We start from the raw sequence: 72,089 nt of genomic DNA, 5'->3' as shown, positions 1-72,089 counted from the left end.
ATATAAGCTATGTTGATAAAGCATAAGATCAAAAGGCTATATTATCATATTTATTGCTAAAGCAAAACATATTCCAGTACAGTAACGTAACTTATCAAAGGAAAAGGCTCTAAATACCAACACAGTCAACATCCAAAAAAAAAAAAAGATAAAAAAGCAAAAAGTTTAAGGAAAAAAAAATCAATTTTAGATTTTACCTGTGATCTTTTAAGTCAAATATAAGTTGGCTTAGGTATATGACTTGGGGCAAAATCCTTGGCAAAAAAATATTAAGCTAGTCTCTTCCTTCAGGTTCCATATTCATCTGCTTTAGGATCCAGATCATTTCCTGAAAACATTATTATATAGTTTATTTGCAGATAAGACTCCATACTGTGTTTGCTTTTATTTACAGAATTCGATTTAAGCTCCCTGAATGTAGGTTGCAATGATGTCTTACTGCCCATTAAGCCCCACACAACATTATTATACATAAGGGCCTGAAAACAAATTAATAAACCCCACATTACATATTGTGGCACACTACGTTTTGGAATCTGCATTGGTCACAGACTGGGGTGGCTGACTGCCTCAAAACACTCCTCTGGTTGCCTGCCTTTCTCTAGTTAAAAACTCCACTCCCCGACCACAGGACTGGGCACACAAACCAAGCTTAGCTAAGCATCCTTCTGAACCTTAGAAACTGATTCAGAGAAAGAGGAGCTCTTTTCCTCTCTGACCGCAGAGCTATTTGGATATGAGCCTTGGTACCATAAGCGGCTGCTTCTCCAGCTTCAAAGACAAGCTGGTTTTTATAGTCCACACACAGAGAAAGTAGAGAGGGGAGACAGGCCAGATGGGCGAGACCCCCCAAAGCCAGCTTCACCCCGATCTTCCACAGTGAGGTTAGGAGAGCCAATAAATTCTACTTACTTAATTTCACAAGGTCATGTAAGGATTCCATCACTAGAAGCCAGAATTCTAACTAGTACAGACCCAGAATTGTATTACTGTAAGAACTCTTGGAAGTCATGGGGTCCAAATCCTCATGTTATGTATTAGGAACATGGATTAGTTAGAGAGGTTAAGTATCTTGCCCCAAGTCCCACAATGAACTGTAAGGAAGCAAGACACTGTGGCAAATTCTGTAGGCTGGCTCACTCTGCACTCATTCTAACTCCTCTGTTGCTTGCCTTACTGTACTCCAGGAGCTGGGAACTGAAAACATTTCCCCATCTTCCTGAAGCTAGAGTGCAGGCATACGGCCGAAGCTTCTGACAAACAGAGGTATCTGCCCAGGACTCGGATGAGAAACAAGCATCGAGACAGAATTTGTGTCTTCTGGAGAGCATGGAGGTGGAGCCACGTGGTTCTTCTGAGAAAACTGAGGTGGACTCTGGCATGCTGTGTCCGACCTGCCGAGGGCAGCAGTAGCTCCCTAGAACCCCTGGTATTTTCAGTTTTTGTTTTGACTGAAGTGTTCAAAACGGTTGATACGGCTCTCCCAAAATTCTGTGAGCCACCTAATAACTTCCAATAAACCCCTTTCAGGTTAAATTAATTAGAATGCTGTTTGAGACCAAGGACTTTGAGAAATGGGGTGCTGCCACCTGAAATGTAGAACTGGATTACTGAAGGAGGTGGGGCTTTGAGCAAAGATACAAATATTGGAAACCAGAAAGCTGTAACTCTTGTGATGCAGTAACATCAAAGTGTGTCAAACTGTCCCACCCTGCCCCCCAGAAAGCAGACCACGTGCTGCAAATGTTCTGTTAGAAGAAAGAGTAAGAAAAATTTGGTCCAGCATGAAAATGTTTAACAGGATTTGGAAAATAATTCTTCGTACGCAGAGTTCCCAAATTCCTTCCCAAATTCAGCATCATTTAGATTATTTTTAACTACGTCAAAAACTGAAAAGCCAACCAACCAACAGCACAAAAACCCACAGTGACTTAAACAAATTGGGGGTTTATTTTTCTCATACTTGTAGAACAATGCACATTAAAGGGAGAATTAGTCTACCCATTTCATGTGCTCAACAGAGCAATCCTAAATCATCAATTAAAAAGTAAAACGATGGGTAATATGCTAAGAAGAGAGGAGTAGGTCACATGCTGCAGAAATATTTCATTAAGATCACTTTGTATTTTGCTCATGTATATTGCTTTGCAGCTCAAAACATACTTTCACATTCTCTCTCCGTCCCTTTCTATCCTTCTTCCTTCCTCTTGTCCCCTTCTCCCTGCTGTCTTTCTTTTACAACCCCACAAACCTACATGCATCTGAGCAAGCATTATTATTATTCTTCTCATTTCAGACACAAAGAAACTGAGACTTTAAAAAGTTTGGTAACTTCCTCAACATTAAAAATTATGTTAACTAAACTCAATATTAACCATAAATAGAATGGATCCAGGGTTTTGTGAGGCCTGAAGCTAATACAAGTTATGGAAGCTTTGTTAAAAACTGCAGATAAAATATCATCCTTAGAAAACTTACAAAAACATCTTGACTGTGTGAGCACAATGGTAAGGACTTGGAAGGGGACTGTACCAATGAGGTGGCTGGAGTTTAAGTTTCACTAGCTTTACAGTGAATATGCCTCTGCTCTTTCTATAATGTGGTTCTTGTTTTAATTTTAAAATGTAATATTATTTTGTATTTTAATTATATTTTAGCCAACATTCTATTTCTCTCTTCATTTTTAATCATTGGGAGAGGAAGAGGGAAGTGGAAACAGAACAGAAAATTTCCCCATGGCACCAGTATTTCTAGGAAATGTTATTTCTCTTCATAGGAGTCAGAGTAGGGTTCCTGCCTTCTCCTATCCCCCACTTCACCTCTCTAAGCCTCAATCTCTCCATACGTAAACATGGAAGCTGGAGGTATATCGAATGTTATGGTGCAGTGAAAAGTTAGTTCATTGCATAAACTGAATTGAAGCCTTGAGAGGCCTGGTCCCTTAATGATCAGATCCAAAGCAAGTCCATTTCAGTTGTAGTGTGGGGAAAGCAAGGGCACTGTGGGAAAGGGCCCAGTGGGCCTAGGGCTGCACAGCCCAGGACACATGAGACCTCGTTAGAAGGCACTAGGACGGAAGAAAGGCTTGCGGAGACATGGGATCCTAATGTAGAGGAGACTGGAACATAGGATGGGGATGGAGGTGGGGCAGAGGAAACTAAAGTGAATTTTACCAAGTTTTTTTTTTTTTTTTTTTTTTTTTTTTTTTTGTCTGGGATCATCATCCTAAATTCAAAATTCAGCTTACACAGAATCTACAAATATATACTGCCATAATTAATGTCAGGACTGTTTTAATGTTGATAAACTTGAAATAAATGTTACAAAAAAGGGTATATTCTTGACAAATGCTTAAAGATATTAACATCACAGGCAGCAGGTTATGAGTACTGCATAACCCATGTAGCTTAGCACACATTGCCAAGCTCAGAAGGGCTAACTAATGAGTATTAGAACTGATGATGGTGAGAAAAAGGAGGGATTCTTAGAGTTGTAACTGTAAAAATATGTGTAGTTACCCATTCCAGTCCCTGCTAGTGCAGTTTCTCTAGAAAAGATTTCCACTGCCATCTTCCTTTTATGATGGACTAAAAGACAAAACACAACTTCTAAAGAACCCTAATAACAAATAATAGAAACTAACAAAAGCATACCTCAAAATAAGGCACAAATTTGTATTTGCATACCATGAAACAGAATTTTTTTCTGGGTCATCTAGTTTGTATGATTACTAAGAGAAGGTTATAAATTTTTGTACTTATGCCACACATGTACACACAAGATAAACAACTTATTAAAAACAGAGAATAACCCTTTTGATCCCCTATAAATTAATAATAATTAATTTTATCTTAGGAATACAACTTGATACATAATAACAAAAGCTTGAAAAAAATCATTTAAATTGTATTTGTAAAATTCCTTTGTTTTTTACTCTTTTATTTAACTGATAGCCATTGCTTTGTTTCATATGACTGCTGATTTTAAATGACATGTATGTAGCTGAGACAGTTCAATTTTCCCTATAGAATATCTGTAACAAAGATAGTCTGTAGTAAATAGATAGCTTATTATAGAATGAATCAATTCTCCTAGTTTGAAACAGACTTATGGTATAAATATGTACATTAAAATATCTAATTTGAACATTTTAAGAACTTGTCAATCACCTTTGAAAGGTACAGTCATTTGGAAAGTCTCTGGAAAGGAGTGGAAGTCTGAGGTCTAGTTCTGCTTCTTATTCCAAATACCTGCCTGTCCTTAATTAAGTCAGTTCATTTCTTCATAACTTCATTTTTCTTTTCAGCAAAACATAGATCATATCGGCTTCCTACGTGCTTCTTAGAGCTATTATGATGAAAAAAAATGTTGCATCAGATGTGAAACACTTCAAGTACAAATATGAGATATAATTATTTTAATCAGACCAATAATTACAGTAAATTTCTACCTTTCCCATCATGTTTATTCTCACTCACTGTCTCTCAAAACCCAACTTAAGGAATTCATTTGACAATTTAATTATGTGACTAAATTGGAGTTTATAGTCAGACCATGAAAAATAGACATAGTTACTGTTTTCAAGCATGTTTAATAAAGAGAAACTTCTAAACAAGATACCATAAGTTGCTTTCACAATAACCTTTCATTTTAAGTTTAATATTTACTAATTTTAATTCAGTGAATTAAAATATGTCAGTTACACTGCCAGGCAATTAACAGAGCACATAGTTCTGTGTATCATGAAATATCTGCACTGTGATACCTACTTTCTATTTCTGGATTTTATCAAGCATCTAAAATTTCCCATATAATTCTAAATAGTCCCTAAGTTTATGTCTTGACCTTACCACACACTGCTCTACAAAATAAAACACAAGAAGTTCTTGTTGTTTTTAGAGCTTGATAAAAGAAAATTAATAACAGGTTGCAAGAATTATGAAAACAAGAAGCCTTTCTCCAAAAAGTGTTTTGAAGTAAAATATTTAGCCAATACTTCATTGAGTTTATTCTTATATAGAAGAGTAAATTTTCTAAATAGAAAAAAAGTCTCAATAAAGATATTTGAGTTATTTTTACTTTAATATATCTAGGACTCTAAAATACATTATTTTAATTTTATTCTCTTCTAAAATTTAATAAGTGACCTTTTCATGTTATTCAAGCTTTAATAATTCAGCTACAACAGTTTTATATATTTTTAATTGATTCTTTACACCAAATGAAACTTGTGATAAATGGAACTAGACTGTAGGGGATTCAATATCTGGCCCTGTCCCTCATTAGCTGTAACATCTTATATATGAATTATAACCTCATGTATATATGTAGGACTCAATCTCTACGCCTGTTTTCTCATCTTTAAAAGGAACTACAAATGGAACCTACCTAAAAGAAAGTTATCAGGAGCACTAAATGACTTAACACAAGTAAAGCACTTAACAACAGTGCCTGCCACATACTAATCCCTCAATTAGTGATAATTTTTTTTAATAATACTATTTGTTGTTATGCTATAAGAGCATAATTATTATTATTTTGTTTTTACAGAAATCACTTCTGGCTTTTGATACTTGAAACTAGTACAAAGTGATCTTCCCCTTTTCTAACCCTTTCCCTTTTGACATTCACCCATTTTTGTCTAGTGTAAATCATATACTAATGTAAACTGCTTCACAAAAGCCACAAAAATTACTTTAGTAAAATGTAACTCAAATTAACTTTGGTATCAATGCATATAATTTAAGTAAATTCTAAACAAAAGAATATAAATGCATATAATTTAAGTAAATTCTAAACAAAAACTGAACTGGTATCAGTGCGTATAATTTACGTAAATTCTAAACAAGTTTAGTTTTGAGAAATAATAGATATTTGCAGAATGTCCCTACCTACATTTTAAAAATATCAACTTCCATAAGATAAACAATAGAAGATCATTTATACAATTGGCAGTTTCTGGTGTTTAATAAACAAGAGTTTATGCTTCAATTCAGTGATTTAGGAGATATGATGTTGAAGCCTCAGAAAAAATGATAAAAATTAATACCATTCTATATCCATCACATCAGGAACAAGAAAGTCTCTTTTCATTCCATTAAAACAGAGAACATAACCAACCAGGTGAAGGGTAGTTACCTCTGCACTGCAAGTGTTCCCATTTATGTAATTTAAGGAGAAGCCATCACATATTGTACCTCAAATCAAGAAAACAATGGTTTTAATTAACACCTGTTTCTAGGAATTGACGTAATGGTTTATTTTAAAAGCAAATTTCTACCTCAATTACTTTCAGCAATTTAAGCTGGTATTCAACACATATATAGTTTAGGTGTTAATTGTTATTGTTACTGTTGTCATTATTATTTACAAACATTTTCCTATCTTTGTTAACACTTACTAAATGAAAATAATCACTATAGACCAAAATGTCTATAAATATAATCCAGAATTAGTAAAATGACCAAACCTTTGTGAATATGATTACTGACATTAAAAGTTCTAAAAAATTATTCAAACAGATAAAAGATGCGAATAGAAAGCTTATAAATAATGCAAGACACATGAGTAATAATGCTGCTAGAAATAAATATATGGATAAAGGAAAGAAACTACCTAGACAAGGTGAAATTTATTATCCATAATGTAATAAGATATAGATTATACTTTATTTAATTCTCTCATTTATATTTTTAAAGTAATCTCAAAATGCCTCAAATTAAAATAGATTAATGAAATTAATTTTTAATGGGTAGTCACAATAGATTAAGACATGCTTTATATGTTAAAATTTTTCAAAGGTAAGCAAAAAAAAATCTAATTCTGAATATTTGATCCCTTTTCTAGTGAAAAGCTAGAAAACTTTCAGCAAAAATAGAAGAAACATTACTTCTGTTTTTATTGATAAAGAACAGCATATGGGGGGCGCAGAGCAAGATGGCCGAATAGGAACAGCTCCAGTCTCCAACTCCCAGCGCAAGCGACACAGAAGACCGGTGATTTCTGCATTTTCAACTGAGGTACTGGGGTCATCACACTGGGGAGTGCCGGACAATCGGTGCTGGTCAGCTGCTGCAGCCTGACCAGCGAGAGCTGAAGCAGGGCGAGGCATCGCCTCACCTGGGAAGTGCAAGGGGGAAGGGAATCCCTTTTCCTAGCCAGGGGAACTGAGACACACAACACCTGGAAAATCGGGTAACTCCCACCCCAATACTGAGCTTTAAGCAAACGGGCACACCAGGAGAATATATCCCACACCTGGCCGGGAGGGTCCCATGCCCACAGAGCCTCCCTCATTGCTAACACAGCAGTCTGCGGCGATCTAACCGCAAGGCAGCAGCGAGGCTGGGGGAGGGGCGCCTGCCATTGCCGAGGCTTAAGTAGGTAAACAAAGCCACTGGGAAGCTCGAACTGGGTGGAGCTCACAGCAGCTCAAGGAAATCTGCCTGTCTCTGTAGACTTCACCTCTGGGGACAGGGCACAGATAAAAAACAACAGCGGAAGCAGCAGAGGCCTGTGCAGACGCGAACAACTCTGTCTGACAGCTTTGAAGAGAGCAGTGGATCTCCCAACACGGAGGTTGAGATCTGAGAACAGACAGACTGCCTGCTCAAGTGGGTCCCTGACCCCTGAGTAGCCTAACTGGGAGACATCCCCCACTAGGGCAGTCTGACACCCCACACCTCACAGGGTGGAGTACACCCCTGAGAGGAAGCTTCCAAAGTAAGAATCAGACAGGTACACTCGCTGTTCAGCAATATTCTATCTTCTGCAACCTCTGCTGCTGATACCCAGGCAAACAGGGTCTGGAGTGGACCTCAAGCAATCTCCAAAAGACCTATAGCTGAGAGTCCTGACTGTCAGAAGGAAAACTATCAAACAGGAAGGACACCTATACCAAAACCCCATCAGTACGTTACCATCATCAAAGACCAGAGACAGATAAAACCACAAAGATGGGGAAAAAGCAGGGCAGAAAAGCTGGAAATTCAAAAAATAAGAGTGCATCTCCCCCTGCAAAGGAGCGCAGCCCATCACCAGCAACGGATCAAAGCTGGTCAGAGAATGACTTTGACGAGATGAGAGAAGAAGGCTTCAGTCCATCAAACTTCTCAGAGCTAAAGGAGGAATTACGTACCCAGCGCAAAGAAACTAAAAATCTTGAAAAAAGAGTGGAAGAATTGACAGCTAGACTAATTAATGCAGAGAAGGTCATAAACGAAATGACAGAGATGAAAACCATGACACGAGAAATACGTGACAAATGCACAAGCTTCAGTAACCGACTCGATCAACTGGAAGAAAGAGTATCAGCGATTGAGGATCAAATGAATGAAATGAAGCGAGAAGAGAAACCAAAAGAAAAAAGAAGAAAAAGAAATGAACAAAGCCTGCAAGAAGTATGGGATTATGTAAAAAGACTAAATCTACGTCTGATTGGGATGCCTAAAAGTGAGGGGGAAAATGGAACCAAGTTGGAAAACACTCTTCAGGATATCATCCAGGAGAACTTCCCCAACCTAGTAGGGCAGGCCAACATTCAAATTCAGGAAATACAGAGAACACCACAAAGATACTCCTCGAGAAGAGCAACTCCAAGACACATAATTGCCAGATTCACCAAAGTTGAAATGAAGGAAAAAATCTTAAGGGCAGCCAGAGAGAAAGGTCGGGTGACCCACAAAGGGAAGCCCATCAGACTAACAGCAGATCTCTCGGCAGAAACTCTACAAGCCAGAAGAGAGTGGGGCCCAATATTCAACGTTCTTAAAGAAAAGAATTTTCAACCCAGAATTTCATATCCAGCCAAACTAAGTTTCATAAGTGAAGGAGAAATAAAATCCTTTACACTTAAGCAAATGCTTAGAGATTTTGTCACCACCAGGCCTACCTTACAAGAGACCCTGAAGGAAGCCCTAAACATGGAAAGGAACAACCGGTACCAGCCATTGCAAAAACATGCCAAAATGTAAAGACCATCGAGGCTAGGAAGAAACTGCATCAACTAATGAGCAAAATAACCAGTTAATATCATAATGGCAGGATCAAGTTCACACATAACAATATTAACCTTAAATGTAAATGGACTAAATGCTCCAATTAAAAGACACAGACTGGCCAACTGGATAAAGAGTCAAGACCCATCAGTCTGCTGTATTCAGGAGACCCATCTCACAGGCAGAGACATACATAGGCTCAAAATAAAGGGATGGAGGAAGATCTACCAAGCAAATGGAGAACAAAAAAAAGCAGGGGTTGCAATCCTAGTCTCTGATAAAACAGACTTTAAACCATCAAAGATCAAAAGAGACAAAGAAGGCCATTACATAATGGTAAAGGGATCAATTCAACAGGAAGAGCTAACTATCCTAAATATATATGCACCCAATACAGGAGCAATCAGATTCATAAAGCAAGTCCTTAGAGACTTACAAAGAGACTTAGACTCCCATACAATAATAATGGGAGACTTCAACACTCCGCTGTCAACATTAGACAGATCAACGAGACAAAAAGTTAACAAGGATATCCAGGAATTGAACTCATCTCTGCACCAAGCAGACCTAATAGACATCTATAGAACTCTCCACCCCAAATCAATAGAATATACATTCTTCTCAGCACCACATCGCACTTATTCCAAAATTGACCACATAATTGGAAGTAAAGCACTCCTCAGCAAATGTAAAAGAATAGAAATTATAACAAACTGTCTCTCGGACCACAGTGCAATCAAACTAGAACTCAGGACTAAGAAACTCAATCAAAACCGCTCAACTACATGGAAACTGAACAACCTGCTCCTGAATGACTACTTGGTACATAACGAAATGAAAGCAGAAATAAAGATGTTCTTTGAAACCAATGAGAACAAAGATACAACATACCAGAATCTCTGGGACACATTTAAAGCAGTGTGTAGAGGGAAATTTATAGCACTAAATGCCCACAAGAGAAAGCAGGAAAGATCTAAAATTGACACTCTAACATCACAATTAAAAGAACTAGAGAGGCAAGAGCAAACACATTCAAAAGCTAGCAGAAGGCAAGAAATAACTAAGATCAGAGCAGAACTGAAAGAGATAGAGACACAAAAAAACCTCCAAAGAAATCAATGAATCCAGGAGTTGGTTTTTTGAGAAGATCAACAAAATTGACAGACCACTAGCAAGACTAATAAAGAATAAAAGAGAGAGGAATCAAATAGATGCAATAAAAAATGATAAAGGGGATATCACCACCGACCCCACAGAAATACAAACTACCATCAGAGAATACTATAAACACCTCTACACAAATCAACTAGAAAATCTAGAAGAAATGGATAATTTCCTGGACACTTATACTCTCCCAAGACTAAACCAGGAAGAAGGTGAATCCCTGAATAGACCAATAGCAGGCTCTGAAATTGAGGCAACAATTAATAGCCTACCCACCAAAAAAAGTCCAGGACCAGATGGATTCACAGCTGAATTCTACCAGAGGTACAAGGAGGAGCTGGTAATATTCCTTCTGAAACTATTCCAATCAATTAAAAAAGAGGGAATCCTCCCTAACTCATTTTATGAGGCCAATATCATCCTGATACCAAAGCCTGGCAGAGACACAACAAAAAAAGAGAATTTTAGACCAATATCCCTGAGGAACATCGATGCAAAAATCCTCAATAAAATACTGGCAAACCGGATTCAGCAGCACATCAAAAAGCTTATCCACCATGATCAAGTGGGCTTCATCCCTGGGATGCAAGGCTGGTTCAACATTTGCAAATCAATAAACGTAATCCAGCATATAAACAGAACCAAAGACAAGAACCACATGATTATCTCAATAGATGCAGAAAAGGCTTTTGACAAAATTCAACAGCCCTTCATGCTAAAAACGCTCAATAAATTTGGTATTGATGGAACGTACCTCAAAATAATAAGAGCTATTTATGACAAACCCACAGCTAATATCATACTGAATGGGCAAAAACTGGAAAAATTCCCTTTGAAAACTGGCACAAGACAGGGATGCCGTCTCTCACCACTCCTATTCAACATAGTGTTGGAAGTTCTGGCTAGGGCAATCAGGCAAGAGAAAGAAATCAAGGGTATTCAGTTAGGAAAAGAAGAAGTCAAATTGTCCCTGTTTGCAGATGACATGATTGTATATTTAGAAAACCCCATCGTCTCAGCCCAAAATCTCCTTAAGCTGATAAGCAACTTCAGCAGTCTCAGGATACAAAATTAATGTGCAAAAATCACAAGCATTCTTATACACCAGTAACAGACAAGCAGAGAGCCAAATCAGGAATGAACTTCCATTCACAATTGCTTCAAAGAGAATAAAATACCTAGGAATCCAACTTACAAGGGATGTAAAGGACCTCTTCAAGGAGAACTACAAACCACTGCTCAGTGAAATCAAAGAGGACACAAACAAATGGAAGAACATACCATGCTCATGGATAGGAAGAATCAATATCGTGAAAATGGCCATACTGCCCAAGGTTATTTATAGATTCAATGCCATCCCCATCAAGCTACCAATGAGTTTCTTCACAGAATTGGAAAAAACTGCTTTAAAGTTCATATGGAACCAAAAAAGAGCCCGCATTGCCAAGACAATCCTAAGTCAAAAGGACAAAGCTGGAGGCGTCACGCTACCTGACTTCAAACTATACTACAAGGCTACAGTAACCAAAACAGCATGGTACTGGTACCAAAACAGAGATATAGACCAATGGAACAGAACAGAGTCCTCAGAAATCATACCACACATCTACAGCCATCTGATCTTTGACAAACCTGAGAGAAACAAGAAACGGGGAAAGGATTCCCTATTTAATAAATGGTGCTGGGAAGATTGGCTAGCCATAAGTAGAAAGCTGAAACTGGATCCTTTCCTTACTCCTCATACGAAGATTAATTCAAGATGGATTAGAGACTTAAATGTTAGACCTAATACCATAAAAACCCTAGAAGAAAATCTAGGTAGTACCATTCAGGACATAGGCATGGGCAAGGACTTCATGTCTAAAACACCAAAAGCAACGGCAGCAAAAGCCAAAATTGACAAATGGGATCTAATTAAACTAAAGAGCTTCTGCACAGCAAAAGAAACTACCATCAGAGTGAACAGGCAACCTACAGAATGGGAGAAAATTTTTGCAATCTACTCATCTGACAAAGGGCTAATATCCAGAATCTACAAAGAACTCAAACAAATATACAAGAAAAAAACAAACAACCCCATCAAAAAGTGGGCAAAGGATATGAACAGACATTACTCAAAAGAAGACATTCATACAGCCAACAGACACATGAAAAAATGCTCATCATCACTCGCCATCAGAGAAATGCAAATCAAAACCACAATGAGATACCATCTCACACCAGTTAGAATGGCAATCATTAAAAAATCAGGAAACAACAGGTGTTGGAGAGGATGTGGAGAAATAGGAACACTTTTACACTGTTGGTGGGATTGTAAACTAGTTCATCCATTATGGAAAACAGTATGGCAATTCCTCAAGGATCTAGAACTAGATGTACCATATGACCCAGCCATCCCACTACTGGATATATACCCAAAGGATTATAAATTATTCTACTACAAAGACACATGCACACGTATGTTTATTGCAGCACTATTCACAATAGCAAAGACTTGGAATCATCCCAAATGGCCATCTGTGACAGACTGGATTAAGAAAATGTGGCACATATACACCATGGAATACTATGCAGCCATAAAAAAGGATGAGTTTGCGTCCTTTGTAGGGACATGGATGCAGCTGGAAACCACCATTCTTAGTAAACTATCACAAGAAGAGAAAACCAAACACCGCATGTTCTCACTCATAGGTGGGAACTGAACAATGAGATCACTTGGACTCAGGAAGGGGAACATCACACACTGGGGCCTATCATGGCGGGGAGGACGGATTGCATTGGGGAGTTATACATTATATAAATGATGAATTGATGGGTGCTGATGAGTTGATGGGTGCAGCACACCAACATGGCACAAGTATACGTATGTAACAAACCTGCACGTTATGCACATGTACCCTAGAACTTAAAGTATAATATAAATAAATAAATAAATAAAAGAACAGCATATATTAAGAAGTAGAAGTTGAAAATTTAAAGATTCACAACTCCCTAAGAATTTTTTAAGAAAATCACGTGACACCCCAGTGCCTGAACATAGCATAAATATAAAGGTGGAGCAAGAAAGGAAGAGAATAGAATTGGGGTATGCTTTGCCATAGACAAATATAAAATTCAAACTTGTCATAGAAATACAGATCTTTCAAAATATACACAATATGTATATATATATATATATATATATATATATATATATAATAAACTTGTCATAGAAATATAGATCTTTTAAAAAATACACACTATAAAATAGAAGTAGTCCAAAATGTATAACCCATTAAATCTTAACTGGGTTGGCCTGTACAATAAATATTTTTACACATGAGTGATTAACAATATTCCAACCCATTCATTTATACTGGAATAAGAAATCTGTTCTGCTTACTCCATTTAAATTTACTGTAGCTTATGCCACATATGTTTTTTCAGATCCTAAAATTTGAATGTGAACCTCACTATAATCTAAACCAGCTTCTTGAAACATGACACTAGTTCTGCACTAGTATATACATATATATACTACACATATGTATATGCAGAACTAGTGCATATGCATATGGTATATATGTATACCATATATACATATGTGTAGTATATATATACTACACATATATCCATGAATGTGTAGTAGATCAATTCTAACATTCCCTTAGTTTGGGATCCTGACAGAGTTTACCCATTTTGGATCTCAATAACAATTACAGTTAAAGCAACAGGGCAATCTAAATCATTTAAGGTTTATAAGTCATACAGTAGTATAGTCTTAGCTTCAAACCACATTGGATATGTCATAGACTCAATATTCTTATTTTGTCATTAGTCTAAAATTGAACATTTCTTCTTTGATCCAATAGTTACATATGACAGTGCTTTTTATATCTATAACGGGTTAGAATTTTTTATTTTTGTTGTTGCTTAAGGTTTACTTATTTATTTATTGTACTACACATGCCCAAAAAAGTGGTCTGTAAAATACCTACTTTCTGAAAAGGATTAAGGTAGTTTTGAGGATACTTGGAAACAAGGTGTATGCGTGGTTTGATGGGGGAATGTTCTATCTACAGCTATGAATTAAATACTATTATATTATATTATTCTAATATTTTCTGTCCTGTTAAAAAGCAATGGCGACAAAGGCCTAAATAGACAAATGGGATCGGATTAAACTACAGAGCTTCTGCGCAGCAAAAGAAACTACCATCAGAGTGAAAAGGCAACCTACAAAATGGGAGAAAATTTTTACAATCTACCCATCTGACAAAGGGCTAATATCAAGAATCTACAAAGAACTTAAACAAATTTACTAGAAAAAATCAAACAATCCCATCAAAAAGCAGGCAAAGGATATGAACAGACATTTCTCAAAAGAATACATTTATGTAGCCAACAGACACATGAAAAAATGCTCATCATCACTGGCCATCAGAGAAATGCAAATCAAAACCACAATGAGATACCATCTCACACCAGTTAGAATGGCAATCATTACAAAGTCAGGAAACAACAAGTGCGAGAGAGGATGTGGAGACATAGGAACACTTTTACACCATTGGTGGGACTGTAAACTAGTTCAACCATTGTGGAAGACAGTGTGGCAATTCCTCAAGGATCTAGAACCAGAAATACCATTTGACCCAGCCATCCCATTACTGGGTATATACCCAAAGGATTATAAATCATGCTGCTATAAAGACACATGCACACGTATGTTTATTGTGACACTATTCAAAATAGCAAAGACTTGGAACCAACCCAAATGTCCATCAATGATAGACTGGATTAAGAAAATGTGGCACGTATACACCATGGAATACTATGCAGCCATAAAAAAGGATGAGTTCATGTCCTTTGTAGGAACATGGATGAAGCTGGAAACCATCATTCTCAGCAAACCATCACAAGGACAGAAAACCAAATACCGCATGTTCTCACTCATAGGTGGGAATTGAACAATGAGAACACCTGGACACAGGGTGGGGAACATCATACACTGGGGCTTGTCGTGGGGTTGGGGGAGGGGGAAGGGATAGCATTAGGAGATATACCTAATGTAAATGAGAAGTTAACGAGTGCAGCACACCAAAATGGCACATGTATACATATGTAACAAACCTGCATGTTGTGCACATGTACCAGAGAACTTAAAGTATAATAATAAATAAATAAATAAATAAATAAAATTAAATTAAAATAAATCAACTTGATAAAATATTAAGATCTGTTAAAAATCTTTCATAGTAATTGTATTTCTCTTCGTTTCTCTTTTGGTATCTAATAGTTTTAAGTGCCTCTATGCTGTTATTTGGCACATGAAGATGCATGACCACGTTATTTTCATTGGGAATATTTTACGCCACTTGAAGCCAACTTTACTATTGTTAACGCAAAATTTCTGAGACAAATCTCAGCCAATTTAGGAAGTTTATGTTGCCAAAGTTAAGGATGTGCCTGTGACACAGCCCATTTGTCCTAAGCAGTTCCCAGCTTGACTTTTCCCTTTAGCTTAGTGATTTGGGGGTCCCAAAATTTATTTTCCTTTCACACTATTAATACCATCTCCATCTCCCCTACTTTTCCCCCCTCATTCTCCTCCTCCTCCTCTTCTTGCTCCTCTACCTTTTTCTTCTTGTTCCTTGCCCATTCTGGTTTCTTTTTCTACTTTCCTGCATTCTTTGTTCCAGTGTGCTTCTCAGCACTTAGTTGGGTTGTGATTTTAATCAACAGCAAGACATTACCTGTCTTGCAGCATTATAGTATTTGTTTATTTCCACTACTATAATTTTGATTTAACTTGAGAAATCTTGTTTTATGCTTTCTCTTTTAACACATTGTTTTCTCATGTTTTGGAAGAGCCATTTATTGATTCAACAATATTAACTGAAGAATAAATGTCATATATTGTGACATATAACTGTGTTTTCATTGCTTTTATTTTAAGTGCCTAAGAAGGTAACTCATACTCATCTTTCAGGTTTCTCGGGTTTTTTTGTTTTTGTTTTTTTTGAGAAGGAGTCTCGCTCTGTCGCCCAGGCTGGAGTGCAGTGGCGCAACCTCGGCTCACTGCAAGCTCCGCCTCCCAGGTTCAGCCATTCTCCTGCCTCAGCCTCCCGAGTAGCTGGGACCACAGGCACCCGCCACCACGCCCGGCTAATTTTTTTGTATTTTTAGTAGAGACGGGGTTTCACAGTGTTAGCCAGGATGGTCTCAATCTCCTGACCTCGTGATCCGCCCGCCTCGGCCTCCCAAAGTGCTGGAATTACAGGTATAAGCCACCGCGCCCGGCCTGTTTTTTTTTTTTTTTTTTTTAATCATTTAGGTAAAGACTTCCTTAGCTGCTAAATTATGTTCCCCTATTATTGTTTTTCACAGCATCGTTTATTTTTTCCTCAAAGTATTTTGCAATTCTTTGTTTGTGAGGTTATTAGTATAATTTCTATCTACTCACTACATCCCAAGAGGATAGGCACCTTGTGTGTCCTGCTCACAACTATATACCAAGGGCCTAGAAGGGGTTGCCATGTAGCAAGGGACTCAATAAATGTCAGTTAAAATAATAAATGGCTGAATGTATGAATTAACGATATAGATAGTCTTGAAAATTCAACTGTGATTATCTTTGATTTAAAAACACTTTGATTCTCTGTTGAGTGATGAAATCAAAGACTGTTTTCATTTATTTTGCTGTTTACATTTTTTGTATTATTAAATGTTTTATGATGTTTGTTTTTGATAAAGAATGACATGATTTGATATGAGTCTCTTTTCATGTAAAGAAAAAACAGAATTTTTTAAATATCTCTCACCAACACTTATTTTTATTAATAGGGCTTGCATTTTTAAACCTAGGTTTTCTTGATTAACTCCATAACATACTTTAAATACATGATATAATTCAATTTGGTCACAGAAATAATACAAAATTTCTTTATCTGGATATTTTTAAGGAAAAGAGAAGTTTCTGGAACAAATGAAGTGCTCTCCAGACACCAAACAGTGGGATGTACCATATAAGTGGCCAGAAGTTCTGTTACTTCTGATTCTACCACCTGTGTACATTACATTACCTTTCTGAACATAATCTCTAAGTCAAGACAAAAAAATTTACAGGTTTTCTGGTAAAATTTGGCATCTATAAAACTTTCCTAATACTTAACTTTTTTATAGGTCTGTGTGTTACTAAACTGTAAAGTTGTTAGTACAGGGCTGATTTGTATTGCTAATAGTACCTATTGCTTAATATATAATGTGCTGAGTGAATAAGTAAATACTCTAGGAAAAAACATTGAGCGTAATAATGACTTCTGTCAAATAATTTGATCACTATCACACTTTAAATTTAGTTAGTCCCAGCTACTCAGAAGACTTAGATGGGAGGATCATTTGAGCCCAGGAGTTTGAAAGCAGCCTCTGCAACACAGCAAGACCTTGCCCATAAAAAAAGTGTTAGCTACACTGACATTCTGTCTTTTGCTTCACATACAAACCTTTAAAAAATAATTTCAACTGTTCTCATTTCCTTTTTGGTTGCTTTGGGCCCTCCTACCATGCAGACTGCAGTTGCTCTGAAACCATCATGGTAACAAGCATTCACCTGAACCATTTTTGTGTCAAAACTAACTTTGATAAACAATTTAAAATTGTCAAAGATTACAAATATAAACAATGAGATTATATAGGAATAATATGCCCTAGAATGGATCATACTACTGTACGAGAAGCTTTTTTAAATAAACAAAAACTATTCTAAATATATAAATCAGTAATTATGTTATTAATGAAATAATAATAGTATTTATAAAGATAAAATATAGGTTTGAAAAAAATTGTGGGGAGATTATAATAGAAACATAATTTCATTATAGAAAATTAGAAAAACACCAAAAAATAAAAAACCGTTTTAACCCTACAGTGGCTTTATTTTTTGACAAAGGCATATATAGAGAATATGTCTAAAACAAAGTTTCAAGTAACTCATGGCTCTAAAAGTGTAACTGCAAACTGTATCATAAATGTTACAGATACTGGTTAAAATTATAATCCGAAAACTTGAAAGGCTGGCACAGTGCAAACTGACAAAAGCCCAAAACAAAAAAAAAAGACCAAAAGTAAGTTGAGACTTTAAGTTCATTATAAGAAATGTGTTAAAAACTATTTTTGAGTCACACTGAATTTAATAAACAATTAAAAGTATTCACCAGTGGCTGGGCGCAGTGGCTCACGCCTGTAATCCCAGCACTGTACGAGGCCGAGGCAGGTGGATCATGAGCTCAGGAGACTGAAACCATCCTGGCTAACACAGTGAAACCCTGTCTCTACTAAAAACACAAAAAATTAGCTGGACGTGGTTGCTGGCGCCCGTAGTCCCAGTTACTTGGGAGGCTGAGGCAGGAGAATCACTTGAACCAGGGAAGCAGAGGCTGCAGTGAGCCTAGATTGTGCCACTGAACTTAGTCTGACAACAGAGTGAGACTGTCTCAAAAACAAACAAACAAACAAACAAAATCACTAGTTGAATACTAAATAACTAATTACAGCTGACTTTGAGTTTTATTTCTAAATTCAGACAAATATTTTGTGGCTTTAAATTTCACGCTTTTTGTTCTACTTGGGCAGAGAATTTGGAAACTATTGGAAGCAATCTAAATGTCTAACAAGAATAGCATGGTTACATACACTTTGATATATGTGGATAATGAAATGCTATGAAGCACTTTTGAAACAATGTTAAAGAGCATGTAATCTTGAAGAAATACTCCTAATGTTAAAATTTTTTTAAAAGATGCAAAAATGGCATACGTTATGATCCAAATATTATATGTATTTACGTTCACATATGACTACCACTCTTTTTTTGTTTATGCTAGTTTAAACTTGTCACTTGAAATAAAAAAGTCCAAAGTAATATATTTTTAGATTATTAATAGAAAATTTATAAAATTTTATGTTAACTTTCTGTTAACAGTCAGCTTTTTTAGCTGACACTTTACTATTTGAAACAACATTGCTTTGTAGTTTTTAGAAGCCTGTGTTAAAGTAAAAGGACAAAAGAAAAAATTTCATTACAGTGTTAAAAAATGCTTAAATTTGATGTTTTCTGCCATTTCCATATCATGTCTAAAAAATACATCATTTTGAGTATTATGCAGATGTATTCCTGTATTAAAATTTCAAAATCCAAACTAAACTTCCCCTCTATGATGCTTTATAATTGTAGTGCCAAAGTATACACCTGTAGTTCAACATAAACAATGAAAACCTCAAATTTAAGAAATTTGAAAGAGTAAGTAATATTTTAAGAAATCTTGGAAGAGTAACTATAAAATCTGGAGTTTATATATACCAATTAATCTTAATGTCATGAAACCAAAGATAGTCTGTGGACTTATCCCCCAAGTAAGGTTTCTCCCTACTTTCTATGGGAAATTAATATTTAACCCCTAACTAAGTCTCCCTATGTATTGTACATAGGGAAATTAGTGTGCTCCTCTCTCAACTCTTAACAGGATAGAAGATCTTATTAATGAAAGACGGAGCTAGGTACAATGGTGCATGACTGTAGTCCCAGCTATTTGGGCAGCTAAGGCCAGAGCCTAGGAGTTCAAGTCCAACCTGCACAACAAAGAGAGATCACATCTCTAGGATAAATAAATAAATAAAGGAAGGAAGAAGGAGTAGACCTCTTTGCTCTTTCAGCCTACACTGCTCTACCTTCAAAAGCTAAACATCGGAGAGAAAAACAGCATCACTTATTTTAACATAAAATCTGTTTCTACTTTTAATGAAAAAAAAATTGTTTTTAAAAATAAATGAATAAATGCAAAAATTAAAGAATGAAGAATACTAGAAAGTCCCTTAAAATGAATAATAACTTATTTTAACTTGTTATACATTTAAATTCATCACTGACAAGATCACAACAGGTCTTTTAAGCTTGTGAGCACATCCTTGTACAATGGAAAGATATTTATCTGCCTGACCAATGATAATGTCATTACTAAGTCAAACGTCAAAAAAGCTAGACTAATGATAGCTTAACACAGTTCACATTCTGATCTTATAAATGCAGTTATGTGCCATTTCACACATCTATGTCCATTAAATATAATCTCTGTCAACTAAATAACATCTAAAACACTACTTAGAATGAATAAATTATGGTCTGAGAATAAAGTGGGTGTTAAAAAGAATTGATTCTAAGGAAAGAGATGCATATCAGAAGATAAATAGTATATACGACTGCATTATTTGGTAAATGTAACAGATGTATAGTTTTTTTGTCAAGAGAAGCAGAAATCTTAGCTACTATCTTTAAACCACTGAGAGTTTTCTGAAATAATTTATTCAATCTAAGTTATTTAAAGATATTATAAAGAAACTCTTTATATTCTCAAAACGAAGATTATAAAAATATTACAGTTTTATCACACTTGGATCTTTAGCAGTTATTTGATCAAACAAAATATTTTGTTTCTGGGAGCATGAAATTGTTCAAGGAGCAAGGGTTTGAGTGTCTGAGAGAACTGAAGTTGAATACTAGTTAGCTGTGTTTTCTCGGGCAAGTTACTCAATCTTTGTCTCCCTTCTCTGTAAAATGAGCATGATTTTGTCTTCTGTAAAATGAACTACACTGGAAGAAAGTTGTCAGGACTAAGTAACTCTAAGAAGCCTATCTCACACCATAGCAGTAATAGTAGCATAGTTAGTTAATTCTCCTCTTCTTTTCCCAAGTGACCTTTCAGAAACCACATACATTTTGACATGAATTTCTAGCTGAAAACTATTCAAATAAAAGACATTATAGCTGATTCATATTCTAAAATCTGAAATGAACCTTTAAAACCCCCTAATATCTAAATGATTTGAAACAATATTATTTCAATTGATTCAATAAAGTTCTCTTAGAATTTATGTTTTATGACCCAATTAGTTTTGTCCTTTTTTTTTTTTTTTTTTTTTGAGATAGAGTCTCACTCTCACCCAGGCTGGAGTGCAGTGGCACGATGTTGGCTCGCTGCAACCTCTGCCCCCTGGGTTCAAGCAATTCTCCTGCCTCAGCCTCCCCAGTAGCTATGAATACAGGCGCCTGTCACTGCGCCCAGTTAATTTTTGTATTTTTAGTAGAGATGGGATTTCACCATCTTGGCCAGGCTGTTCTTGACCTCCTCACCTCGTGATCCACCCACCTCGGCCTACCAAAGTTAATTTTGTCTTTAAATATATACGCAAGAACTGGTTTAAAATTAAGGTGTCAGTCAAACACAAATATAACTGAACCTCTCTGTTCAGGCCTATAATGTAACTAAACAGCCTGCAGTACAACAAAGCCAGCAAAGTAAACACTGCCAAGAGATAACCAGCCTTGTTGCCTCTGTTGAGCATGTCAAAGTCCTGCATCTGAAAATATTTGAAAAATCTGCCTATTTTCCATCTGCTATATTTCTCAGAGGATAACTGAAAGTTCATGTGTAAGTTCACTGCAAGTTCAAATGTGTCATATCAGGTCATTCACAGGGTAAAAGTTCACTGGGAGTTTATTATTCGTTTTTAAAGACTGCAGTGGAAAAAGAATAAATATACTAATTGAAGCTATTTTATATTATGACCACCGCATTTTTAAGCATCATAAAAATTACAAATTTTAAAAGGCCACATGCTATGCATAATTACAATTAAAATGACCCTACAGAAGATGATAAAGATACTATTCCTTGGGACTATCCTTAGAGAAGAAATTATAGATAAATCTTGGTTGTTCCAGATATTATTTAAAATAAAATAGCTGTCATATTTTACATTTTGTATTGAATGTTTTGTTTAAACCACACATTTAAATGCAGAAATATAGAGACATAGAAAAAAGAGGAAACATCAGAAATAATAAGTGGATATCATCTTACTATTTAGCTGAATAGAGATGATTTTTAAATCGCAGTTGCTAAGAATGCTACTTAAGGTACAATATTTGTGAGATATTTATAGTAAAAGTAGGCAGCCAGGAGAAATATGTCTCATTTGGAATAAATCACTGAATCATTAAGAGAAAACCTAAACCACACAGCATTCGTCAATATGATTTGAATCACTGAGGCAAAAATTAAAATGTTTCTTTTGGATAAAACCATAATATTTTTTAAGATTTAGAAGAATGCTTTTCAAGGAAAATAACAGTGAACACACATATACATTTAAGGGATAATTTATGGCTTCAACAATTAAAAATAGTTTCTTTCTATAAAGTACTGGTACATCACAAGGGGTATTTGAAAACTGAGGCTAAGTCCTGCCAGCTTGAGTTCGTAACCATCTTCCTTTTACTGCAAGGAGTAAGAGGAGAGTGGGAAATCAATCTGACCACCAACACAGTAAGCCCTGGAATCAGTCTGAAGTCACCAGGGACCACAGGAATTCTGTCACTGATAGAGGGTCGTGACTGCAAGTTGTCCAGGTTCTTGGCGTTTTGAATAAAGAACTGAACAAAACTCCCAGCAAAGCAAACAAAGAATGAAGCAACAAAAGAAGGAACACAGGGATTTACTGAAAACGAAAGTACACTCCACAGTGTGTGAGCCAACCTGAACAACAGCTCAAGGGCCCAGATACAGAATCGTCTTGGGTTCAAATACCCCCTAGAAATTTCCCATTGGCCACTTCATGCTCACCTCATGTAAATGAAGTGGTAGCCGGCAGTCAGCCTGATTGGTTGCAGAAAACAGCCAACCACAGGCCGAAGTGAAGTTGCACAAAGCAACCAATCAGACGCTAGGGTGAAGTTACAAAGTTATACTTCTATGCAAATGAAGACTCAGCTGGCAATCAGTCTGATTGGTTGTGGACAGCAACCATTCAGAGGCTGGAGTGAAGTTACAAAGTTGCAAACAAAGACTCCACCAGCAATCAGTCTGATTTGCTGTGGACAGCCAATTTCCCATCTGCCAGTGCAGAAAAGGTGGGGAGTTTACAAAGGGAGTAGCCTCTGGTCCTTTTGTTACTTAGGCTTGGAAAGTTAGGATTTTCCTTTCAATTAGTTATAGGCAGTCGGCGTGAAACAGCCTTAGGTTCCCAGCCTCCAGACTCTTCTCCTGCCTCAATTTGGGCAGGAAACAATCATGCATAGCCCTTGTCAGGCCTCACAGCTCATGCAGTCCTATTCCTCTGACTTCTTTCCCTCGAATCCCTGCTCTATCCAGCTAGGATTCTCATTACAAGGAGTCAGACGCCGTTTCCGCGTTTAGAAAAACATTATCTGAATTTCTATACTAAATACATCCATTCCTCTCAGTATGATTTCTTTCTCTTTGGCTCCCAGGCATCATCTGAATTTAGTCCTTATCACACACCGATAAGTCATCATGTGATTTTAAGAGGTGTAATATTAAATATAGAAATTGAATATGTAAAATACAGCGTTTTGGATAATTGTTATTCATCAAATGTATCATTTGGTATAATGTAGTCACTTTTCCTCTGGTTTTCCTCCTGGCTACTCTGAACCATAGTTTTCCCTGTTTTTCACCTATACACAATATATTATTTCTCATACTGGAATGCTTTCTGATGGACAGTTCCTCATACCCAAGCCCCCTACTTTCAGGGGATTGTCTCCTTTGGTACAGTGGCTGAACAGCTATCGTATGAGGTTGGTGATCCTCAGCAGATGTAATTTGTGACTCTTCCCAAGTGTCTCCTACTGAAATTCCAGGTCAATGAATAATATGGTTTTGTTCTTAAATGCTGCATCTACACACACACACACAAACACACACACGCACACACACTCCAGTCTTTATCATAAAAAACTGCAATTGTTTCCAACTTCATACCATCCTTTCTAAGCAAAGTGTGGAAGTTGACAATTCTGTGATATGATCCACGGCACATATTTTAAAAATGTATTGAAGAACAATAAAACAAGATATATAAAAATGGAAAACCAAACCATTTTCTTAGATGGAAAGACATTATAATAAAAATGTCAATTCTACCAAGTTAATTATATACTCAAAACAAATCCAATTAGAACTTCCTCCTTTGGATAAGATAATCTTAAGGCTCATGTGAAAGAACAAATGCCAAACAATAGCAAAATATATATATATATATATATATATAATATAATAAATATAATATAATATAATAAATATAATATATATATATATATAAAAAAGACAGAGTTTTGCTTTTGTTGCCCAGGCTGAAGTGCAATGGCGCGATCTCAGCTCACCACAACCTCTGTCTCGCAGGTTCAAGTGATTCTCCTACCTCAGCCTCCCAAGTAGGTGGGATTACAGGCATGAGCCACTACGCCCGGCTAATTTTTTTGTATTTTTAGTAGAGATGGGGTTTCTCCATGTTGGTCAGGCTGGTCTCGAACTCCCAATGTCAGGTGATCCACCCGCCTCGGCTTCCCAAAGTGCTGGGATTACAGGCATGAGCCACCGTGCCCGGTCACAAAAATATTTTTTAAGAAAAGGGGATGAGGAAGGACTTGGCTTATCAGATATGAGAACATTTTATTATACCCCAGTATGTTAATATGTGTATATGCATTCACATCCATATATGATTATCTGAGGGTTAACACAAAGTACAAAAGAATACGTGTTTGGTCTATAGCATGATTACATAGGCAGAAGCAGTGCCAATAAGCAGGAGAGAGGAACAGTGGGAAAAGAGGAGGCAAACAAAAAATAATAAGAGAACCACATTAAAGAAAGCAGATGGAATATGACCAGATTTATTCATTTATGATAAATCTTTTATATGGGTATATGGATAAAGAAATTAATTCTTTAAATGTTAAGAAGGAAAGGAGACAAAGTCAGAGAAGGGTGGAAAGATGAGAACATGGTTGAGAAATGACTGGAGATGCAGGCTGGGCAGGCACTACAGCACAGCCTACTAGGTATCTTCCTTAACTTTCTTATCATAGCTGCCCCTCTTAGAACTCATGTGCTTCCTCCCACTACCTCTGAATCAGATGGACAAGAACTTACTGAAACCCAGCCCGCAACCTCCCAAAACACTCAACTTTCCCCTTGTCCTTCCCTTCCCTTGATTCCTTGATTCTCCCCTTGTGGTCCTCTACATCCCCAAACCACCTCATCCACTTCCATGGCTTCAACTATCAATGCTCACCCAATCTCAAGTAAATCTTGATGTCTTTTCCTCACATTTCCCCAAGCTGCTCTCAATTTCTTATATGTCCCACAGTTACAAGAAACTAAATGAAATACTGCTGCCCACTCCATTACTACTATTATTGCTACTAATATATTGCTACTACTATTATTGCCACTGCTTTACTACTAATAGTACTGCCATTATTTCTATTTCTACTGGGTGCCATTTATTTAGTGTTTACTATATGTCAGGCACTAGACTCAGCCCTTACCAATGGCAGCTTATTTATTTTCATCTTTAAACAACCCTGTGAGTAGGTGTTATCCTAATTTTATGCTTGAGGATCTCAAAAAGCTCAGAACTACATCACCATAATTAAGATAGGCAACATATGTTCAGATGCAGTAAAAGCACATGTCTGTTCTTGTGTTAATATAGTATCAGTTGGATTCATTTACAAATATTTGATGAACGTCTAAGTGCAAAACAGTAAAATAGAGGTGAACATTTTACTGAAAACTTACTACATATCTTTGGCACTGTCCTAAGTGCTTTACATTTATTATTTGATTCACACCAACTTCCCACTCTACAACCTGACGAGCATAGATTATCCTTATTCTACAGATAGGTGAATTGAGGCAAATAGAAGTTAAGTAGCTTGACTCATCTCACAGAGCTAATAAGTGGTAGAACTAGGATTCCAGGTAATGTCTGTAAAATTTATGGTTTTTAATTGCTATTTTGAGTGAGACAATGCTATTATGATAAATTCCTAGATATGCAAAGATCCATCTCTTCACAGAATTTACAATATGGTTGAATAGATAAGACTATCAACTACTTCAGAGTTGGAAAGCCCTTGCACTAGAAACAAGAGATAGGGAAACAAATTAAGAGACTATTATAGTAGCCTGCAGAATCTAGATGAGGAAACTGGCAAGTGTGAGTGAATATGAAAGGAACAAAATGAGAAATATTACGGGATTGAAACACTTCTCTCATCTGGTGATTGATGGGACAAAGAAGACCATGGAAGAGAACAAAGATTGCCTGAGTCTGGATTAGTGGAAGACTGACCATGTCACTGTCAGAAATTGACATGTCTTCAACAGGGGTGGATGATTTTGAGGTAAGAATAAAATTATAAATAAAGTCAAATCTATTCAGATCTTTCCAGTGGAGTTGTGACACAGAACCTCCAGTGAGAGGCCAGGACACTGGATGTGAAGTGTGGGATCCACCTGCTCTCCACACTGAGACCGCAAATGCTCCCCCTGAGGGAGACAATGCAGAGCCGTAACAGCAGAGGGCCCCAGCCACACTTCCCATCAGTGCCATGACACTCGTGTTTTCATTGCTTCTTGCCAGTCTGGCGCCACATGACAGCCAAGGAGGAGGAAGAAGAAACGATAGAGAGAAGAGTCAGCAGTGCCTGTTTGGCTATAGACAAGGCTCATGGAGTAAAAGTGGAGGCAACTACTGTCTAGACTGACAGCGGTTTGGAATGTCATCTAAAGGCTCCTGTTTTACACTAAAGCAGAGGCCTGTGTATTGTAAGCTTCATATCGGTAAGTGAAGCCAGACTTTGCTGGTGCATATTGCAGGAGTTTTTGAGAGCAAGGAGCTTCTAGGATCAAGGGCCTTCTGCTACTTCTAACAATGAAGACTTGGATGGAATAGGGTGAGAGAAAAAGTAAATCATGAGCATGTCCTGGTATTTAAGGTCTCAGTATATTCAGTGTATTCAGTCCTTAAAGCAAGAGGTTCTATTTCTAATTCAGGTACTACATTACTTTCCTAGGGCAGCCATAACAAAGTACCAAAAACTGGGTGACTTAAAACAACATGAATTTACAGGCTCACAGTTCTGGAGGCTAGAAATTCAAAATCAAGAGAGGCAGGGTCATGCTCTCTCTGACAGTTTTAGGGGAGAATCCTTCCTTGTCCCTTCCCAGCTTCTGGTGTTTGCCACCTATCTCTGGTGTTCCTTGGTTTGTAAATGCATCACTCCCATCTTCTGTCTGTCCAAATATCCCCTTCTAATAAGGACACCGTTCATATTGGATGACAGCTCTCTCTAATGACCTCATTTTAACTTGATTACCTCTTTAAAGACCCTATCTCCAAATAAGGTCATATTCTTAGGCACTGAGGGGTTAGGACTTCAACATACTGTATTCTTTTGGGGGGACACAATTCAACCCATAACAGATATAATAATGGTCTAATAACAACAAACACTGATAATAAGTTAGACATTATAACATTATAATAGGCATACAAAAACATTGCATATTATTTTGAGGAAGTATGATCTTTAAGACACCTTAAAGGATTCTCCTATGGCCAGGGGCAGTGGCTCATGCCTGTAATCCCAGCACTTTGAGAGACCAAGGCGGGCAGATTACGAGATCAGAAGATCAAGATCATCCCGGCCAACATGGCAAAACCCCATCTCTACTAAAAATACAAACATTAGCTGGGCGTGGTGGCACGTGCCTGTAATCCCAGCTACTCGGGAGGCTGAGGCAGGAGAATCGCTTGAACCAGAGAGTCGGAGGTTGCAGTGAGCCAAGATCATGCCACTGCACTCCAGCCTGGGCAGCAGAGTGAGACTCCATCTCAAAGAAAAAAAAAAAAATTCTCCTACAACTTAGTTCTGGATTCTAATTAGATAATAATGACTAGGATATAAAATTTGCTTGTGTTTCACAATACAAAGATATTTTTAAATGGGCACTACTTAAATACAGCTTAATAAATGAACAATAAAATTTATAAAATGTAGATATTAAATATATGTGTGTATATACATATATATTATATATATTCATTGCTTCCTATCAGTCTAGCACCAAATGATAATTGGTGACTATTCCACCAGTACTCTGAGTACCACATTCAGTGAGATTGTCTGCAAGACTGCAAAGCAAATCAAAACCTGGCATAACTATAGTAAGAAAAAATGTTTTAATATTTGCTCAAATATAAAAAGAATATATTACAAATAAAAGTTTATTTTTAAAGGTATTATGATAAAAGCAGGGAAAATGATTTGGTTTTATATCAGTGTCATTTTGGTTTTGCTTGTTTGTTTTAATAAAATAAGTTAATGACACAAAAAGGCTAGCTTGGAATCATAGAAAAAACACTCGTCTAAGAATCATGGAAACCTAGACCAGATGGTAAAGTTTGAGCAAAATGAGGTTAATGACATACCCATGTGGCTATGAGAATTAATACATAAAACTATGCGAAAGCACTATGAAAACTGCAGAGTGTTTCAAAATGTGACTTATAATCAGACTTGAAGTGTGACATTAAATGATCATTACATTCCAGGAGATAAAATTTATAAAATATTACTCTCCTGCTTGGTATGTTAATAAGCTAAAACTAACCAACAAATTCATTATTAAAACACATTTTTAAAAATCTTAATAATTGGAAGTTCTTTATAGAGTTGAGAATTTTGACCAGTATGGCATAATAAAATACTTTGGGTTTTAGTTATCTGACCTGTTTAAATCCAGGCTCTATCATTTAACTTACTCTGTAACTTTGGTAAATTATATAACCCTATTAGATATTAGTTTCCTCATCTCCAAAATAAGGATAATGATATCTATTTAATAAATACATTATGAGAATAAAAAATAATTTTATGAAGTACCTGTCACAAAGTACACACTCAGTGATAGTTACTTTGTTTCAGAAAATTTCTTAAGTCTTTGCATAAGGCTTATTTAGCTTTAATAATCTGCAGTATTTAAAAACTATAATTATATTCAGTTTAAAATGTATTTAGCATGACCTCCAGACATATATATTTTAATCTCAAAAAATAACTTTTACTGTAATATAGTTAAAAGTGCAAAATTACTGCTACTAGTATTATTAGACTTACAGCTGCTAATAAATCAAAATAATTACTTTTCTAACCAAACTATGAAAACACACAAAAGTTAATTATTTTATTTACAATACACCTTTTGTATGTAAAATATTTCTTTATATAAATATGTATTTGACATAAAGTAATTCATTCCCTTCTTAATCTAAAGTACAATTTAGATTACTGCCTAAATTCAAATAGAAAATCATATGGCAAAACTAACAAAAACCTTTTCATAAACACTTGAAGTAGAAATTTCACTCTGGAAAAGATGGAGTCACATGGACCAAATTTATATTCCTGGTTGAAATAACCAAGCAAACAGACAAAGAATATACAACAACAGTTTTCAAGATACTGCACATCAAGAAACCAAGAACAGTGATCCCTAAGAGATATAAAACAAATGAAGTGTGTATATGATTGAGTTTCCAGGTCATGCACCAGGAGGAGGAACTCAGGTGGGGACTGGCAGATTCCCCGAGTTGAGGAACTGAGAGTCCAAAAAGAACACAAACAGATTACCAGAAAGTGCAGGGAATTCACAGGACAGATTACAGGAGAGAGACAGACATCTGCTATACAGATAGGTAATTCTGGATATCTACAGAGGGTTCCTCGGAAGTATTCTGCAGAGAACTAACAGTGCATGGGTCTAAAGAAGCTACCTAAGTCTGACAGTAGTGCCTATTCTCACTAGCTAGGCAGGGAAACCTCACATTCACAGGAAAATAGGCAGAATGCTCAGAAGGCTTTGCCTCAAAAGTGGGGAATTTAGTCCTAGACTAAATGCTGCTCTGGTCCTACCTAACATATCTTAAAAGCACGACCAAAATGGACCAGTTTCAAAGTAATTTAATCACAATCCAGAACAAAGCTCAAGATATGAACATAACTAGCAACTAACAAGGTAAAATTCACAATGTCTGTCTTCCTAACCAAAATTAGCAGGTATGCAAAAAAGCAGGAAAAGAGGCTCACATTGAGGGAAAAGAAATCCATCAATTACAATACACTCATATCTGACACAGATGTTAGAATTAGTAGAGAAGGTCATTAAAACCATTACTATAACTGTATTCCATAAGTTGAAAACATACCCATAAAACAGATCCAAAACCAAAATCTCATTTCACAAATCCAAATGTGAACTGCCAAAGATGAAATCTACAGTTCTGAGAAGAAAAAAACATGGAATGTGATAATAGCAGATTAGACATACATAATAGCAGAAGAAAAGATCAGTTAACTTGAACACATAGCAAGAGAGACTACTCAAAAGGAAACATTGGGAGAAAAACGTATTTTTAAAATGAAAAGAGAATCAGTGAGCTGTCAAACAACTTTAGGTGACATAAAAATGTGTAATTAGAGTCCCAGGAAAGGACAAGGAAAAGAAAACATATTTGAAGGAATAAAAGCTAATTTTTTTTCAAATTTGATGAAAACCATAAATTCAGATTCAAAGAGATTCACAAACACCAACAAGAATAAACATGAAGAAAAGGCACATATAATAAAATGTTCAATACCAGTGATAAAGACAAAATCTCAAAAGCAGCCCAAACAAAAGAAGATATGTACAAAGATAAGGATGACAGTAGATTTATCATCAGAAACAGTGCAAGTGAAAAGGCACCAGAGCAAAAATTTTAAAGTACCGAAAGAAAAAAAAAAACCTATCAACCTAGAATTCTATACCCAGTGAAAGTATCTTTCAGAAACAATGATGGAATAAAAACTTTTCCAGGGATACAAAGCTGAAAGAATTAAAACCAGCAGAAATATATTATGTAAATTCTATGTACAATACTTCCTTTATGTTATATGTTAAAGGAAGCTCTTTGGGCAGAAGGAAAATGATAGCAAATGGAAATATTCATCCACAGGTTTCTGAAGAACACTATAAATGTTCATCACAAGGGTAAATATACAAGATTTTTTCTTAGCATTTAAGTCATTTTAAAAGATAATTTATTATAATAATACCAATAAACTATAAATAGCAATACTAAATACAAACAACATATTGTTGGATTTATAACCTATGTAGAGGCAGAATATATGAAAACAAAGGCACAAAAGATGAGAAGGGAGAAAGAGAAGTATACAATTTTAAAGTTCTTATACTCTATGTGAAGTATTGCAGTATCACTTGAAAAGTAGACTATTACATTGAATGAAGATATAGACAACAAATGCTAAAGCCACAACTAAAATTTTGAACATAAAGAGTTACAGTTAATAAGCCAACAATTGAGATAAAATGGAATCATTTTTTAAAAAACCAAACAAGGCAGAAAAAGGGGAACAAAGAATAAATAGGGTAAATAGAAAACAAACAGCAAGATGACATTTTTTTTTTTTTTTTTTTTTTTTTTTTTTTTGAATTACAAAGCTACTTTTAATACTTTGGGGTGAGCCCCACAGGAATAAAAAACACTGGGAAGGGGTAACCCCCTCACCCCCGGGAGTGGCCCAGGGGGAGAGAGGCTACCTGAGGGGAAGGAAGCACAAAAGGGACCCACTGCAGACTCAGGGCAAAGGGAATGCCATCGGTGCTGGGACCTGTGAGCACTACAGGAGGAAACGCGAGCGTGGTGGGACTGGCTCCAGGCACACAGGCGAAGGGCAAGAGGGTTGGACACGAAGCCACAAAGCTACTTGGGTTCCTCCTTCTTCTCGTTTGCCTTTTTCTGCTTCTGCTGCATGATCTCCGAGTCCCTCTGCTTGCGGGCGGCAGCAGAAAGCCCGTCATCTCGGCGCTTTCCCTTAACCGAGTCGCTCTGCTTTTTCATATTCTTCTGGCGGGCGAGCTCACGCTGGTTACCGCCGAAGGTCAAAGCAGGCGACTCGGCGGTGGTGTTTAGGGTGAACGGAAAGAAAAGGGCAAGGAGAAGAGGGCTCGGTGCTCACGGGTCATGGAGACGGCAGCGGCTCCCAAGATGACATTTAAACCTAACAATATCAACAGTCACATTAAAGCAAATGGTCTAAATATCCCAATTGAGAGGTTATCTGATTAGATAAAAAAGTAAGCTCAGAAGAAAGTTAACATTGCTACATTAGTATCAAACAGGGTCGATTTCAGAGAAAAGACAATTACCAGGAATAAAGAAGGTAATTTCATATTGATAAAGAGGTCGTTTAATCAGAAAACACAAAATAGTTGTAAATATAACTGTGCAAATCTAAAACTATAATCAGAGATTTTAACACCCCTCTCTCAATAAATGATACCAGTAGACAGAAAATAAGTAAGAATATAGATTTGAGCAACACAATTCAGCCAACTTGACGTGCATGGAATATTCCACCTAACAACAAAAGAACACACATTCCTTTCAAGTATACTTGATGTTTTACCAAAACAAATTATGTTCTGGGTCATAAAACGAGTCCCAATAAGTTTGAAAGGATTCAAGTCATACAAAATATGTGCTCTGACCACAATGGAATTGGATAAGAAATCAGTAACAGAAAGATATCTGGAAAATCTACAGAATCCCTCTAACTACCCACTACTAAATAATCAATGGGTTCAGATGAAATCAAATGGGAAATTTCAAAGTGTTTTGAACTGACTGAAGATAAACACACAACATACCAAAACTTGGGGGATGCCACATATATGAGTTTCCTATTGCTGCTCTAACAAATTATCACAAATATAGTGGCTTAAAACTACATGAATTTATTGTCATACATTTCTAGAGATTAGAAGTCTCGCTGGGTTAAAATCAAAGTGTCAAGTGGGCTGTGTCCCTTCCAGGGGCACCAGGTGAGAATCATTTCCTTGTCTTTTCCAGCTTATACAGGCTGCCCACATGTCTCATCTTGGGTCTCTCTTCCATCTTGAAAACCAGCAGTTGCACCACTCCAACCTCTGCTTCCTTCATCATGTCTCCTCTTACTCTGACCCTTCTGCCTCCCACTGAGAACTTTTGAGATTAAATTGGCATCACCTAGAGAATCCAGAATACTCTCCTCATTTCAAAATCCTCAACTTAATCATTTCTGCAAAATCCCTTTTGACATGTAAGGTAATATATTCACAGCTTCTGGGAATTATAGTATAGACACCTCTGGGGAGGGGCATTATTCTGCCTCCACACTGCTAATGTAAAATTTAGAGGTAAATAGCATCCAAAGGCCGCTATTATAAAAGAAGGAAAATCTCAAGTCAGTGACCTCCAGTTTTCATTCTAAGACACTAGAAAAAGAAAAGTAAATGAAACCCAAAGTAAGCAGAAAAAAAGGAAATATAAAAATCACAGCAGAAATCAATGAAGTTGAAAAAAAAAATATAAGAGAAAATTAGTGAAACCCAAAGCTGACTTCCTAAGATCAACAAAATTGGTAAACCTCTAGCCAAACTGAGTAGGAAAAAAGAGAGCAAACACAAATTACCAATACTGGGGGTGACAGAGATAATATAACTAAGATTCTACAGATGGTGAAAAATAAGGAAATATATATGATCTCATGCTAATAAATTTGACAACCTAGATGCAATATACACATTTCCTTAAAAGACAGAAGTAACCAAAGTTTACTAAAAAGGAAATAGATAATCTGAATAGCCATGACTTTATTTTAAAAATTAAATTTGTAGCTAGAAACCTTCCCACAAAGAAATCTCCAGGCCAAGGTGTCTTCACTGTAAATTCTACCAAACACTTATGGAAGAAATAATACCAATTCTACAAAACTCTCTCAGAAAATCAAAGAGGAGGGAATACTTCCCAAGTCTCTGATATAAGCATTACCATGATACCAAAATCTTGACAAAGATATTTCAATAAAAATATAGACCAGTATCCCTCATGAACATAGATACAAAAATTATAATACAAATTTTTGACAGGCAAATCAAACAACTATAAAAAGGATATTATACCATGACCAAGTGAGATTTATCCTAGTCATGAAGATTAGTTTAATATTCAAAAATCAATGACAGTCCAGGCATTGTGACTCATGCCTGTAATCCCCAAAATTTGGGTGGCCGAGGTGGGAGGATCTCTTGAGGCCAGCCTGTACAATATAGGGAGCTGCTGTCTCTACAAAAAAGAAAAAAATTCAATGACTACACAAATAAATGGTAAGTATGTGAGTAATGCATATGTTAATTATCTTGATTTATCCATTTCACAATGCATATATATTTTGAAACATCATATTGTATACCATAAATTTACACAATTTTAATTTGTCAATTAAAAATAATTTAAAATTTTAAAAGATGAAAAATCGATTAGTATTAATCGTCATATTAACAGATTGAAAACAAAAAAATACATATTCATCTTAACAGATACTTTAAAAGATTTCACAAAATCCAAACATCCATTCAAGATAAAAATTCTTAGCAAATTAGGAATAGAAAGGAGCTTTCTCGACCTGATAAAAACTTTACAGCTAGCATTATACTTAATAATGAAACATGAGAATGCTTTAGCTTAAGATCAGAAACAAGAAAAGCATATCTGTTGACATAACTGCTTTAACTATTTGTATTAAACATTGTACTGGAGGTTCTAACCAGGTCATAAGTCAAGACAGAAAATAAAAGGCATTCAGATTGGAAAGAAAGAAAGAACACTTTATTCACAGGCAACATGATCATTTATGCAGAAAATTCCACAAAATCTACAAAAATACTGCTAAACTAACCAGTGAGTTTAGCAATGATTCAGGTCTGATACAAGGTCAATATTCAGAAAGCAACTGTATTTCTATATAGTAGTAATAAATAATCAGATACTGAAATCATAAAGCAACATAATTAACAATAACATAAAAATATGAAAAGGTGAAAAATCCATTAAAATATATGCAAGTCTTGTACACTGAAAACTACAAAACATTTCTGAGGGAAATTAAAGATCTAAATAAATGGAGAGGTATACACTGTTCAAGGGCCCAAATAATCAATATTGTTAAGATGTCAATTCTTTAAAAATAGATCTGCAGATTCCAGGCAATCTCAAACAAAATATCAACATTTTTGTAGAAATTAACAATCCAATTCTAAAATTCATATTGAAATGCAAAGACCAAACACAATGTTAAAAAATGACAAAGATGACTTATGTGATTGCAGGACTTAGTATAAAGCTACATTAATCAAGACGTGTAAATATTTGCATTGCAGTGATGAATAAATCAATGGAACACAAAAGAGAATCCATAGTCAACTGATTTTGCCCAAAGATGTAAATGCAATTTAGTGGAGAAAGGATTTTTTTTCTAAAAATACTGCTAGAACAACTGAATATCCACATGAAAAAAAAGAACTTTTATCCATACCTTGCACTTTATGCAAAAATTAATCAAAATGGACCATACACCCAAATGTAAAGCCTAAAACTATTACATTTCCAGAAGAAAACATAGGATAAAGTCTTTGTGATTTTGAGTTAGGCAATGATTTTTTAGATACAACACTAAAAGCATGATCTACGAAAGAAAGAATTAATAAATTGAACCTCTTATCAAAATTTAAAACTTTCTTTTTAAAAGTCACTAGAGGAAATAGTGTATACATCTGTCCAAACTTTTCCAACTGTACACTTTAACTATGTATAGCTTACCGCATGTCAGTTATACCTCAATAATGCTGGGGAGCTCTTTGTTTGTTTGATCTTTGAGACAAGGTCTCTCTCAGTCACTGAGCCTGAAGTGCAGTGCACAATCAGAGCTCACTGCAGCATCGACCTCCCAGGTCCAAGCAGTCCTCCTGACTCAGCCTCCCAAGTAGCTGGGACCAATGATGTGAGCCACCACACTCAGATAATTTTTTTACTTCTAATTTTTGTAGAGACAGTCTCCCTATGTTGTCCTAGCTGGTCTTGAACTTCTGGCCTCAAGAAATCCTCCCACCTCAGCCTCCCAAAGTGTTGGGATTGCAGTTGTAAGCCACCACACCCAGTCAATAACGCTGTTTTTAAAAAAGACAATCAAGAAAAAAATATTATGTGCACTAACCTAAGATCATCTCTCCAATAATATAACCCTTCGGTGCAATTCATTAACTTAAAGCTCAATGAACATTTTCTTGGCATATTTTTTCTTATAATAAAGGAAATGTAAAGTACAGAATAATGAATTAACAAATTTGTTTCTAAAGACATTTAAAATTAATCCTTGACGATGGACTAATAAAACATCTAGGTTAAAACCACTTCAGAAAGATTTATTTCCTTTAAATTAAGCAAAGGAAGAATTTGTAATCCAATTCTATTTAAAGAATTTATGTCTATATATACCATCAATTTTTTTTAAATATTTTTAATTTTTTAACTAGTTTTTTAATATTAGTTTATGAAATATCGTAACTGTTTAGGGTAATCACTTTAAATGATTTTCAAACGATATATCTAAAAGAGATGGCGTTTAGCCTTTTTTTCATTCAGGCACACTGGAGAGGACACTCCCCGTCAACAGGCACTCCCTTAGACCAGTGGTTGCCCAGGAGGTAAGGAAATGCCAACAGGGGCATTACCAGAATGTTTACGGGTGGGAAGAAGCTGGTAGAGTACACTTGCCGAAAGTTCCCTGTCCCTGCGATTTTAATGGGGCATAAGACAGCCAGAATGGACTACTGAGGATCCTTAATTTAAGGAAATAGTAAAGCGGGTGTGGTGGTAAGCACTTGTAGTCCAAGTCGCTCAAGAAGCTAAGGCCAGAGGAGTGCTTTCAGGCCAGCCTGGGCAACATACCCAGACCCCAGTCTCTTTAAAAAAATAATAATAATAACAATTTAATTTTAAGTTCCGAGATACAAGTGCAGGACATGCAGGTTTGGTACACAGGTAAGCATGGGCCATGGTGGTTTGCTACACCTATCAACCCAACGTCTAGGTATTTAAGTCCAGCATGCATTAGCTATTTTTCTGATGCTCTCCCCAACCCCAAAACAGGTCCCGCTGTGTGTTGTTTCCCTCCCTGTGTCCATGTATTCTCACTGTTCAGCTCCCACTTATAAGTGAGAACAGGCGGTGTTTGGTTTTCTGTTTCTGCATTAGTTTGCTGAAGATAATGGCTTCCAGCTCCATCCGTGTCCCTGCAAAGGGCATGATCTCATTCCTTTTTAGGGATGCATAGTATTCCGTGGTGTACATGTACCACATTTTCTTTATCAAGCCTATCATTGATAGGCATTTGTGTTAATTCCATGTCTTTGCTATTGTGAATAATGCTGCAATGAACGTAGGCATGCATGTATCTTTATAATAGAATGATTTATATTTCTTTGGGTATATAACCAGTAACTGGATTCCTGGGTCAAATGGTATTTCTGGTCCTAGGTCTTTGAGGAATCACCACACTGTCTTCCACAATGGTTGAACTAATTTACATTCCCACCAAGAGTGTAAAAGCATTTCTATTTCTCCACAGCCTTGCCAGCATCTATTTCTTGACTTTTTAATAATTGCCACACTGACTGGCATGAGATGGTATCTCATTGCGGTTTTGATTTGCATTTCTCTAATGGTCAGTTATGTTGAGCTTTTTTTCATGTTTGTTGGCCACATAAATGTCTTCTTTTGAGAAGTGTCTGTTCACGTCCTTTGCCCACTTTTTAATGGGTTTTTTTTTTTCTTGTAAATTTGTTTAAGTACTTTGTAGACTCTTAATATTAGACCTTTGTCAGATGGATAGATTGCAAAAAACATTCCCCATTCTATAGGTTGTCTGTTCACTCAGATGACAGTTTCTTTTGCTGTGCAGAAGTTCTTCAGTTTTAATTAGATCTCACTTGTCAATTTTTGCTTTTGTTGCAATTGCTTTTGACATTTTTCTTCATGAAATCTTTGCCTGTGCCTATGTCCTAAATGGTATTACCTAGATTTTCTTCTGGGTTTTTATAGTTTTGGGTTTTACATTTAAGCCATTAATCCATCTGGAGTTAATTTTTGTATAAGGTGTAAGGAAGGGGTCCATTTTCAATTTTCTGTATATGGCCAGCCAGTTCTCCCAGAACCATTTATTACATAGGGAATCCTTTCCCTATTACTTGTTTTCATAAGGTTTGTCAAAGATCAGATGCTCATAGATGTGTGACCTTATTTCTGAGGTCCCTATTCTGTTCCATTGGTCTGTATGTCTTTTCTTGTACCAGTACCATGCTGTTTTGGTTACTGTAGACTTGTCGTATAATTTGAAGTCAAGTACCATGATGCCTCCAGCTTTGTTCTTTTTGTTTAGGACTATCTTGGCTATATGGGCTCTTTTTTGGTTCCATATAAATTTGAAAGTAGATTTTTCTAATTCTGTGAAGAATGTCAATGGTAGTTTAATGGAAATAACACTGAATCCATAAATTACTTTAGGCAGTATGGCCATTTTCATGATATTGATTCTTTCCAACCATGAGCATGGAATGTTTATGTCTTCTCTGATTTCCTCGAGCAGTGGTTTGTAGTTCCCCTTGAGGAGGTCCTTCACGTCCCTTGTTAGCTGTATTCATAGGTATTTTATTCTCATTGTAGCAACTGTGAATGGGAGTTCATTCATTTGGCTCTCTGCTTGTCTATTGTTGGTGTATAGGAATGCTTGTAATTTTTGCAAAATGATTTTGTATCATGAGACTTTGCTGAAGTTGCTTATCAGCTTAAGAAGCTTTTGGGCTAAGATGATGAGATTTTCTAAATATAGGATCATGTCATCTGTGAACACAGACAGTTTAACTTCCCCTCTTCCTATCTGAATATGCTTTATTTCTTTCTCTTGCCTGATTGCCCTGGCCAGAACTTACGCCTATGTTGAATAGAAGTGGCAAGAAAGGGCATCCTTGCCTTGTGCCAGTTTTCAAGGGGAATGCATCCAGCTTTTGTTCATTCAGTACGATATTGGCTGTAGGTTTGTCACAGATGGCTCTTATTATCTTCAGGTATGCTCCATCAATACTTAGTTTATTGAGAGTTTTTAACATGAATGGATGTTGAATTTTTTCAAAGGCCTTTTCTGCATCTATTGAGATAGGGTTTTTGTCTTTAGTTCTGTTTATGTGATGAATCACATTTATTGATTTGCATATGTTGAACCAGCCTTGCATCCCAGGGATGAAACTGACTTGTCATGCTGGATAAGCTTTTTGATATGCTGCTGGATTCAGTTTGCAATTATTTTATTGAGGATTTCTGCATCAATGTTCAGCAGGAATATTGTCCTAAAGTTTTCTTTTTTGGTTGATCTCTGCCAGGTTTTGGTATCAGGATGATGCTGGCCTCATAAAGTGAACTAGGAAGGAGTCCCTCCTTTTCAATTTCTTGGAATAGTTTCAGAAGAAATGGTACCAGCTCCTCTTTGTAACTCTGGTAGAATTCAGCTATAAATCCATCTGGTCCTGGGCTGTTTTATTCTTTTTTTTTTTTTTTTGGTTGGTAGGCTATCTATTACTGCCTCAATTTCAGAACTTGTTATAGGTCTATTAAGGAATTCAACTTCTTCCTGGTTCAATCTTGGGAGAAGGCATGTGTCCAGGAATTTATCCATTTCTTCTGGATTTTCTAGTTTATCTGCATAGAGGTGTTTATAGTATTCTCTGATGGTTGTTTAGTTTTCAGGGGTCAGTGATGACATCCTATTTATCAATTTTTTATTGTGTCTACTTGATTCTTCCCACTTTTCTTCTTTATTAGTCCAGCTAGTGGTTTATTTATTTTATTTTTTTCCAAAAAACAGCTCCTGGATTCATTGATTTTTTGAAGGGTTTTTCATGTCTCTATTTCCTTCAGTTCTGCTCTGATCTTGATTATTTCTTGTCAACTGCTGTCTTTGGGGTTTGTTTGCTCTTGGTTCTCTAGTTCTTTTAGTTATGAGGTTAGAGTATCAATTTAAGATCTTTCTAGTTTTTTGATGTGGACACTTAGTGCTATAAATTTCCCTCTTAACGCTGCATTAGCTGCATCCCAGAGATTCTGATATGTTATCTCTTTGTTCTCATTGGTTTCAAAGAACTTTTGATTCTGCCTTAATTTCATTATTTACCCAGGAGTCATTCAGGAGCAGATTGTTCAATTTCCATGTAGTTCTGTGGTACTGAGTGAGTTTCTTAATCTTGAGTTCTAATTTGTGCCGTGGTCTGAGAGACTGTTATGATTTCATGTCTTTTGCATTTGCTAAGGAGTATTTGACTTCCAATTATGTGATTGATTTTAGGGTGCCATGTGACAATGAAAAGAATGTACATTCTGCTGTTTTGGGGTGGAGAGTTCTGTAGATGTCTATCAGGTCCACTTGATCCAGTTAATTTTCTGTCTCGTTGATCTGTCTAATATTGACAGTGGGTGTTAAAGTCTCCCACTATTATTGTGTGGGAGTCTGAGTTTCTTTGTAGATCTCTAAGAACTTGTTTTATGAATCTGGGTGCTCCTGTATTGGGTGCATATATACTTATAATAGTTAGTGCTTCTTGTTGAATTGAATCCTTTATTATCACATAATGCCCTTGTCTTTTTTATCTTTGTTGGTTTAAAGTCTGTTTTGTCAGAAACTAGGATTGCAATTGCTGCTTTTTAATCTTCTCTGTTTGCTTGGTAAATTTTCCTCCATCCCTTATTTTGAGCCTATGTGTGTCTTTGCACTAAGATGGGTCCCTTGAATACAGCATACCGATGAGTCTTGACTCCTTATCTCGATTGCTATTCTGTGTCTTTTAATTGGGGCATTTAGCCTATTTACATTTAAGGTTAATATTGTTATGTGTGAATTTGATCCTGTCATCATAATGCTAGCTGGTTATTTTGAAGAATTGTTAACGTAGTTGTTTCATAGTGTCAATGGTCTTTGTACTTCAGTGTGTTTTTGTAGTGGCTGGTAATGGTTTTTCCTTTCCAAATTTAGTGCTTCCTTCAGGAGCTCTTGCAAGGCAGGCTTGGTGGTGATAAATTGAAAAGGATTTTATTTCTGCTTTTCTTATAAAGCTTAGTTTGGCCAGATATGAAATTCAGGATTGGAAATTCTTTTCTTTAAGAATGTTGAATATTGGCCCCCAATCTCTTCTGACTTGTAGGGTTTCTGCTGAGAAGTCTGCTGTTAGTCTGATGTGTTTCCCTTTGCAGGTGACCTGGCCTTTCTCTCTGGCTGCCCTTAACATTTTTTCTTCATTTCAACCTTACAGAATCTGATGATTATGTGTCTTGGGGCTAATCTTCTCATGGAGTATTTTACTGGGGTTCTCTGGATTTCCTGAATTTGAATGTTGGCCTGTCTTGTTAGGTTGGGGAAGTTCTCCAAGTATCTCCAAGGAAGATATCCTGAAGTATGTTTTCCAACTTGATTTCATACTCCCTGCCAGCTTGGTTTCATTCTCCCCGTCTCTTTCACATACCCCAATCAGCCATAGTTTGGTCTTTTTACATAATTCCATAGTTCTCAGAGGTTTTGTTTGCTCCTTTTCATTCTTTTTTCTCTAGTCTTGTCTGACTGTCTTGTTTCAGCAAGACAGCCTTCAAGCTTTGAAATTCTTTCCTCTGGCCGGGCGCAGTGGCTCAAGCCTGTAATCCCAGCACTTTGGGAGGCCGAGACGGGGGGATCACGAGGTCAGGAGTTTGAGACCATCCTGGCTAACATGGTGAAACCCCGTCTCTACTGAAAAATACTAAAAGCTAGCCGGGCGAGGTGGCTGGCGCCTGTAGTCCCAGCTACTTGGGAGGCTGAGGCAGGAGAATGGCGTAAACCCGGGAGGCAGAGCTTGCAGTGAGCTGAGATCTGGCCACTGCACTCCAGCCCAGGCGACAGAGCAAGACTCCGTCTCAAAAAAAAAAAAAAAAAAAAAAAAAAAAAAAAAAATTCTTTCCTCTGCTTAGTCTATTCAGCTAGTGATACTTGTGGTTGCATTGTGAAGTCCTTGTGTTGTATTTTTCAGTTCCATCAGGTCATTTATGTTCCTCTACAAACTGATTATTCTGGTTAACAGTTCCTATAATGTTTTATCATCATTCTTAGCTTCTTTGCATTGGGTTAGAACATGCTCCTTCAGCTCAGCAAACTTCGTTCTTACCTACCTCCTGAAGCTTACTTTTGCCAATTCATCCATCTCAGCCTCCTCCCAGTTCTGTGCCCTTGCTGGAGAGGTGTTGTGATCACTCAGATAAGAAGAGGCACTCTGGCTTTTTGAGTTTGCAGAGTCTTTTCACTGATTCTTTCTCATCTTCATGAGTTTATCTAGCTTCGATCTTTGAGGCTGCTGACCTTTGGATGGGGTTTTCGTGGGGACTATTTTTTGACCTGTTGTTTTTGTTGCCTTCTGTTTGTTTTTCTTTTAACAGTCAAGTCCCTCTTCCATAGGGCTACTGCAGTTTGCTGGGGGTCCACTCCAGACCCTATTCACCTGGGTCCTTCCCACACCTGGAGGTGTCACCCAAGGAGGCTGGAGAACAACAAAGATGGGTGCCTGCTCCTTCCTCTAGGAGCTCTGTCCCAGAAGGGCACCAACCTGATGCCAGCAGAAGTGCTACTGTATAAAGTGTCTGGTGACCCTGTTGAGGGGTCTCACCCAGTCAAGAGGCTTGGGATCAGGGACCCACTTAATGAAGCACTCTGGCTGCCCCTTGGCAGAGGGGGTGCACTATACTGGGGGGAATCCCACTTGTCCAGACTGTCTGGATTCCTCAGAGCCAGCAGGAGGAAAGACTAAGTCTGCTGATCTGTAGAGATCACAGCTACCCCTCCCCACAGGTATTCTGTCCCAGAAAGATCAGAGTTTTGTCAGGAAACCCCTGGCTGGAGTTGCTGAAATTCCTGCAGGGAGGCACGACCCGTTGAGCAGGGATGGATCAGGGTCTAGCCTAAAGAGGCAATCTGGCCACAATCTGCCACAACTGCTGTGCTGTATTATGGGGAATTCCTCCTGGGTCCAAACTGCTCAGTCTCCTCAATTTTCTTAGGCTTCAGTGATGATGGTTGCCCCTCCCCCTGAGAACTGGGTAGGCTTAAACAGTCTCAAGCTGAGCAGCCATAGAGAATCTGCACAGTTCTGTGCTTGGGACCCAAGGCTCTGGTGGCATGGGCTCATGAGGGGATCTCCTGACCTGTGGTTTGCACAGATCATTGGAATAAGCATGGTTTCCAAGGTGGGTAGCAGAATCACTAACGGCCTACCTTGGCTGGAGGTGGGAGCTTCCCTTGCCCCATGTGGCTACCAGGTGGACCATTGCTCTGCCCTCCTTTTCCTCGCTCTCTGTGGGTCATACCAACCACCTAGTCAGTCCCAGTGAGAAAACCTAGATACCTCAGTTGCCAGTGCAGGATTCACTTACCTTTTTCTTCTTAGTAGGAGCCTCCAACTGCAGCTGCTTCTGGTCAGCCATCTTGGTCCCTCCCTCTTACCGATCTCTTAAAAAAACAAACATATGAACCGAAATTTCAGTTAGACACTAGGTCAGAAAGTAAACCTAACTCTGTAAATTAGTTATTTCATCCTCATATGTCCATAAATTTGCACACATACATGCACATTATGTTCAGTAATGTGAGTTCAGATTTCAAAAAAGCAAATCACTTGTCAGGATCTGTGGTTATAAAAACATATGTAATACTTGAGTGTTAAATAAAAATCCTGTTTTGTGGTTATATTTTAATGTAATCTAACTTTTTAAAATGTCAAATGAAACCTATTTTTCCAGTTATAACTCACTAAAGATAGACCAGAGAAGAAACTGCTCATTAACATGTCCACAATCAAATAGAAATTTATTAGTGCCACCCTGTAGTAAACTTCACACCTAATAAAATTTTATTCAAATAAAAAAGCTATTGTGATTTTTTTTTTAATGCAGACAGTTGAAATCAATATTGGTTTAATCAAAAATTCAGTTTTCTAACTTGTAAATATTTTTCTGGATCCCTTATTATATTGAGACTTCTCTGCAAGAAAATTTGATGTCTTTTATGTTTAGGATTCCCAAAAATTGTGCATTTCATATGCTCCATAAATGTTTACTTAATGTGCTTATGATGCATTAATACTTAAATGCAAAACTCTCTTACAGAAATCATCAAGAATAGACACAAAAGTATAGCTGGAAGGTTATTCACTGTAGCTTATTTAAAATAGCAAAAAAAAGTTGGAACCAACATATCTATCCAATAATAAGTTGGTTAGATAATTTGTACCATATACTGGTATAATATACTGTTGTTAAATATGGTATGGTGAAAAATATTTAATGATATTGTTGAAAATACATTATTAAATAAAAATCAAATTATTATACAATATGCATAGTATAATCTCATTCTTGTTTGAGTTATATTTGTTAAACTCCATTTTTATAATCCATATTGCTGTGGTCTCCACAAGAAGACGTGATAGACTCCCTTCATGCCTAAACACCTGACTTGGAGTCACATATAGAGACTAATGATAATGTTACATACACACCAAGAGGATACGCAAACATTTGCTACTTGCATAATGAGGCTTTCTGGGGAGAGCAAGAAAGGCTCCCAAGCAGATTCACAAATGATTTGAGAGAGTAGAGAAAGGAGATCAGCTTAGATTTTATTGCAATGAAGGGGTAAGGCTGGGGTGAAGGCTCCCAGATGTCGGCCAAGGTTTGTGTGTTGTGTACCTCTCACTGGAGCCAGAGGAGGAAGCAACAGGTCTTTCTTACTTGCTTTCCCAAATGCAGGGGAGCAGGGGAAGGGGGAGTGGTGGGGCTTGAAAACTGCCAGCAGTCAAACATCAAAAATGGAGTCTGACTTTTTATTATACATATATAATAATGGATTATATATGAAATATATGTATATAAGTCTAAATATAGATGGTTGAAACCATATACACCAAAATGTTGACTGTAGCTATGTGTAGTTGGATCATTAATGCATTTATTTTCTTTTTTATTAACCATATTTTTAAAATGAACTTCCATTACTTTTACAAATAAAAATTCAAAATGTATTTTTTGTTTTATAAAATAAAATAAACCATGAAAATTAGATTAAAACTCAGAAACTGAGAAAACAGGCCTTACCTGTTTTTTACCAAAAACATTTAAAATCTTCAGAAAATAAAGATACCTACTGCTGGTAAAGATATAGTTAAACCAACATAATAATACTTCTGGTGAATAAATATAAATTGGTACAGGCCTTCCACAAAATAATTTGGTAATACATTATAAGGACTTCAGAAATGTAAAATGTCCATAACCTTTAACACACTAATTTGATTTCTAAAACTAACCTAAGAAAATCATTGTATATACTGATATACAAATATATTCACTTGTTCAACAGAGCTTCTTGAGAGCTTACCATATGCTCAGGCCTTGAGGACACAGCAGTGAACAATAATAGACAGCTACTGTCTGCACACAGCTTTTGGTACAGAAGGGCCATAGAGATACAGCATTGAGTGTGCACTGGTAACGTGCATGGGTCTAGACCCTGGTAGACCTGGGTTCCCAGACTCCTCTGTCTCTTAGGGCTTCCACAATGCTTGTATAAATGGTGTGGTTCACGAACAATATGTGCAGCAGCCCTCCATGGATTCAGTTGAGGATTATATGAGGTGCTAATGGTGTTCAATTCCAAAACCATTTCAAACGTTCTAAAGTCAGTTAATTCTCAACACTTAGCAGAAGTCATTTTCCTGTGTCTTAAAATTGTTATAAACATAACAATTAATGATGGCATATTACTTAACAGAGCAAACAGGTGGTTTAACCATTTCCTTATTTTTAGACATTGTAACACAAGCAGGAAATGAATAATGAAACTCTTTCCTTAAAAAAAGGTATGCAGCCTTGTCTCGTTTTAAACATGCTACAAATAAAAATTCAGAAGTATATAAATAACAAACGGCAAATGACAAATGAATTTTCTTTAAAGTAGCTGCTCTTGTCCGTACTATTTTATTGTAAAAATAATTTCTTGTTATAAAAGTAATACTCAGTCATCAAAGAAAATGTGAAAATTCGAAAAAGGAGAGAAGGCCAGGCACAGTTGCGCACACCTGTAATCCAAGCACCTTGGGTGGCCGAGGCAGGTGGATCATCTGAGGTCAGGAGTTTGAGATCAGCCTGGCCAACAGGTGAAACTCCTTCTCTGCTAAAAATACACAAAATTAGCTGGGTATGGTGACATATGCCTGTAATCCCAGCTACTTGGGAGGCTGAGACAGGAGAATCTCTTGAACCCAGGAGATGGAAGTTGCAGTGAGCTGAGATCATGCCACTGCACTACAGCCTGGGTGACAGAATGTCTCAAAAATAAAAATAAATAAATAAAATAAATAAATATAAATAAATAAATAAGCAAAGAAGAAGAAATTATTCATGAAGCCAGTATCAACCACAGCAACTGGTATAAATTCTTTCCTGATCCTTCCCTATGTGTAGGATTTTGATATCTTTATGTTTGCAGCATATTTTAAATCAGACTACTGGAATACTTTTATCATCATACACTTATTATTTATCTGAAATTAAATAATATATCTTTTGTATGTCTTATAACTGTTATAAACATATTAATTAATGATGACATATTACTTAACAGAGCAAAGAGTTTGCTTAGTCATTTCCTAACTGTTAGAGATTTTAAAGTGTGTATGGGTTTATGTCTCTTTAATATTACTTTATTAAATGTAATAAGCTTGGCATGGTGTACAAGACTGGGAGCTACTTTTCTCTAATCTTGTATATTCCCTCTACTATCAAATCTTGCCAGTTCTACCTCCTAAAAATTTATTTAATCAATACACTACTCACAGTTGTTTCTCATGCCCAAGCTACTAGCTCTCAATTGCCTTTCAGTAGACTCCTTATTTCCATCTCTTGTCTCTCAATCACTTTGTAGCCAGAACGATCCCTTCAGAACTCACATCTGATCATATAATTCATCTGCTTTTACTTTTCTTTAGTCACTTTTTATTTGTATTCAAAGTAAAGTACAAAATCAGAACCACGATCTTTGAAGTTCTCTCCCCTCTGGCTCCCGCCTATCTCTCCAGGCTCATCTCCTATCCTCCTTTCTCTGCAGGTCACCATTCTGGACTTCTCAGTTCCTGCATCCCAACAGCATATCCCTCCAGGGGTTAAAATGTGCAGTGTAGTCTTTTCTAATGGAAACCTTTTATTTTTTTCCAGAACAAATTATATTCACCCTGAAGATCTTGATTTCAACATCACTTCTGCTGAAAGACCATCCTCATCCCCTTCAGAACAGGGTAGGACCCCCAGTTATAAATTTTCTAAGCTCTCTGAGCATTTCCTTTTGATGCAGGACAGAGAAGCCCCAACACTGGGGCTTAACCCAGGAGGGTTCTTAGCTTCTCCCAGGAAATAATTCAAGGGAAAGCCAGTGGTGTTAGACAGCAATCTTTTATTGAACAGTTGCAGAGCAGGGCTAACACATAGGCAGTGTGTCCAGAGTCAGCAATGCATGGGCTCCTGTCAGTTGTATTTATATTCATGTAAACCCAATTTCAATTACATGCAAATTAAGGAGTGGGTCGATGTAAATTGAGGGATGGGTAAATTAAAACTTCCTAGAAAGGGGTGGTAACTTCTGAGTCATTGCCATGGAAATGAGTGGTCACTTTCCAGTCATTGTGATGGCACTGGTGGAAGTATCTTATGCCAATAAGCAATGAGAGCAGCTAGGGATGGCTTTTGTTGTCATCTGCTGGTTCCTGACAGTTTCTTCACTTTATCCTGTCTGGATCAGATCCTGTTTTGGTCAGCAGGGTTGTGACCAGAAAAAAAGTCCTGCCAGTCTCCTACTTCACTTTCATAATGTTCATCAATTCTCTAGTAACAATAAGCATGTTGTTAGGGCCTCAGAAACATGATGCAAAGTGAAGCCTGGTGATTTAAAGTATAGGCTCTGGACCCTAGACAACTCACCTGACTTCCCTATACCCAAGTTTCTTCATCTTTCTTTCTTTTTTTTTTTTTTTTTTTGTAGCTCTCTACAAAAGGAGGAAATTACTTCATCTTTAAAGTAGGATACTGACAGTATCTGTTTCATAGGGTTGTTATAAACACGTAGATATAATCTCTTCTTGCTCTTGCAAAGTGATTTACTATATTTCGAAGGTGCTAGTAGTTTATGTCTAGTAAAGAATGATGCTTCCTCTCCCCAAGATGGCTGCTGAGGACGAGTTACAGCTGCCGCGGCTCCCCGAGCTGTTCGAAACGGGCAAACAGTTACTGGACGAAGTAGAAGTAGCGACTGAACCTGCCGGTTCCCGGATAGTCCAGGAGAAGGTGTTCAAGGGCCTGGACCTCCTTGAGAAGGCTGCCGAAATGTTATCGCAGCTAGACTTGTTCAGCCGAAATGAAGATTTGGAAGAGATTGCTTCCACCGACCTGAAGTACCTGTTGGTGCCAGCGTTTCAAGGAGCCCTCACCATGAAACAAGTCAACCCCAGCAAGCGTCTAGATCATTTGCAGCGGGCTCGAGAACACTTTATGAACTACTTAACTCAGTGCCATTGCTACCATGTGGCAGAGTTTGAGCTGCCCAAAACCAAGAACAACTCAGCTGAAAATCACACTGCCAATTCTTCCATGGCTTATCCTAGCCTCGTTGCTATGGCATCTCAAAGACAGGCTAAAATAAAGAGATACAAGCAGAAGAAGGAGTTGGAGCATAGGTTGTCTGCAATGAAATCTGCTGTGGAAAGTGGTCAAGCAGATGATGAGCGTGTTCGTGAATATTATCATCTTCACCTTCAGAGGTGGATTGATATCAGCTTAGAAGAGATTGAGAGCATTGACCAGGAAATAAAGATCCTGAGAGAAAGAGACTCTTCAAGAGAGGCATCAACTTCTAACTCATTTCGCCAAGAGAGGCCTCCAGTGAAACCCTTTATTCTCACTCGGAACACAGCCCAAGCCAAAGTATTTGGAGCTGGTTATCCAAGTCTGGCAACTATGACGGTGAGTGACTGGTATGAGCAACATCGGAAATACGGAGCATTACCGGATCAGGGAATAGCCAAGGCAACACCAGAGGAATTCAGAAAAGCAGCTCAGCAACAGGAAGAACAAGAAGAAAAGGAGGAAGACGATGATGAACAAACACTCCACAGAGCCCGGGAGTGGGATGACTGGAAGGACACCCATCCTAGAGGCTATGGCAACCGACAGAACATGGGCTGATCTTCCCACAACACGACAGGACTGCAGGGTGCACAACTCCCCCCCCAAGAAAAACCATGCAGTCCTCCCCTCCCTGGGCTCCCGCTTCAGCTCTGTACAACGAAGGCAAAGATGCTAAATCTTGCTTTGCATTCAATAAAGTGTCAAGTGATTAAGTGTGTATTTGTACCCTAGATGATGTGAGCCAGCAGTCTTGTTTTGGCATCATTTTCATCACGTTGTATTCCAGTTTCTTAAGTGGAGAGAAAAGAGTGCTGAGAAATAGCTCTGTATAATCTATGGCTATCCGAATTCTCTGAAAAAACAATAAAAGCCCCCTCTACTACATGAGCCTGTACAGAAAAAAAAAAAAAAAAAAAAAAAAAAAAAGAATGATGCTTCCTATCAAGCCAAAGTTAAGAAAATATATGAGCTTTGTAGTGTTCTCTCTTATAATCATGAGGTAAGCAGGCATGTTTTCCCAGGCTAAGGGCCAAAGCACTGGAGAGGACCTTTTTATAAAGGATGATCTCTGTATTGCCTCAAAAAGGAGGGCACATGGCTAGAGTTATGGAAAACAGGTAAAAGCCCCTGGCAATTTCTAAGCCACCGTAGCATCACCTGATGCTGCTTGGATACAGCCATTCATAAAAACTGCATATCACCTTATCAAGCCATTATAGCTGCCAAGGACATTTTCTGCTACTCTACATTGACTGATTGCTGTGGATTGCCTGTCCACAGCACTCAAAGTCAAAAAGCAAGTTCCCTACCAAAAATTAAAGCTGAAACTGCTCCATCCTTAAGTCACCAATATGGAATTTTAAGGAGTGTTATTATTTTGACAAGTATATTTTATGTTGTCTTCAGTTACTATCACAACAGGAAATAGAACTTCAGCTATTAAATTCTGCATTCCCAGGCAGGTTCCTACTTCTCCTCTGTGTTTAAGGTGTTACTGTTTCCACATTTGCTTTTTATGAGCAAATTAAAATCTCTGAGGGTTATTTTCCTTTCCATAAGGCAAAAATGGGCCCACGTTGTAATTCCACTGGATAAGATTTAGCATTTTTGTCAACACATTGTGATGATTAAAGCAGAAGTCTGCCACATGCTAACGAACACCATATTTAAAATAAACCAACAGGCAGCTATGGCAGTGAAATCACTCATCCAGTTACTATGTCGGTAGTGTAAAAACAAGAACCTCTTTTTAGAAGAAAGGTAAAGATAAACTCAAAATACACTATCTACACAGCAACAGAACAACTCTACAATGCTATCTCCAGAACAATTTTCACAAATCATAAATCTAAACCTTCTGCATTAACAGCACATTTAGCAGGCCCCTGTGAAGGAGGACAATGGCTTTAGAAAGATAAATTAATTAGCAGAACACTTGTGTCTACACGCAAACAAATTAGTGTTTTGTGCACCTGACAGCTCGTATCAACATTGCAAATATCCATGACCAGTAAGAACTGTGTTTGGATTTCATAGGTTGAATTTTCCACCTCTTGCATTTCACTGGGAGCTAAAGATGGTGCTAAAGAAACAGCTCCAAGGAAAAGTATGACACTTGCCTTTAACATTTAGCATTTCAAACTGAAGCGTTAACAAAAGTATTTATTAACTTCATTTCTCTTTGTCTTGTGACACATAGAATGTATCACTTGCAGCAAAATCCATCAGATGGAAGCAAATCAAGGTAAGATGAGAAAGGTGGATAATGGATTGTGCTAAATAATTTTATGATTTATAAGAAGCACAATTTCAGCTTAATTTTCTGTGTGAATTAGAAATGTCTAGAGTTATTTTAAACATTGCTTTCAGTGAAACAATACATCTTGAATACCATCCACATAGGTGGTTTATAGACATAAATTGTTAACCAGTAAAGGCAGCTGACATACCAGATTTTATAGAATAAAGTAACAAGAGACCAGAAAGGGATTTCTAGAGCTCAGTCCTAAGAGTTATCTATTAATTACACCAAATTAAATGATCATAATTGTATAGTACATGGCAGGATGGCTTCTTGCTTAGGAGCATATAATATAAATGTCAATAACATCTCCCATGACATTATCTACAGTGACAACTGTTGTATTCAAATCCATGCCAGCCTTTCTGGCCATCTTATGAAGGGCAGCAGCATACTTGGGGACTCAGTGCCGCTGCACTGCTAAGAGCTTACACGCCTGCCAGAAGAGAACCACCAAAGAGCAATCACCCTGATTGGAGCTCACCCTGATGGGAGCTCAGTCACCAGTTTACACTCAGTAAACTGCTTTTTCTTCCCAATTTTTTTTTTTTCCTTTTGGAGGGAAAACACTAAAGGCAATGACATCCACATATGTTGAAGTGGCTACAGCCACTTCTGGTGTTGATGATCATTAGATGCATGGCTAGTAAATAATATAAATAGTGATATAAAGGTTGTGTCCTAATAAAAATATCTGTGGGCTATTAAAGAAATTATTAACTTTAATTTTAAAAACTGTCTGGATTTTCTAAATAATCCTCTGGGGCTGACGGATACAGTCAATTACATTTCAGAAAATCTAATCTTACAGTGGTCTCTGAGAGTGATTTGGGAGACAGGCCATTTGGAATACAATAGAGAAACGAAAGTTAGAGATTAAAAATTCCTGATATTCTATACTAAGCAGGACTTTAATGATCACCTAATTCAGCAGTCCTTAACTTTTTAGGAGGCATTATCACTTTAGGGGATCTGATCAAAGCTATAGACCTTCTCCCTAGAGGGAAAATCTTTAGACATCTCAGAATCCCTGAAGCTCATCCTTGGACATCAATTTAAGAAACTTCATTTATAGATGAAGAAATTAAGGAGAAGAGAGACGAAGTGACTCATCCAGGGTCATGCAGCTTGTTAGTGACAGAGGCGAGATGGAAAGCCTGCTTTTCCTACTCCTTGTCTGCTGTCATCTGCTGCATCAGGCTCTATGTGGACTTAAATGTTCTACTAAACCACTCCTATCAACTGGCCAAAGAACAGTTACTAAGTGTCTATAATTAGAATTTATACTCACTAGTCCTCTTTCTAACCAAATACAAAATCTTCTTCTCTGTGTTTATTCTCTTGAACCTATTCAGGTCCATGTGAACTCGCTCTATCCTCCTAGCCTCCTCCCCCAGCACCACCACTTTCTTAAAACTCCCTCCTTCCAGGGTTCCTGTGATCATTCAGATTCTTCCCACTTCTTCCAGGGTTCACCTCCCTCCCTTCATGTGTGTGTGTGTTTTTAAGAGACAAAGTCTTGCTCTGTCACCCAGGCTGGAGTGCAGTCATACAATCCTAGCTCACTGCAGCCTCAAACTCCTGGACTCATGAGATCCTCCCACCTCAGCCTCTCTAGCAGCCGGGACTATAGGCATGCACCACAGTTCCAGCTAAGTTTTTCATTTTGTGTAGAGAAGGGGTCTTGCTATGTTTCCCAGGCTGGTCTTGAACTCCTAGGCTCAAGCGATCAGCCTGCCTCCACCCCCGAAAGTGTTGGGATTACAGGCACGAGCCCCTGCACCTGGTATCCTCTCCCATTTGTTATCTCCTTAGCTACTACCATTTCTCCTCTCTCCAGGGGTTCCCTAAAGCTCAATCCTACTCTCCTTTATATCCATTCTCAACCTTCTCACTGTTACTTCTATTGAATAGAACTTCTGTGAAAATTGTTAGTACCCAAAATGGAGTCACTTACGTCAAACCCTAATAAAATGCAGTGGGAGGCCACGAAGGAAGGGCCCTAACACATGTGTGCCTGCACCAGGGACTGCCAGAAACGACTTTCTCAACTGGAAATTTCGAGTTAAGCCACTTCTATGAAAACTTTCTCCTACCAACAGCCAGTACCACCAATAAGCAAATGTGACTGCATGTAACAAGACCCTGTAGTCAGTGCTCTTTATTTCAAAACAGGTACATGGATATCTCTTCGCCTTTAAAAGCTTCCTTTTTTCCCAACTCCCTCGGATACCCTTATGGTCCTCCATAGCAGGCATATATTATGTATTATGTTGATTGCAGTTCCTTGCTATTCCCTAATAAGCTTGAGAATTAATCCCTGTTGCTCAGTTTAGGTTGACACCATTCTCACCCTGTTTACAGAAATACTTCCCAATAATAGTTTCAACAGGTACCTCTATTGAACATAATTTCCTCCCCCTAACCTGTTCCTATTTCCACACTCTCATCTATGAGGCACTGGTGACTTGAACACGGCTTGTGCCCTGTATTGTCCAGCTCTATATTTGGCACATCCATACATAGCAAGTATAAATGTGGATTAACTGACATGTGAAGGTTTTCTCACATCTCAGTGAAGAGAGCATACAAATAGAAAAAAAAGTGAAAGATAGTATATAAATAGAAAATTTAGCAACAGTTCTGGTGATGTTACAAGAAGTTTTGCAAATTTAACAAAATTTACTTTTTCAAATGAAGCTTTGCTTTCTTTTTTTGCAAGATATTATAACTAGCTTTATTCTTTTTTCTGGGCAAGTGATTTCTTAAAAGAGGGTACAGCTCCCCCTCATGGATGATAACGATATTTTAAAGATGGCCCTTCCAACTCTATGGTGCATTCTGAAATGTGTCATTAATAAAACTAAGTCATACATAGCAACAACATCCAGACTGTTAATTATTCAAAGCTCCTCATGTAGATCTAAAGCAACAGCACGTTCTAAGGAATTGATCCTTCTTAAGCAGAAGTATATTTTCAATAATTCAAAAGGAGATATTCAGTAACATCATTTGATATTCAGTACTCAATTACAAAAGACTTTCTTCATTAGCTCAATAAATCAAACCACTGTGATAATGAGGCCAGAGTCCTGGATTTGGTTCTAGTTTGGGAAGCTGCTTTGATTGGTTCCATAGCCTCAAGTTTCACACTAACTCCCGGGAGTCATCATAAAATGATTTGTCCTGAGTCACAGGATATCCCGAGTGCCAGAGAGCAAACAAACAGTTCAGTTCTAACTTTCTCTGACTGGGAATCACCCCCCAAAATGCTGGGGCATTAAAAGTGGCTTTATATTTCTAAAAATTCTTTCACATAATGGCAACTGCCTTCTTGCATCAGAACCACAGGGTGGCTAATAAACCCTTATTCTCTTGAACCTATTCAGGTCCATGTGAACTCGCTCTATCCTCCTAGTCTCCTCCCCCAGCACCACCACTTTCTTAAAACTCCCTCCTTCCAGGGTTCCTGTGATCATTCAGATTCTTCCCACTTCTTCCAGGGTTCACCTCCCTCCCTTCATGTGTGACGGAGTGAGACGGAGTCTCACTCTGTTGCCCAGGCTGGAGTGCAGTGGCACAATCTCGGCTCACTTCAAGCTCTGCCTCCCAGTTCACACCATTCTCCTGCCTCAGCCTCCTGAGTAGCTGGGACTACAGGCGCCCGCCACCACGCCTGGCTAATTTTTTTTATTCTTTTTATTTTTTTAGTAGAGACGGGGTTTCACCGTGTTAGCCAGGATGGTCTCGATTTCCTGACCTTGTGATCCTCCTGCCTTGGCCTCCCAAAGTGCTGGGATTACAGGCGTGAGTCACCGCACCCGGCCAATAAAGCCCTTTTAAAAAAATTTCTACTTTAAGTTCCAGGATACATGTGCGGAACATACAGGTTTGTCACATAGGTATACCTGTGCCATTGTGGTTTGCTGCACCTATTGACATGACCTCTAAGTTCCCTCCCCTTGCCCCTTCCCCAACAATAGGCCCTAGCATGTGTCATTTCCCTCCCTGTGTCCATGTGTTTTCATTGTTCAACTCCCACTTATGAGTGAGAACACACTGTGTTTGGTTTTCTGTTCCTGTGTTAGTTTGCTGAGGATGATGGCTTCCAGCTTCATCCATGTCCCTGCAAATGACATGATCTCATTCCTTTTTATGGCTGCATAGTATTCCATGGTATATATGTACCACATTTTCTTTATCCAGTCTATCATTGATGGGCATTTGGGTTGGTTCCATGACTTTGCCATTGTAAATAGTGCCAAAATAAACATATGTGTGCATGTGTCTATTAAAGGCCTTTTAAATGTTTATCAGGTTATTTACTTTTTGTGACTGTATAAGTCAGACAGTTTTACTAAGTGTGTGTGTGATTCCATCTTAAAATTTGACATTCCACTGAATACAAAAAAATTAAGATAATCTACATGACAAAATACTTTTCAAATTACCTTTTTATTTGGTCTTTTATATCTGGAGCCATGGCAGTCTGTATAAAATCAGGAGCATAGCCCAGGTCCTAAAATATAAAAAGAAATGTATTATTCACTATTAGATATATTTGGCTATCAAAGGCAGTAATGCAGACTAGTCAACCTTTAATTGTTTCCAAGGCTATAATGAACATTAAGAAATTGTAATATTTATGTTGCTTGATGTGAACTAATCCCATGTGAATCTGAAATATAATCAATTGATGGAAAGATCTAGTATTATGTTCAAGACACATTAAACTTTTATTATCACCAAAGTGAAAAAATTGGGCTTTAAAACAACTAAATAAAATAACCACTTCTCTTTTGTGATCTATGAGCAGCTTTTTTGTTCACTCGTTTTTGAGGTAGGGTCTCTCTGTGTCACCCAGGAGGGAGTGCAGTGGCACAAGCACAGCTCATTGCAGCCCCAACCTCCCAGGCTCAAGCGATCCTCCCGCCTCATTTTTTTAAAAAATTGTTTTGTAGAGACAGGGTCTCACTATGTTGCCCAGGCTGCTCTTGAACTCCTAGGCTCAAGTGATCCTCCCACCTCAGCTTCCCAAAGTGCTGGGATTACAGGCCTGAGCCATCACACCCAACTAGCCGCAGTTTTAACTCCAAAGTTTCACTAAAACCTAAAGTTACCAACATTATAAATACCCTAAACATTTATCACTAAAAGCCTACACTATTCCTTAGAGAAACCAGTGATTTCACATTTAGTTGATAGATTATAGAAACAGATACAGAAAACCGAAAGGGTGGATTGGAGTAAGAGTCACCATAGGTGATGCAGCTATTCAAAAGCACCTCCTTTGTGATCAAACTGCCCTTTAAAGCACAAACTAGATAATTAACCTAGATATGTTACGATGGGGACTTTTTAAATTAATTTCACCAAATCAAAGCAGCTTCTTACATAGACTAAAAATCACAAAGTTGATGCTATAGCTGTAATAATATATATTCTCTAACAAGCTAAATAATTGGAATGGTTCTCTGGTCTAAATGGAATTTCTGCTGGGATATTCCATGCCTCAGGCCAATTTCTAGGCCTTAAATATTAAAATAAGACAATTTAATCCATCTGTAGCAACTGAAATATTTCAAAATTAAGACTAAGACATTTATCAGGTACTATATGTGACAGCATAAATAGTTCTCCATGGTACTAAGGTTTTCCATAAATAAAATTTTAATGGCTATGTAAGATTTTATTGCCTGACTCTCTCCTCATTTATTTAACCATTTCCTTATTGTTAAGCATTTAGGTCTTTCCTTTTGTGTGTGTGTTATAAATAAGGCTACCATATCCATCTCTGTGAACAAAAGTTCTATAATTAGCTGTATTTCCTTAAGATATTCTGATATAAAGATCATAAATAACCAAACTACTTACCTTTTTTCTAACAACAATAGCACTTAATATTTTTAAAGTTTTACAATAAATCACTGACATAAACACCGCCTTGTATAATTAGCCTTTAAGGTATTGTCTTTAAGGTCTAGCCTTAGCGGTATGGCTGGGGGCTATTAAGGTGACTACAATTGTTAACTTATAGGCGATTTTACTTTTGTAGCAGTTAGCAGGAACAGTTTATCTCTGAGAGATAATAAAAAATCAAATAGGCTGGCCAAGGCAGGCGGATTGCTTGAGCCCAGGAATTAGAGACCAGCCTGGGGAAATATAGAAAGAATCCATCTCTACAAAAAAAAAAAAAAAAAAAATTAGCCAGGTGTGGTGGTTCATAACTGTAGTCCCAGCTACTCAGGTGGCTGAGGTGGGAGGATCGCCTGGGAGGTAGAGTCTGCAGTGAGTTGAGATAGCACCAGTGCACTCCAGCTTGAGTGACACAATAAGATTTTGTATCAAAAAAAAAAAAACAAAAAACAAAACAAAAGAAAAGAAAAGAATCTAGCTTCTTTCCATACAGTAGTTGTCTTAGTCCGTTTTTACGCTACTGTAAAGATGCTCTGTGAGATTGGGTAATTTGTAAACAAAGGAGGTTTAATTGACTCACATTTCCACATGGCTGGGGAGGGCTCAAGAAACTTACAATCATGGTGGAAGGCAAAGATGAAGCAAGACATGTCTTATATGGTGGGAGGAAAGAGAGAAAAGAAGAGAAGGGGGAAACACCCCACACTTATCAAACAACCAGATCTCCCTCACTATCAAGAGAACAGTATGGGAGAAATCACCCCGGTGATCCAATCACCTCCCACCAGGTCCCTTCCTGGACGCATGTGGGGATTATAATTCGAGATGCCATTTGGTTGGGGACACAAAGCCAAACCATATCAGAAGCTGAGGAACTGGAAGAAAAACACAAAGTGTATTTTACTTTTTAAAATTTAAATTTAACAATGAATTAATCAAAGTTGAAATAATGTATGAGTAAAATATTATTTTACAGTACCTTATCCAAATACAGAAGTTGTAGATATATCCCTATTCATTTGGAGGTACTTCCTGGCAACCCTCTCTATCTTAATGAGTTGTCACTGTACTTTACATTTCAACCATTGGCGTATTAGAGTGGTAATCCATATACTTAATCATGCTGACAAAAAGTAAATTACTATATGGTAACAGACAAGTAAGGACAATACAGCAGTGGTGACAGATTTCCCTATTCCTGGTGCTCTCCAGGAATTATTTCCTTCCAATGGCAAAAGTCTCATTTTAAAACAAATCATATATTTCCTTTACCCAATGGACAATTGTCTTTGCTATTCCAAGTTCATAATTAATTAAGGCAAAAATTGATCCTGCTTATTGACATATGATGTAAATATGAGGGGTCAATAGCATCCTCAAAGGAAAGATTTGCTGTTACCAAACTCCCAGTTTTCCATAATCCTAAAATAACTGGTTTTCTTCAAGTTACTTCCTTACTAAAAAATGTTATGCAAAGGCAGTTTCAAGAGTACAAAAAAAGGGCTATAAAAGCCTAAAGAAAAAGTAACATCACAAGACAGTGTTTTCTTCTAAAACAGCATTTTTAAAGGTAGGAGCTTTGTCTTGACGTGTGTGTCCCCAGCCTCTTTCACTGTACCTGATGAGCACTTAGCAGATGTTGGCTGAATGATGGTTGAATTAATAGGAAAGCATATTTTAAAACAGCTCTTCACCTTAAGTTTCTTGATTTCATATCTCTCACTTCTCATAAGCTCTCATGGCATACTCCAAGATTCCTTGTCTCTAATTTCTTATTAACTACCAAAGAATCTTTTATTTTGAAATGTTGGAATTCCTAAAACCTACCAGAAAGATTTTAGGTAAAGATTTACCAAAGATGGAAATATTTTCCACTAGGTCGGAGGCATTGGCATAGCAGTCTTACGTAAATACATAAAATAAATGCAGCATTAAAAGTATTTTTTAATTACTAAAATATACATTTACACATTTTTTCTGTATAATGCAACCACAATACCCTATAAGACGGATGGTTTTTACAATCATAAAAGAGTAAACTCAGACATGATGTAATATGCATATGGAAAACCATTAAGATATAATAAGGGAAATACTGAAAGATAAATGGTCCAGTGATGAATTATACATTATTTCTCATGTATAATGATAACTTAAAAATAGCTCATCTGTTTTTAGAGCACTTGAACTCAGAAAAATCAACAGCAACTATTTCACAATGAGATGCAATACCCTCCAGTGAAACTCTGACAATCTCCAACTAAGCAATTCTACAAACTGCACGCAAAACAGTAACTTTTCCTCAAAGGCTTCAGCGAAGGAAGAAGAATTTCACTTTGGGATTTGACATTCAGATGTTTAGTAAAAGGGATGCAAGTGCGAAATTCAAACAGGGCACAACCAGCAGTTGTGTCAGTGATCGTGGGAATATTGTGGAAAGGAAGAAAAGAAAGACAAGAACAAATGGATGCCACAAAAATCAGACAAAGCTGGCTTTGTGAATGATGGATAATTCAAATGACTGCTGTAGGTTCCAGAAACAATGTAAAATCCGAGATGAAGATGTAAACTGCACTGCAAATTAGTGTCATGTATTTTTAAATGTTTTCATGCTCAGATTCTTAAATCATATCTACCAGTGTCTCAACAGTCCGGAAGCAAATGGAGTCGTCCATGAAATCTGCTTTCTTCAGGAAAGGTATTTGAATAAGTTGAAGACACCGTGGAAAACTCAAAAAGCAGTCAAATGGGCTGTCAGTCTTCCTTCCCTTCAGTGTGCAAGAATTGGCAAGCAGTCCAAAGCCAAGCCATTAAGGTTCAAGGATACAGCAGCAGCACAGGTCTAGCTAGACAACCCTCTCCCAAGGGCTGCACTGTGCCCTCCCTAAAGCAAGTCATTTTCTACAAAGGATGGAGCCCTGGGGAGCACAGCTGAACTCTGTCTCACTCCAACTGTGAGGTTGAAGGTTTCTAAAGAATTCAATGAACGAATGTGCTTATATGCTGTGTTCATCAGAGCTTTAAAAAATAAAGATGAGAAGATAACAGAAGTAATCATCTTAAAGTATTTCTCTATGGTTTATATTTACACCAGCCATGGATTTTAAAAAGGTAAAAATTGTGTTAATTTTGGTATAAATCTGGAAACAAAAATATACCAAGACAGTATCCCGGGTTCAGAAAATAGGTCGTATTCTAGTTTGTACTCCCAAGATTCAGCACAGTGCTCAAGAAATATTTATTGCCAAGTAAATGTGAGGCCAAAACAATATCTACGTATTTCAAATTATGTAGTTGTATCTGAATTCCTGGTGAATAAATGTGAGGCAATGAATATTCCTGGAGAATAAATCTTTGTACAGTTGATAATACTGTGCCAGGCAAGGATGAATAAATCCTGGTCCCAGTCCTAAGAGTGCTTACAAGGCTGTTTTACTTGATAGGGAAATTAAGGCATTTACCGGCCACAGCCAACTTCTTCATTGAAGAATTTCTTTTAACTTCAAGTGTACTGTCTCACGGTCAAGCAAGCTGTTCTGCTATCCAGATCTAGAACAACTCTACCCTGGTTGAGCCCTCATACGTGGGGATCATCTTCTGGTGACCTTGCACCATTTTCTCCTTAACCTCCACGTCTGGAAGAAACACAACAGTATTTGGGGAGGTGGGGCTGCTGGGGAGGCAGCTGGTGAGAAGGGTTTGGGGAGCAGGTGGACATAAGATAGATCAGCAATGTATCTGGGTTCTTTAAGTCCTGTTTTGAGCCTGTGTGGTCATTGGGGAAGGGATTGCAAACCAGGGAAAGGGTACATCACAACCAAGACAAGACGACTTGGGTTCTGAAGCTGTCTGCATTTACCTAGGAGTCCTGTAGTCTATGATTCTTAAACTTCCACAAACAAGAATACAGAACTGAACCTGGATTTCAGGGACCCTCAACTCACAACTCTTTGTGTCCTAAGGCTTCAAATCTAACTCAGAGTCTAAAGAATATGGCCTATACCTTGAAGTTTTTGTGGAAAACCTCAAGATGAAAAGGGGAATCAGCATAGCATTTATCTGCCTTCCTGCTGTCTTCAAACCGTGGCAGTTAAAAGCTCACACGTACCTATATGCTAGCTGACCTCCTTCCTGTCCTCAAAGAGCCTGAACTGTATACCCCTTGTAAAGCTAGGCTAGACTACAGCAAGAGACTATGAGTACCCTGAAAATAAGGACACACTATATTTCCTTTGAATCCCCAAAACATAGCAATGTGTGCTGAACTAAAATAGACCAGTCAGTACTCATCTAGCAGGACCATGCTGAGGAAGTGGTGACTGGCAGCTTGTCACCAGCTAATTATTTGGGTTTCATGTGAGTATGTTAAGTGGCTGAATTTGTGCACATGTTTTTTTTGACAGATTGAGATAATAAGATAAGATACAATAAGATAATGTATTGCCTTCTCAGGCACAACAGGACTACAGAAAATTATGCAGAAACAATAGGAAGTCAGACATTCAGTTCCATTAGAATGTGTAAATGTGGGTATAGATCCTAGCCATTATTCATTTTCTAATTTTCAGTATGCTACAAGCACTGAAACCATTCACCCTGAAATGCTTTGCACAGTACATTTCACACAACTATCCCCAGTAATATTAGTTCTATACATATAAATGTGGCTTTGTAGCTTACAAAATAGATTCACACATATATTCTCAAAACTGTTCATTTTCTAGCCTCCTCATAGCTGAGTCATTTATGAATATTTTTGTTCCACCTTATGCCTAAAATAAACCTTCAAGATACTATATCTATCACAAAAGTGTGGAAAATGGACCTTCTGAGTTCACACTACCAGTGAGTGTGCAATCATGACTGGAAATCAGGTTTCACTAATTGTAAAGCCAAGGTTTTTTCCAGTATACAAACTGGCCTCACAATGTGATCTTCACTTTGGCCCTATGGTATATTATGAATATAATTTATTCAGTAAGGATACATTGGTAATCTTGCACACCAAGCACTGTTCTAGGCACTGGAGACAATGCAGTGATCAAAATGGACGCAATCTCTGCCCTCTTTGGAGTTCACTTTCTGGAGTGTAGGTAGGAAAAGAAACAACAACAAAATATTTGTCAGCTGTCAAGTACTGTGGAGAAAACTTAAGCCAGGTAAGGGGTTAGGAAGTACCAAGAAGGCTGGGCACAGTGTCTCTCACACCTGTAATCTCAACACTTTTGGAGGCCAAGTGGGAGGATCACTTGAGCCCAGGAGGTTGAGACCAGCCTGAGCAACATAGCAAGACAAAATCTCTACCCAGAAAAAAAAGGAAAGAAAAGAAAAAAATCTTAAAATTAGCCAAGTGTGGTGGCATACACCTGTAGTCCCAGCTACTTGGGAGACTGAGGCAGGAGGATTGCTTTAGACAGGAGTTTGAGGCTGCCTTGAACTATGTTCATGCTATTGCACTCCAGCCTGGGTGACAAAGCAAGACCCCGTCTCAGTTAAAAAAATAATACCAAGAAGAATCCCATAGAATTGTAGCTATTGGATGTAGATTGGTCAGGGGACAGCGTCTTTGATAAGATAGTATTTGAATGAGTAGAGACCTTAAGGAAGTGAAGTGCTTGCCACGCACTCTTTGTGGAAAGAGTGTTCCACATGACGTGCCTTCAGTGTTGGTGAGCAAAGGAGAGAGTAGAAAGAGATAAGACCAGAAAGGAAGATGAAACTAAATCACAGTCTTGCAGATCTCTAAATGAGATAAACCATTGGGAAGTTTTCATCCAATGAGGGACATGATTCTCCTGCATGGGTACTCTTGCAGCTGTGTGGAGAAAAAAAACTCTGGGAGTGCGAGAGAGCAACTAGGATGACTAGATCAGAGGCTACTGATATAGATCAACAAGGGAGATGGTGGCGTGGACTAGGATGATGGTGGACGTCAAGTTTGACTGCAAAGATTTTGGCTTGAGCATGGAAAGATAGGGATTCCATTTAATGAGGTGAACAAGACTTGGGAAGAATCAGATTTGGGGTAAAGACCAGGAGTTCCGTTTTGAACATGTCACTTTTGATATGCCTATGAAGATGTCAAGAAGGCAGTTGGATACCTGAGTATGGATTTTAGAGGTGGACAAATCCATGTTGGAGGCATAAGTGTGGGATTCTTCCAAGGTGGTGATGTTAAATATCATAGATGGAGAGCACTTAGAGAGGACAGAGTCAGAGAAGAGGCCTAGTACACATCAAACTTTAGCTTTTAGAGTTGAGGAGGAACCAGTCAAGGAGACTGAGAAGTAGTGGGCAAGGAGGAAGGAGGAAAACCTCATGAGACTTCAAGAAAAAAGCATTTCAAGGAGACAATGATCACTTTGTTTAAATGCCACTGGTAATCGAGGAAGAAGACAGCCAAGAATCGAAGACTGAATTTAGCAGTCACAGGACAATGGATGGAGGTTAGTGGTCCCAGATTCCCTGAAATGAGAAAACCAAGGTTCCGAGAAGTTAAATAAATTGAACAACCAAAATCACATAGCCAATTAGCACCAGAACTGAGTCCAGAACTAAACACTGAACACAGGCCATCTGAATCCTGTTTCCTGAATCCCAGACCAGGACTTTCCTTCAATAACATGATGTCATCCTTCTCACGGTAACTGTGATTCATTAGGGGGACTGGAAAAGAATATTAAGACTTTAAACAAAAGGAATAAACTTCAGTAGCAGAATGTCAACGGCAGACAATGCTCAAAGACCCTCAAATCAAATGAAACAGGCAGCCACGGCAACCAGGGCATGCCCAAGTGTCAAAACACACGTCAACACACAAAAAAGTTTACGGCCCCTCAAAAGAAATGATCTATTCATTCTATTTTACTAGATGGTTTCTACATAAATACCCGAGGCCTGATTACCTTCACTTGGTTTCTTTACTAAGTTGCCAAAAATGGGGTAGGGGAGGATTTTAGTAAATCAAACTAATGTTTAGGCAGAAAAAAGGCACAAGAAAGCCCTAAACAATTTAAGTATTAAAAACTAGTTTTAATCGTCCCTACTGCTGCCCTCAAATCCACAACCATCACCAAACTAAGAGGCGCTATGATTGCAAGAGCCGACTCTGTTGCAAACCTCTGCTGGACGGTTTTGCAGACTAGGAAGTGAAGATTTCCAGTGGGAGGAAGAGCGAAGAAGAGGACATAGACAAGCTAGCAAAGGGAAGGTGCAGAATAGGAAAGTTACGAGGACAGGGCAGGGAGGGACTGTCACAGGGGAGGGAGAAGAAGGAAGGCAGCCACTTTCCCAGGGAGAAGTTGTTTCCAGGGAGAAGTTGAGCAAAGAGTTGGCACCGGGCCCTCTCTACCTCTGAAGAGAAGGAAAAAGCAAAGCTGGTTAGCGTGTTAGAGAAGAGCCCAGCTGGTTCGCGTGGTAGAGAAGAGCCCACTTCCAGAGTCCAAATGGCATCGCCTGGTGTTCGATGTCTGCCTCTGGGGCTGCAACTAACTCCTCACGCCTCCTTTGCCGCCTTTCCTCCCTGGAAAGAGGAAGTGAAAAGGGTCCCTGGGTTCGGGTGGGCATGATCCCGGGACGCAGGCAGCCGGGGGTTACCTGATACCTCCGTGTCTCCCCAGAAGGCGCGGCACCGCCCTCCAGCCCCACCCGGTCACTCCGCGGTCCTCGGGCTCTGGTGTCTGTCCAGTCTCCGGGACCCGACGCCCGAGGCGGCCGTCCGCGAGACCCGGAGCACGAGCCTCACCCTCAACGCTGGGCACTGTTCAAGGCCGCTCGAGGAGCAAGGACACCTACTGGCCGCCCGCTCCTGCGGCGGCTGGGCTGGGGGCCGGAACCCAGGAAACATGGCCCCGCACGCCCCCTACCGGGCGGGTTCCATCTGCGCCCCAGCCGAGTCCGGGACCCGCGTCTTGGCAGCCTCACCTACCTTAAGGTTCCCAGCTCATGTCATCCTGTGAGCAAGTGATTTCAGCAGCCATCACAGCAAAACCTAGTCGAGGGTTGCTGGCTCACAGTTTCTCCACTTTTTTGGAGTTTGTGCCAAATAATTTAAAGACCCTCCCCATCTTTTTCCAAATTCTGGCGTTTGAGAAGGGAAAATTCAAAAAGATGGGGATATAGGAGCCCCTAAGTGCTCTCCCCAGACGCCAGGAAATTGTATTTCTGCTTCTCTAGGACCCTGAAGAACCTGGCTTTCTTGTAATTACAAATGCCTTTCACTGAAAAGTGGCTTCTTTCCTCCTGCTCCCTGCCCTGTGACAGTCAGTCCCTCCCTGTTCTGTCCTGGTAACTTTCCTGCTCTGCGCCTTGTTCCTGTGCTAGCTTATCTATCTCTTTTTCTTCTCTTATCCCGCTCTTCCGCCTTTTTGAAATTTTCACTTCCTACTCTGCAAAACCATCGGAGCAAAGCCTGCTGCGGACATGAGGACCACTGCAAATATTTTTTTCCAGGTTCCGAGATGAATGCAAAAGACTCAGCAGCTGACAGTCTAGTTAATTTTTAGCTGACAAAGAAAGTCTCTCTCTCGCTCTCTCACCTACTATTTGAGTAGTTTTGTTTCCATCAGCGCTCTTGTCTGTCCTTCCAGTCCTTTCATCCTGACTCTCTTCCTGAATTGAACTTAGGGAGGCAAGAGTTTAAATTAGAAGCAGTAAAATTGTATAATAAAAGGAAGAAAACAAACCAGGCCTTGCTTCTTAATAGGATGACTAATACAGTTTATGGATTATCTTGGTAGTTACATGACTAATAATAACCGTTAACATTTATTGAGTTCTTACTGCTGACCAGAAACTGTTTTAAGAGCTTTATTTATAATAATAATAAAATCAGTTCTTATGTAATGTTTTAAATGTTTACATTTATTTACACATTAAACAAAACAACCCTGTAAGATGGGTAATAATATTATCCCCTTTTTACAATTGAGGAAATTGAGACAAAGAAGCAGGTACATTTCCTAAGGTCACACAGCTAGAAGTAAGTTATAAAGCTGGAATTTAAGCCCTGACAGCCTGGCTCCAATGTCCCTATTCTTTTTTTTTTTTTTTTTTTGAGACGGAGTCTCGCTCTGTCACCCAGGCTGGAGTGCAGTGGCCGGATCTCAGCTCACTGCAAGCTCCGCCTCTCGGGTTTATGCCATTCTCCTGCCTCAGCCTCCCGAGTAGCTGGGACTACAAGTGCCCGCCACCTCGCCCAGCTAGTTTTTTATATTTTTTAGTAGAGACGGGGTTTCACCGGGTTAGCCAGGATGATCTCGATCTCCTGACCTTGTGATCCGCCCGTCTCGGCCTCCCAAAGTGCTGGGATTACAGGCTTGAGCCACCGCGCCCGGCCAATATTCTTAATACTCTTAGTTACCATGTTATACTGCCTAAAAAAAAAAAAAAAAAAAAAAACACTATGATCCCAGGTCTCATTTAATTTTCACAATAAAGCTACAGGACGTGTACTGTTATCACCTCCTTTTATGAAAAAAGGAAACAGGCACAGAGAGGCTAACTAATAGTCCAGGAACACAGAGCTACGAACTTGTACAGGCAAGATTAGAACAGTGAGTCTGATCCTTAACTAACCATGGGAGGGAGATACTTCTTTTCCTATATTCAGTGATACAAAGGGAGAAAGAATTGCCTAGAAAATGTGTGATGCTTTCATAACCTTCAATTAGTGAGCCCCAACTGGGCTTGTTGGCTCTTGCCTATAACTCAGCACTTGGGGAGGCCAAGGATTGCTTGAGGCCAGAAGTTTGAAACCAATCTAGGCAACTACCAGGACAACATTGTGAGACCCTATTGCTACAAAACTAAAAAACTAAAAAAATTAGCTGGGCGTGGTGATGCATGCCTGTAGTCCCAGTTACGTAGGAGGCTGAGGCAGGAGGATTGCTTGAGAACAGGAGTTTAAAGCTGCAGTGAGCTTTAATTGTGCTACGGAACAGCAGCCTGGGCGGCAGAGGGAGAGCTCATCTCTTAAACAAAAACAAAAACAAAAACAGCCCCTTGTGTGATGGTTAAACAAATCCAGCCCCTTGATTAGATTGAAGGATGCAAAGTATTGATCCTGGGTGTGTCTGTGAGGGTGTTGCCAAAGGAGGTTAACATTTGAGTCAGTGGACTGGGCGAGGCAGATCGACCCTCAGTGTGGGTGAGCACCATCCAATCAGCTGCCAGCGCAGCCAGAATAAAAGCAGGCAGAGGAACATGGAAGGAATAGACTGGCTGTGTCTTCTGGCCTTCATATTTCTCCCGTAATGGATGCTTCCTGCCCTAGAACTTCGGACTCCAAGTTCTTCAGCTTTGGGACTCTTGGACTTATACCAGTGATTTGCCAGGGGCTCTCAGGCCTTCGGTCACAGACTGAAGGCTGCACTTTTGGCTTCCCTACTTTTGAGGTTTGGGGACTCAGACTGACTTCCTTGCTCCTCAGCTTGCAGGCGGCCTAGTGTGGGACTTCACCTTGTGATGATGTGAGTCAATTCTCCTTAATAAACTTCCTTTCATATCTACATCTATCCTATTAGTCCTGTCCCTCTAGAGAACCCTGAATGATCCACCTGGGCTTCAGGCTGAGTCCCTGAGAGTCGAGGCCTGACATTGGGCTGAACTGTCTGTTCAAGCAACTGCTGTCTTCCTGCACTCCACTAGCAATGCCAAGAGCATAAGGGGCCCTTCGCCAAACTCAGGGCCAGACTAAGGTCCAGCTGTATTACCTACAGGTGAAACAACTGTTCCCTTAGGAGACCAGGGCATTAAAAAAAAGCCTCTACACAGTGTGGCACATGGTGCGCTCTCATCGCTTCTGTGGCGAGGTCTCCGGGACACTTTGGGAAGGGACAACTAGGGGCGCCAGTGTCACCAAGTAACCTTTGCCCTTTTAGAGGAAATAATGCTGCTTTCTGCAGGAGCACAACAGTAATTGAAGAAGAGGCACAGAGGGTAAGTAGGACCATGACCATGTGAACATCTGGAGTTATCAGAGTTTATGACATTCATTTCTTTCTCCCTGCCTAGGTGAGGCCTTTCTCACCTGATAGAATGAATTTTTCAAGGGATTTTGAGGCTGATCAAGGGAAAAAACATAATCATGAAGTGGGAGTAGCACACAACGAGCTCTCTTTGGGAAGCACTTTAGGTTTGCGTGGTGAGAGGGAGTCCCCCACAGTGTGGACCCATCCAGAGCTCTGGCAGCATGGAGGCCACCACCCCGAAGGAGAGGAGGATAAAGGAGCCCTGAAGAAGAGGAATCAGAGAGGGGACTTCCATATTTAGGTAACGTCCCTCAGCACACTGCAAAATCTCAGGATCAGATACCCCCAAAGGGCAGCTGCTGAGTAGGTTCTTTTTAGATGCAAAGTTTATCTTTGCAGAACTTGGGTGCAGTTGCTCAGGGTTTACGGAGCAGGCAGTTTCTAAACAGCTAAAAATCTGTTTATTTAGGCTGTGTTTAAAGCATTACGATATATAAACATTTTACTTGTTGCCAACCTGCTGTTAAAAAAAAATCAACAACCTTGGTAACACAGTGAGATCCCATCGCTACCAATTTTTTTTAATTAGCTGGGCATGGTGGCATGCGCCTGTAGTCCCTGCTACTCAAAAGGCTGAGATAGGACAATCACTAGAGCTCGGGAGTTGGAGATTACAGTGAGCTATGATTGTACCACTGCACTCCAGGCTGGGTGGCAGGGCGAGAGCCCCCACCCCCATCCATCCCTTAAAATAATAATAATAAATTGTAAAAAAAAAAAAAAAAAAAAAAAAATCAACAGCTTAGAAGTCAATATACAGAGGTGATTTGGGGGTCATTTATTATACCCTAACTGCTAGGTTGGAAGTACCTCCAAACACACAGAGAATCCCAAATTCTCAATTTCAGATTTTGACCTGAGGACCCATTTCAAATGCTGTTGACTGATACTAAGAAAAATATCTACCTCACCACCCCTTCAGCACAAAAACAGAGAAACATAACATATGGATGAGAACTTACACACATACAAAAAGAATGAGTGGGGGATAGTTAATCTACAATAATCTATGTGACAATCTGAGTGCACAGGTGTATCCACAGAAGTGACTGTTGCTATCTAGTAATAAAATAACTTCACCAGCAGGTGGCTCTATTACACTATTACACTAACCATTAGCAAGCACTGGGCTTCCAACAAAGGACCTTAAAATACAGTTCTTTTCTTTTCTTTCTTTTCTTTCTTTTTTTTTTTTTTTTTGAGACAAAGTTGAGACAGGGTCTCACTCTGTCACCCAGGCTCTGAAATGGAATGCAGTAATTCGAACACAGCTCACTGCAGCCTGGACCTACTGGGCTCAAGGAATCCTCCCATCTCAGCCTCCTGTGTATCTGGGACCACAGGCACACACTGCCAAACCCATCTAATTTTGTTACTTTTTGTAGTCTCATTTTGTTGCCCATGCTGGTCTTGAACTCCTGGGTTTAAGTGATCCTCCCACCTCAGCCTCCTAAAGTACTGGGATTACAGGCATGAGCCACAGCACCCAGCTAAAATAGAGTACTGTATTTCTAAGTTATTTGAATTTTGGTTTGAATTAGCTCTAATAAACCCTATGTATTCATCGAAATCTGTAATGACATATGCAACATAAAATCCATTCACAATGAAATCCAACAGATTCCTCCAAGCATCTCAGGAAATTAGGCACAACTAGATTATATCACAGAACGTACTAATTAACAAAATCTATTTACTGGACAGCCAACCCATTTCTGGCACCACAGAACATGAAATGGCTAAAATGACTACCACTCATTCTGTATTACCTGACATATCTAACAGCAAAAGTTTCATATATATGTATATATAATGTGTATCCTATATCTGTGTGTATATATATGAAATATTGTTTATAATTCTTTCATTTGAAAGCATTCCAAGGCACAGATAAATAGCTAAATCACATCCAAGCGATGTCATTTGGCGATCTGAAAGTCTTTGGCTTTTGTGTAGGCACAGCGCCATGAGGTAGAGGCAGAGCCGTTCTTCCCCTCTCTGCCTGTTCTGCCAGCTCTTAAATTCAGTCCAAATTCTGTCCTCAGGTTGTTTTCTCCTTGGAAACTCACTTCACCTTCCGTCAACTCACCACTAGTTCTCATTCCTAAAGCTCTATCATCTCCAGCATTCTGACGCCATCTCCTCTTACAGGTCTCACTCCCACCCAAACTTAAAATGTTGGGAATTGGACTCACCATTTTCTCTCTTCAGCAAACCAGTTCCCCTTCTCATTTTCCTATTTATGTTAGTGTTCTCTCGTATTTACTGTTTCTCAGAGTTATTATCCTGTGAAACTTTTCCGCCTCTCCTATGTCTTCATTCAGTCTTTCTGTAAGTCCTTTCTATTCTACCTCTGTAAAGCGACTGAATTTCTGGAACACCTACTTCTGCAATGTGTTAAGGCACTGGGGCTTGGGGCCACTCTACTTTTTATTCTTTGGGCAGCATCGATGCCATATTCATCAATAAAGCAATATACATCAGTAAACTGGATTATCCACAATCTAATTTGTTTTTGTTTTGTTTTTTATTTTCATAGATTTAGGGGGTACCAGTGCGGTTTTGTTACACAAGTATATCGTGTAGTGGTGAAGTCTGGGCTTTTAGTGTAACCATCATACTCAATCCTGACGGCTCTCCCACCCTCCCACCCTTTGGAGCCTCCAGTGTCTATTAATCCACTCTGTATGCCCATGTGTGCACATTTTTAGCTCCCACTTATAACTGAGAACATGCTGTATTTGTCTTTTTGTTTCTGATTTACAAAAATCTAATTTTAAACTTTAATAGAAAAAAAACTGATACAGTTGGTTTTTAAATTCTTTTTGCAACAGGAAATGATTACGGCATACCTTCAGTATTAAATACTCTAACAAAGAGGAAGTATACAAGATTTGAGATTGTCTAATGGAAATAAGCCCTTCTTAGGTAAAGCAGGTATGGTTAATCTCCTGTGTAGGGCAGTGGTTCTCCTATTTTACTGTGTGTAACGATCATCTGGGGAAGCTTGTTAATAAAATGAAGATTCTTGGGGTCCACTCCCAGATACTCTTCTTCGATAGATCTGGAAAGGGGCTGAGGAACCTAACATTTTTAACAAAGTGAAACAGAGTAATCTAAGGAGTGTTTTAAGAAATAGTCACGTAGAAGAAATTCTACGTACTTAAAATAGAAATAAAACACTGTCTTTATATAATTAAACGGCTTTATACAACTGCTCTTAGTTACCTGCTTTGTATTTGATCCCATAATTATCATCTAATAGCTGACTATTTTGTAAAATTCTGTCTTTAGATTCTGATGTCTTCAGTTTTCTCTCAAGTTTAAATTTCAGTCTTGGTAGAAGTAATACCTTAGGCGAGCTCAGTCCTTCCTACCTTACTTCATGTGAGTTTACCAGATCCTGTCATTGGGCGAGCAGGAAGTAGAGAGGGATTCCTGAATGGAGAAAGAAGGGATCACAACAAACCGAAATAGGGTTGGGTGCTGGGGCCAGGCTGGGATGCACTGGTGCCTTTCCTGACAGTAGCCAGAGGCTGTGGCAGCCTGAGGCCCAGTTGCAAATTCTAGTTGAGAAATGGAGTGTAGTGGGTGACCCAAGGTGCTGCAATAATGTCCGAAATGTAGGTCATGATCACATGCTGACTTGGAGCACAGCTGAGTGAGCTCAGCTAAAGCATGGGACCAAGACAGACAAACCTAAGGACGGGGTCAGGTGAAGGTTGCTTGACTTTCTCTATGACATACTCTAGCCCTAGTTCTGCATATTCTAGAGAATGTTTTTTAGGTTTATATAAGTCCAAAGCTGCACAACGCAATGCTATAAACTCCCTCATTTCCCCATCTTCTAGGATTTGATTGACCTTTGTTAAAGTTGTACTGTTCGGTTAGGGCAACCCACCTGTTCCAGGCAAGCAGGAGTGGTTCAGAGGCCTATATGGAGCCTTCTCTCCTTATATTTTATAGAGCAAATCAGAAGAAACAGTGACCAATGGCTCTAGGCAATTCTTCCTAGTGTTGTGATTTTCTAGGACTTGCCCATTCCATTTTATGTTTATCATTCAAACTTGGAGTTGTTTTAAAATATGACACAATTTT

At 38.2% G+C, this 72,089-nt stretch overlaps 1 long non-coding RNA gene and 2 pseudogenes across 3 annotated transcripts; 1 reads left to right on the top strand and 2 right to left on the bottom strand.

Annotated features, from left to right (window-relative positions):
* Positions 1 to 31,530: 31,530 nt before the first annotated feature.
* On the bottom strand, positions 31,531 to 32,033 carry LOC104657122 (annotated as a pseudogene). The gene has a single exon (XR_747234.2). The product of XR_747234.2 is annotated as a small EDRK-rich factor 2 pseudogene (transcript).
* An 11,411-nt stretch (positions 32,034 to 43,444) lies between these two features.
* On the bottom strand, positions 43,445 to 64,744 carry LOC104657124. The gene is made up of 3 exons (XR_004053215.1): positions 64,558 to 64,744; positions 55,497 to 55,564; positions 43,445 to 43,521 (listed from the first exon to the last, which is right to left on the bottom strand). It is a non-coding gene; the product is annotated as an uncharacterized LOC104657124 (long non-coding RNA).
* On the top strand, positions 48,276 to 49,638 carry LOC104657121 (annotated as a pseudogene). The gene has a single exon (XR_747233.2). The product of XR_747233.2 is annotated as an immunoglobulin-binding protein 1 pseudogene (transcript).
* Positions 64,745 to 72,089: the final 7,345 nt, after the last annotated feature.

The sequence above is a fragment of the Rhinopithecus roxellana genome, chromosome 2, assembly GCF_007565055.1.
Source record: "Rhinopithecus roxellana isolate Shanxi Qingling chromosome 2, ASM756505v1, whole genome shotgun sequence".
Lineage (NCBI taxonomy): Eukaryota > Metazoa > Chordata > Mammalia > Primates > Cercopithecidae > Rhinopithecus > Rhinopithecus roxellana.
This window is presented reverse-complemented; position numbering and strand designations above follow the sequence as displayed.